This window comes from Amphiprion ocellaris, chromosome 13, assembly GCF_022539595.1.
Source record: "Amphiprion ocellaris isolate individual 3 ecotype Okinawa chromosome 13, ASM2253959v1, whole genome shotgun sequence".
NCBI lineage: Eukaryota > Metazoa > Chordata > Actinopteri > Pomacentridae > Amphiprion > Amphiprion ocellaris.
The window spans coordinates 15,477,835-15,537,682 of NC_072778.1; the positions used below are offsets into that span (position 1 = coordinate 15,477,835).

At 40.6% G+C, this 59,848-nt stretch overlaps 5 protein-coding genes and 1 long non-coding RNA gene across 6 annotated transcripts; 3 read left to right on the forward strand and 3 right to left on the reverse strand.

Annotated features, from left to right (window-relative positions):
- Positions 1 to 11,287: 11,287 nt before the first annotated feature.
- efemp2a (EGF containing fibulin extracellular matrix protein 2a) lies at positions 11,288 to 22,954 on the reverse strand. The gene is made up of 11 exons (XM_023284866.3): positions 22,764 to 22,954; positions 18,634 to 18,869; positions 17,967 to 18,015; positions 17,596 to 17,784; positions 16,984 to 17,106; positions 16,746 to 16,862; positions 15,341 to 15,460; positions 15,130 to 15,249; positions 14,879 to 15,005; positions 14,183 to 14,378; positions 11,288 to 12,216 (listed from the first exon to the last, which is right to left on the reverse strand). Exons 2-11 carry the CDS (start codon positions 18,733 to 18,735, stop codon positions 12,043 to 12,045), a joined length of 1,317 nt encoding a protein of 438 aa, XP_023140634.2. The 5' UTR covers positions 18,736 to 18,869; positions 22,764 to 22,954; the 3' UTR covers positions 11,288 to 12,042.
- On the forward strand, positions 12,214 to 28,343 carry LOC129350329 (uncharacterized). The gene is made up of 4 exons (XR_008603707.1): positions 12,214 to 12,349; positions 14,133 to 16,910; positions 22,504 to 22,636; positions 28,234 to 28,343. It is a non-coding gene; the product is annotated as an uncharacterized LOC129350329 (long non-coding RNA).
- Positions 24,471 to 29,056, reverse strand: fibpa (fibroblast growth factor (acidic) intracellular binding protein a). Its single transcript, XM_023284876.3, has 11 exons — positions 28,684 to 29,056; positions 28,476 to 28,560; positions 27,558 to 27,756; positions 27,224 to 27,350; positions 26,925 to 27,025; positions 26,550 to 26,683; positions 25,929 to 26,037; positions 25,734 to 25,797; positions 25,538 to 25,624; positions 25,286 to 25,383; positions 24,471 to 24,751 (listed from the first exon to the last, which is right to left on the reverse strand). The coding sequence occupies exons 2-11, from the start codon at positions 28,558 to 28,560 to the stop codon at positions 24,682 to 24,684; spliced, it is 1,074 nt and encodes a 357-aa protein (XP_023140644.1). The 5' UTR covers positions 28,684 to 29,056; the 3' UTR covers positions 24,471 to 24,681.
- Positions 29,057 to 33,420: 4,364 nt separating this feature from the next.
- Positions 33,421 to 36,405, forward strand: ccdc85b (coiled-coil domain containing 85B). Its single transcript, XM_023284869.3, has 2 exons — positions 33,421 to 33,645; positions 33,721 to 36,405. The coding sequence occupies exon 2, from the start codon at positions 34,584 to 34,586 to the stop codon at positions 35,184 to 35,186; it is 603 nt and encodes a 200-aa protein (XP_023140637.1). The 5' UTR covers positions 33,421 to 33,645; positions 33,721 to 34,583; the 3' UTR covers positions 35,187 to 36,405.
- A 1,459-nt stretch (positions 36,406 to 37,864) lies between these two features.
- On the reverse strand, positions 37,865 to 41,517 carry fosl1a (FOS like 1, AP-1 transcription factor subunit a). The gene is made up of 4 exons (XM_023284877.3): positions 41,099 to 41,517; positions 40,447 to 40,704; positions 39,265 to 39,372; positions 37,865 to 39,161 (listed from the first exon to the last, which is right to left on the reverse strand). The coding sequence occupies exons 1-4, from the start codon at positions 41,216 to 41,218 to the stop codon at positions 38,604 to 38,606; spliced, it is 1,044 nt and encodes a 347-aa protein (XP_023140645.2). The 5' UTR covers positions 41,219 to 41,517; the 3' UTR covers positions 37,865 to 38,603.
- Positions 41,518 to 45,981: 4,464 nt separating this feature from the next.
- yif1a (Yip1 interacting factor homolog A (S. cerevisiae)) lies at positions 45,982 to 53,499 on the forward strand. The gene is made up of 9 exons (XM_023284868.3): positions 45,982 to 46,112; positions 46,529 to 46,580; positions 47,670 to 47,914; positions 49,323 to 49,427; positions 50,938 to 51,016; positions 51,103 to 51,160; positions 51,260 to 51,415; positions 51,667 to 51,760; positions 52,763 to 53,499. The coding sequence occupies exons 2-9, from the start codon at positions 46,550 to 46,552 to the stop codon at positions 52,919 to 52,921; spliced, it is 927 nt and encodes a 308-aa protein (XP_023140636.1). The 5' UTR covers positions 45,982 to 46,112; positions 46,529 to 46,549; the 3' UTR covers positions 52,922 to 53,499.
- The last annotated feature ends 6,349 nt before the right edge of the window (positions 53,500 to 59,848 follow it).

The window sequence follows — 59,848 nt, forward strand, 5'->3', positions numbered from 1 at the left end:
GCTCATGTATCTCACCTGGACGTATGTTCGGGATGAGCAGGTGGATCAAGGTGTTGCATAACAAAAGCAGAGAGTGGATTGATGTGAGTGAGGGAGGAAGGAACAGATTGAATGGATTTGTACTTCAGTCTTTTCTTAGACTCGGCCCATTTGTCTGCTTTTCCTTCAGTGTCCTTGTGCAACTTGGCTCAAAATACATCCCTATTGAGTCGATGTTTTGAAACCAATCACATGACACCCCTCACATAACTGTCATTACTTCATTTTTTTCCACTCTCATCCTGTGTGGTCTACTTTACCGGATCCATTCATTCTGGGCTGATTCATGAATGGATGGGGTCAATTACCATCAGCTGTGGTTGTTGTTCATTTCTCCCCATTGAGGCCTGATTTCTATCTATAGCACTCCAAAAATATATTACCAGACACACAGGTACCTGTGTGCTATGGACAAGCTGGAAAGAAGGTAGCCATCCTTTTACTATTGTCATGTTAACATTTAATTAGAAATGCCTGTGGAAAAGCAGGTTTCAAGATAAATCATATTGTGGTCTCCTAAGTTCCTGATTGTTGTGGGAATTAGAGGTTTGTTGTTGCTTCACCGGCCAGAAAGATTTTATCTGTTTGTAGATTAGTTTACTGTTTGTGGGAGGATGTAAAGGTTCCTGTGGGGATTGATGGAATGTAAATAAATGAATTTACAGTATTACAGTATGTGCAACTTAGTAAGTATGAACATTTGTACTTCTACTCCCTATATTCCAGCTGTTTGTAAAGCTATAATCCATCGCATGGTGAACATGTTTATTTAGAGTGTTAGCATGCTAACATTTTGTGATTATGACTGAATATTAGGCACAGCTGAGGCTGATGGAACTATTATTGCTGTTTAGTCATGAATCAAAGTATAGGACAGTTTGAGGTTTTGACCTGATGATGGCGCCGGATGAAAAGTCTGAGAATTACCAGAGTTGTTAGAATTCATCCTAACGGGATCATCAACATCTGTCCAATTTCTCACGTCAATCCATTTAGTAGATGTTGTGATATTTCAGTCTGAAAATCAGTCGACCAAACAACCCAGAGTGCCATCTCCTACAGAGCCATGTGCTCCCTGGCTGATGGTTTTAAAGGAGGTTGGTGGCTTGTCATGTCTAAGATGTCTAATCATTTCAGCTGGTTTCAATTCTGTTACTCCAAAGGCATAAAACTGTCTCATATTTCAGAAAAATGTGTTCAAAATGAAAACAACTTTGTGTGGCTGAAGCCTCCTCTCCCATTAATGATCTAATGACCGCTCAGATTCACTATTGTGCCCCTTTTCAGGACCAGGCCCCTAGTTTGGAAACTGTTAGGGAATTCTGCGGTGTCGAAAGAGGAATCAGGAGGCAAACTCAGAGACACTCTGGAGACTGTAATTTAACCGTCCTGTTGTCCTCATTTATGGGCACCAAAAAATATTGTTTCCTTGTCTGAAAAAAATCCAAAAATTCACCCAAAAAATTCCCAAATTTCTGAAAATTTGCAAAACCTTCAGGCAGAAAATTCCAATAATTCCTTAAAAGTTTCCCTTAAAAGTTTTATTTAAAAAAAAAAAAAAAAATCCCCCAAATTTGGCAAGAAAATTCTTGTAAATATTTTCAAAAATGAGTAAAAATCTTCAAAAAAAATCCTAAAAATATCTAAAGTGATTACATATATATCAGTAAAACATCTAAAATTCTCTTAAGAACATTCACAAATAATCAACCAAAATCCAGCAAATTCGCTGGATTTAACATTTCTGTTTTTCCACCAAAAAATGTTCAAAGATTTCCCCAAAATGTTGAAAATGCGGACATCAGAAGTTTCACTGTGAAATATGTATTTTTCCCACATGTTCAAACTTTGAAATGGGTCAATTTTGACCGACAGGACGACACGAGGGTTAAGTGGCAACCGACGACTGTTCAACCTCCCCTCCTCTTATGCTTCCAGTTGATAAGACTTTTGGTGCACAGACTAGACCACTCTCTGATATCCTGCAAATATCAACAACACAGGACATGAAATGATCAACACAATGTTGGTTTTCGGGCTGTTTGTGGTCACATTAGCAAAATATCTACCACTAGCTGGGTAGCTACTGAAGAAACAAGCATAAGAACCTCAATGTGAAATAGAAACCCTGATCTCAGCGTGATGATGCAGAGTAAAGAGAAAAGTTTTGAACCCTCTAAAGTCCTGCAGCTCATCTGATGTTCACTCCTCTACCCTCCTTCTCCAGCAAAAGGCCTCTTTTTCTTTCACCAGGTAGAGTTTCCACAACTACTCTGTTTGCACCTTCATTTTCCTGGAACTTGAGACAGAAATGCATGATGAAAATGTAAGTTATCAATCTAACGGCTGATCATGCAGTCAAAATGACAAATCAAAAAAACTTCTCTATTGCCCCTTTAAAACATCAGCTCAACCAACTATAACAGTCTAAAGGTTAAGTACTTTTAGTTTTGATGCTAATTTTGAGTGCAGGATTTCTGTTGTTACAGCTGCCTGTTGAGACCTGCATTCAAAGAAGTATATTAGATGCTAAATAAAAGGTGTTCAAAATTTTTATCCATGCATTATAACTCATTTCTGAAGAACATTATTATTTAATTGGACGGTGATTGATTATTGATAAGCATCACTTTAATGTCGCCAAAGCTGAGCCTAATGTTAATGACTTTACTCACTGCTGTGTCGCGTAATCTTTAGTAACACATCATGGTTTAATAGCTGAACTCAAGTAAAGAACTGATACCTTAAAACTGCCCTTAAATATTTGAGTAAATGTACTTTGTTACTTTCCAAGACAGGTGACTCTACAGTGAGGATTTGTTTTTTAGGGGGGTGAGGTTTGGTATTTGAACCCTCAGCAGCTGTCCAAATGTCTGTTTCACAATCAGTTTGTGTTTTGTGATTCACAGAATTCCTCTCCAGCCTTGTGCTCCCTGCCGTTCACATACCTTTCAGTTTTTCTTCTCTGTTATTTTTCTCAGGGCTGAATGTCTTTTCAGCATTGGTCCCTTTTGCCGCTCTACACCCACACACCCATAGCAACACGTTGTCGTCTCTTGGTAACCACATTTACGCAATGAGTAAAGAAACTGAAAGTAAAGTAGGCTTGGGTCTAGCTCCGAGCCTTGTATAAATCTGTCTCCGCAGCCCCTCATGACATCCAACTTCCCGGCTTAAAGTTCTGTTTGTTTGAATGACAGTGTTAGACAAAGACGTCCAGGTGCATTTGGGAGCATCTGTGTTTTTGTTTGTGCTTCAACGTAGGCTTCAGTCGGTGCATGTAGCGTGTGCAGTCATCCTCTCAGACTGCTGCACAGTCATGTTTTTAATTACACTGTTGTTAATCACTGGCATGTGACCCAATATCCTGCTCGCTGTGATACCCTGCACTAAATTCCCAGGGTGTTCGTAGGAGATTACTTTGACCTGCGGTAATGAACACACCCAGCAACTGAACCTGTAACTGTAGCAGACTGATAAGCTAATTATTTCCACAGCTAACAAGGACTGACACCTGTTACAGGCTGTTACACTTCAGGGACCATTTCACATGCATGCTCCTGTGTGACATGTGGAGGTTACGTCTGCTCTGATATGTGCTCCATCTTTAAAAAGATCCCAATATATGTTAGAAAATGTATGAAGATAGTTGCCTCCTGTTTTTGTATCCATGCTCGTGGTATCGATTAGTCTGTCTGCCACTTTGGTTCAGACTGAAATGTCTCAGAAACTACTGGATGAATTGCTATGAAATTTGGTGCAGACTATAGACTGTATATAAAGATAAACGTATACATTAAGGTCTGCAAAGTGAAGCCAATGCTGAAGTGTCTTGAACCTGCATTCTTCATAATCGACAGGAGACAACTACACTGTTTGCAAAAAGAAGTCAGATTGTACAAAATTCTGACAAAAGTGGCCCTATTTCTCACTACATCTGTTACCTCAGTAAACATTTTCCTAATGAGTTTTTGTTCTCAATTGCTAATTTAACTGAAAACTGTGTATAAAGATGGACAAATGCTCTGTTTTGTTAGCCATTGGTGTCATGGCTCCAGCCATCGCCATCTTGGAAGTGACTGACTAACCCATTCTCAGCTAATCAAAAATGACCAATGAGGTGAGTGAAAGTAGAGCTGAGGTGTGTAATGCAAACGTCTCTGAACTACAGACTGATCTGTGGCAGTACTGACATGTCAGCTCACAGCAGCTCCTTAATTATGCATCCATCCATCCATCAATTATCTATACACTGCTTAATCCTCATCAGGGTCGAAGGGGGCTGGAGTCTATCCCAGCTGATTTGGAGCAAAGGCAGGGGACACCCTGGACAGGTCACCAGTCTGTGGCAGGGCTACATATACAGACAAACAATCACACTTGCATTCACACCTATGGGCAATTTAGAATAATCAATTAACCTCATCATATTTTTGGACTGTGGAAGGAAGCTGGAGAACCCGGAGAAAACCTACACATGCACAGGGAGAACATGCAAACTCCATGCAGAAAGGCCCGGGGATCTTCCAGCTGCAAGGCAAAAGTGCCAACCACCAAGCCACTGTGCAGCCTGCTCCTTAATTATGCATAATTTAAAGTCTTGGTACAGTTAAATCAGGCGAGTTATAGAAAAAATCTCCTCCTGTACAGTTGTCATTAACAGGGTACTAAAAATACTCTTTGTATCAGGCTGCAAAAACGTTTATTTCTGCTGTAATGTTGGACATTTTAACATGGGGTACTGTGGTGATTGACTCAGTTTTGAAGCTGGCCTCAGTGGCCATTTGTGGAACTGCAGTTTTTGACATTTCTGTTTTGGCTTCATTGTTCAACCTCAGAGGTTCCCGCTTGGATTTAAGTCTCCTTCAATACAGATTGGTGTCCACTTTGTGAATTATGATCCCATTTAGAGTAAAATAGATGATATAGCGATTGACAGGTCCCTGCTGTATGAGCGTACATAGTTCTGTCAGCGTCTCAGTCAGCTTCATCCCTCATTCTTAACATCTGGTTTGAAATTACCAACATGGTGTGGACTAAATTAAAAACTCGATTTCCCTGTCGCTATGTCCATCTTTGCTAAACAGGCTCTGGTGCAAACCCCACTGCACAGGTTGTTACTTAAGTGATCCAGTGAAATTGTGAATTTGTCCCAAAACCTGTAAAACTAGTAACATTCCCTCAGCCAGAGTTTGAACTGCTACTTACTACACATTACCATGCTGACCTGAGATTAGTAAGCATGTTAAAGCATGTTCTACCCACTAAATTTCAGCATGTTAGCATTGCCATGCTAGCATGCTAGTGTTAGCATGAGGTTGGACGGCTGCAGACTGTCAATTAAATGTAGGTTTTAATGTCCATTCTTGTTGAAGCTGTTTCAGAGACGTGTTGGAGTGAATCGACAGGTGTTTCAATTTTTTCATTTATAAGCAAATTTGTATTTATAAGGCAGTACAGCTCAACACCACCACAAGCTCAGGCCTCCAAAACAATCGTTAAATAGACTAAAGATTAATCTCACACCATTTTTATTTTTTGGGTTTTTTTTACATTTATTGTGCTCCTGAAAACTGTTTTTTTCCTTGTCATATCAACTGTTCTTTTAAATTCTTCCTGACTGCGAAACTCAGCTCAAGAACTGATGATTACAAAAAGTGCTGCAGCAAATGTCATTAGTGATGCAAAGACTGTTTGTATTTCTTTCAATTTCTTTCCTAACAGAGAGAGGTTTTAGTATATCTGGAATTTAAACAGACTGCATTAGTTTATTCTCTAATTTTTTCTACATGACAGTTTTCTTTGTTTCATAATGCCTCTATTTATTAATAAAACACTGAAGCATAAGTTGGTTGTGGAATGCAGGATACACACTGAATATAAATATAAGTGTGCCTTGTTTTTTAAAATTAGTCACTGATGTGATTGTTTGTGGTATTTTGTAATTGTCCTCCTCCGATGATCAGCCTCCATCCATATATCTATATATACTGTATGCAAATATCCAGAAGAGAGGTCCATTTCCTGCCTCTTGCCCTCACTAATTTACACTCTCTAATCACTCAGCCCTACTTCTATGGAGCATCCTGTTTTTCATGTCCCACAGATTCCACTGCCTGCTCTTTTCATTAATGAACTAATCTCGGTGCTCGGGGTTGTGGGTGGAGGGAAATGACACTCCATCTCGCTCTTTCATTCACAAATATAATACCTGCATTGTGCTGTAGTGGAGGGGGAGTCGTCGAGAGCTTTTTGTAATGCAATAGAGAGGAGATCAAAGGAGGGAAGATTGCTCCTCCATCATGGCAGCAAGTCTCCATTTGAGGGACAGAAAATGATTGTGCAACATGGAAGGGTGTCTTTTCTGTCCGCCATGTTTGTTCCATTGCACTGGACCTGTTGGTGTCCCACAGGAGCGTTCGTTTCTGTGTTTCCGGTCACAGATCGTCCCCCTCTGCGGCCTGCAGGGCACGGCTTGCCCAGAAATGAGATCATACTATGGCCACGGTGCCAAAAAACTGAGGCCCAGGCGCTCAAACACTCCCTTCTGCCACCCCAAACACTCCTCCCACTCATCTGTGTGGGCACTGCTACTCTCAAATACATGCTCTCCTATGCAAACACCCACACCCAACACACACACACTCCATCCTACACACACACACACGCACACGTTTAAACAGATAAACACGAATACAAGCAGATGCTTGCAGATAGTGGATGCAAACACGGATGCATTAATGCACACATTTTAAATGCGTTGTTGGATTCTTCCACTTACGTTACTACACTCACTCACACACACACTCACACACACACACTCACACACAGTCCTTTGTGCACCCTTTCAGTGTCTGTGGTTGGATTGTGACACACTGAGCACCTGAGCTCAGACATGTTAAAGGCCCTTCACCCTTCCTACAGCAGCATGACGCCCAAACCGCAAAATATCGAGCAGATACACCATCACACTGTTTTGTGTCTCATTTTTCTAATCTTTTTAGATCATCATTTGTGTTTCCTCTTATCATTTCATCTGGTCTTTTGCATTCCATTGTTTTTGGCTACAGCCTGCTTCCGCTGTTTATGTCTTTGTGAGTATTTTATTTCACTTTTGGGGGGTTTTATGTCTCCTTATGGTCATTTTCTGTCTCTTATTCCTTTTATGATGTATCCTTGTGGTTTCTTTCAGTTTTGGCGTATTTTTAGCCATTTTGCATCTTATTCAGGTTCTTTTGCATCTATTTCCAGTCATTTTCCATTTCTTTATGGTCTTTTTTGTGTCTTTGTACTCATTTAATATCCCTGTGTGGTTGTTTTGGTCTGCTTTTATTCATTTTTGCATCTCTTCATGATCAGTTTGTGTCTGCCTGATCAATTTTATGCTATGTCCTTGTGGTTTAGTGTTTATTTGTATCCATTTTCCATCTTGTTCTGTGTCAATTTTTAGCCATTTTGCATTTCTTTATGGTCTTTTGCCATAATTTTGTCATCATTCTGTGGGGTTGTTTTGCCCTCTCTGTGATCACTTTGTATCTATACTATCTATTTAATGTTGTATTCTTGCTGTTTATTGTTTATTTTTAACCATTTTTGCATCTTGTTCTGGTTGTTTAGCGTCTATTTTGGTCATTTTGAATTTCTTTTTTTGGTCTTTTTTGTGTAGTCATTTTGGACCTGCCTTGAGCCATCTTTGCATCTCTTTGTGGTCATTTTGTGTCCATCTTATTCGTTTGATGCTATATTCTTGTGGTTTAGTGTTTATTTATTGTCCCTTCCCATCTTATTCTGGTTGTGGGGTTGTTTTGTGCCTGCTTTTAGTTATTTTGTTTCTCTTTGGAGTTCTTTTCTGTCTGTCTTATCCATTTTATGTCATATCGTTCATGTTCAATGTTTATTTTTCGCCATTTTTACGTCTTATTCTGGTTGTTTAGCATCTATTTTGGTCATTTGCATTTCTTTATGGTCTTTTTTGTGTCTTTGTATTTATTTTGTATCATTGTGTGGTCGTTTTGTGCCTGCCTTTACTCATTATTTCCCATCTCCTAGTGGTCAGTTTGTGTCTATCCTATCCATTTTTGTTGTATCTTTGCTCTTTAATGTTCATTTGTAATCATTTTCCATCTTATCTGATCAATTTTACCTCTATACTACGTTATTTTGCATCTTATTCTGGCTATTTTGCATCTAGTTTTAGTCATTTTGAATTTCTTTATGTCCTTTTGTGTGTTGTTGTGGTCATTCTATATTCCTGTATAGCTGTTTTGCAACTACTTTTTGTCATTTTGAGGATCTTTGTGGTTGTTTTGTGTGTCTTTGTAGTCATCTCACATCTCTTTCTTGCAGATTTGTGTTTCATTCAGTGATATGTTGCAGGTGAAGCCCTGAGGCCATCTGACACCTTGAACCTCAGTCCTGTTAAGGAATTCATCCATGACAGTGTTGTTCTGCTTCAGTCGGGTTTCCTTTCTGTCTGAATGACAACAGGAAATGCCAGAGCTGCTCTCCCCTAATGTGAACACACACACCTCCTACCCTACTGCACTCTTTAACACCGTCACCAGGCTCTGTCATCTTTGCTCTCCATCATCACAAGACGCCAAGTTATGCAAGAAAAAAACTGTACTGCAACATATTTCAGAGCCTGAAAGTTTCTGTGTTGTTCGCTCCTTGAAAAAGTAGACAAAGTTGCCGTCAGTTTTTCCCTCCTACAGGTGTATGAGTTCGTGGAAAATGTGAGAAAATGTAGGCTCAGTAGCCAATTAGGTTATAAAACCAATACTGTCTCCTCAGGTTGTTGCTATTCCTGGACTGCTGCTGATGCTGCTGCAGAAGAGATCTGCGGGATGTGCTGCCTCCTGGTGGCTGAAGGCTGAATCCTCCGATTACGTAAAACTGGACCATGTGTGAGTCATCACCCCCCCAGTGAGGACAGATGGGAGGTGTGTGTGGTGTGACTGTGTGTGTTTGTGTGTAGGACTGGGCGGAGAAAACAGCAGTGGACTGTGAAATAAGGGCTTCCCCCTCTCTCTCTTTTCCTCCCTCTCTTTCTGTTTTTCCTTCATTTTTTGTGGGTCAGGAGAATCAGTTAGCGCTGTAGTGAAGTGCCGTGATTGTAAAAATAGAACAGAAAGCAGCAGAGCTTCAGCCCTGTTTCATTTAAACTGCAGCCATTCCTCCCTAATTTAGAGATGTTTAGTCTGCCTTCTCCTCACGTCGTAATGAAACGTTTTTAGAACATGAACGAAGGGGACAGAAATCTAAATGTATCAAATATGCTGCTCAGATTTGGGATTTTAAGGTTGAATGAGATGGCATTATAGCAGGGAGTTTGTTTGGAACAGGACAGAAATCATGATGTTGTAGACAGAAGCGTGCACCTTGCTGGGGAGGCTCGTGTTGAGTGTGTGGGAGCAGATAAAGAGGAGGTGGTTCTGGGACGCTCAGTCATACTGTTGAGTCGTTCTCTGTGTCGTGGCCCAGCTCAGTGAAGCACTAGTTACTGAGAAGGTCCCACCTGATGACCCTGTAGACCGGCCTGCCCCACTGTTCTTACACAAGCTCAGATGAAACACGGTTCTTTTCTTTGATATTACAGGTCCAGGGACAGAATCCATGAAACTTATCTTAAACTGGCGACAGAAAGCGGCTACGACTGGTGACACCAGATAAGCCATGATGGCATGTCGGCTGCTGCCCTTTGCTTTGGCTGAGAGGAGGTTTCAGGGACATTTTAAAGCTGCATTAGGTCAGAGAACGATGTGGATACAGCCAGTGGGAATTTGTGAGACTAAATGGAGGTAGATAAGCAGGGATGGACTACTGAGCACTACATGGCACTCGGATAACGTGGCGTATCACGCCAGTGGGGCCAACCATTGATGTTTAGCCCAAGCAGGTGCAGTGTAGCTATAAAGCTGGGTTACACTGCACAGTATCTGCTCTTTGCTTGCGTGAAAGTACAATTTAATGGCAGCTTAAAGGAATGTTAGGTCAGGTCTGGAGAGGGTTCTGTGTGAGAACAGCCTGTCCTGTTCAGGACTGTCTCAAGCACTGAGAGGGAATCAGTATCCAAGGATGTAGGTGGCAGTTTGCTGCTCTTTAACAGAGGAGGGGGCAGTTGACCAGACATACTAATCAGCTAGTCTTCATTCTTGGCATCTTTTCTTGTGTAAAACATAAAATATATCAAAAATATGGTGTGTGTGTGTGTGTGTGTGTGTGTGTGTGTGTGTGTGTGTGTGTGTGTGTGTGTGTGTGTGTGTGTGTGTGTGTGTGTGTGTAAAAAACTGTGTTTGTTTTGTTCATTTTTAATAGAAAAAAAGAAAAAGATTAAAACTAAGAGATGATTCCCTTTTAGAAGTGATTTAGACCTGCATTCTTTCTAACAACCAGCAGGGGGCGACACCTCTTGTTAAAGTCAGATGGTTTAGAAAGCTATGAGAAAATGACTCTACTTCTGAGTTGATTTGTTGCCTCAGTAAACACTTTCCTAATGAGTTTATAGTCTCAATCACTACTTTCTTGACTCATTCAATGCAGCATGATGCCAGTTTAGTAAATTCTGGTCATGTTTACAGTAAAATAGGTGACAAAGCATGATATGTTTTAAGGCAGGGCTTCCATCCATCTTTTATATGCAGTGTCTGGGGAGAACAGCAGCTCTGGTGGGTGTTTTTCCACCAACAGCCACAAAGGGCAACAGTGAGCCCATATCAGACTCAAAAACAGACTTCGACCAGTGACTTAATGATCAGATTTATGACTTATTTTAATTTTTTTGAGAGGGTGGGGTGACAAAAGAAAAGATGTCAAGGATGAGGACTAATTGGTTGGTCTGGGTAACACACGTCTATCCACATGTAGCTGCCTCCCGAGTTTCTGTATGGGACCTTTCTGAGCTTGCAGGGTCTGCTACTATGTCCAAATGTCATTTACCAGTAATGCTTGGCTTACATACAAATGCATGTTCATGAATGCTGGAGCTCCAGTTAACAACTGTGAGAAAATATAAATAACTTTTTCAGTTTCCCAGAGCTAGTGTTTTGGAATTAACAAAAATCCCCAAACATTCAATTTCTAGGTGTATACAGCAAGAAAAAAGCAGGAGATCCTCATAAATGAGACAATGACCTTTCCGTTGATCAACTAATCGATATATTACTTTTGCTGAGTTTACTATTACAACTTGTGGAGCGATGCATGTTGCATAATAGCAAATTGGATTTAGTTTCACTGCAACACGTGGTTGGAAGGTATATTGTTTTATTTGTGTTCAAATCTTTAAAAAAAAAAATACAAAAAAGTACAACACACTCAGCAATGTGACAAACCTAGAGATGGCAGTGATGGAGAGCTCGAACATAGGCATTGAACAGTGGAGGGTGAAGGAGCAGCGTGAGTGCTGAGGTCTGATGTGAGTGGTTACTGAATCACGTCTGTCAGCAGGAAACGAGGCCGACAGGAATAAAGTGACAAACAGAGGCGAACCGAAGATAAGGATGTAAACTGGTGAAAACAGATTAATCTGGTGACGCCGGGCGTGAATCATTCCACCTGAAGGCAGAAATAAAATATGTCACGCAGATTTGTTATCGCCCTGAACAGACGTGACGAAAAGAAGTAATGTCCCTTTTATACGCACTGACTACAGAATGATGCCGTCAGATCAGACCAGCAAAGTACAAAATTATAGTAAACATCACAACAGGAGACCGTCAGACTAAACACAAGGGAACAACTTTGTCGGACTAATTATTTAAGGCTATTTATCTGTGAGACACTGCTGCTACAATGTGTTTGTATATTGTACTGCATGTATATTCTTACACGTAATATGGGCTGACAGAAAAGTGTCACTTTCTTTGGTCGACTAAGTAGAAAAGCGATTAGTGTAACATCACAGTGACTGGTTGAACTGTATCCACCACTTTTGTTTTTACAGCTTTTGGCGTCTTTGTTTCTCCTCATCTCCCTCTCACTGTGTCCCTCCACTCCTCTTCTTTAAAAGGTGTACGGCCCGACATAGATGGAGAGTCTGAGGGCGGAGCTGGTCTGGTAGTTGCCCTGGTAGCTGACCAGAGGGTTCACCGACACCATCTCCAGGTCCAACGTGTACTCTCTGGGCCCCGAGACGGCACGGGCCAGGACCAGCATGGCACTGATGTTATTGATTTGCTGGAGACGACACGAACAAGTATTAGTGAGAACAGAGTTGCAGCAGAGGAAACGGAGCTCTATCGCAGCAGATGATCACATAATACTAGCACCCTGAAACTGAAGCACCAAAATGGAACTGGTTACTTGTAAGGTGCGTTCCAATCAACACACAACCATACGATATAGTATGTCTGAAAAATTTCTGGTATGCCCCAATGGACAGTATGTCAAATATGCTATGTCCAAACTATCAGGATGTCCTGCTACATCTGGTCACATTTTGCAGTATCTAAGCCAGCATGTTTTTCTGGTCATTCTGATCTACAGTCCTCTGCGCAGAAAGAGATGCCTCATATATCACACAAATAGAAACAAGCTTGATGCACAGACAGATGACAGCTAATTTCTCTGCAAAAGATACATGAGCAAAGCTGTCAAAGCTTAAAGTGCAGTGTTATGATGAAGTATTATGTCCCAACTGTATGCAGTCTGCCTGCAAAACTCTGTCAGGGCAGCTTCAGCACCTATTGAAAATAAAAATATAAAGTCTGTGATTTGAAACGCAGCCTCCGTACTTACACTGGTGCTTTTCTTAATGCATCACATCAAAATGTTTTCTGGGTTAAAAAAAAAAAAAAAGATTTATAATCTTGATGTAGGCGGCGTAGGTTTTTTAAGGTCCTCCACATTCACACAGATGTTTTCATTTATTATGCCTGATTGAAATCTGCTGGGTTTGAAGCTCTGCTGGACATTTAAAAGTTCACTAACCAATCAAAGCGATAAGAGTGTGAGTTGTTCTGTCCTGACAGGTGGAATGTCAGTGAAACAGGCTGCGCATTGGGACGTCTAACTGGTCAAATAAAGCAAAAACGCAAGTGAGTGAACCACAGGTTTTTAGGGGGCTACAGGTTACATATAAAAGTGATTTAGATTAGTTTACTTGACCGGGGGAGAGCCTCTTGTGGAAACAGTTGTAGTTGTGTTTTCTGGAGGAACTCGCCATCGTTGTAATGGGGTAGAGATTTTACTTTTTCAACAGGAGGCCCGCCTTACAAACTGAATGTGTGGGCATTACCAAGGCAACAGGCTTTATTATGCAGAGGTTTTCCTGCACAGAGGAATTTTGGGACCCTCCAAACATGTGCTGCTTTTACACAATCATACGAGATATGTTTTGTTCATCAAATAGTCAGAAATAACAAGAAAATGCACAGATTTCTGTTCAACAAGGTGCCACAGACTGAGTGCTATTGACTGATCATGCTGTCATCTGTGTTACCCCCTAAAGGCCTATTCTGAGCTAGGAAATGCCATCCAAAAGGGTTGCATTATGGGAAGTTTTGGATCCAGATTTTTTTCTTGGGCTGTGTAGTATCGATTTTGACTTCATTTTGTTTATTTTCTGTCTCTCATGAGTCGCCTATATGCTTTAAGGCAATTTAACGTGCGTTGGAAAAACACAGTGCAGTAAGAAAGTTATTAAGGCATTAAAAGAGCAAGAAAATTACAAAACAGATAAACATTCTTTTCACTAAACCCATGCTTTCTATGAGATTTAACTGACTTTACTTACTACCACATGGATGCATTTGACTACATCCAGAGTGACTAATATCACTAACAGTAAGTTTGAGGCTTTATTGTAATGAATAATGAGAAGTAGCATTTTATTACAATAATCAAAAGCATCTGTAACAGCCCCAACACTATCATGTGACACTAAAGGTCTTGTTTGATAAGAGAATTTACTTTTTGGAAGCATTTTAATGCAGTTTCTCCAACCGTTATTAACTGGTGTAAGAAAATCTTGCTATCTCACAAGTGTCCTACAATTTAGTCAGTGTTGTTCTGACATCTCTGTTTAGGCCTAAATAAAATTGGTGCCTTCAGTGAGAGCACTACGAGCTTTAAAGACCTCACTGTGTTTGCAGGTTCTGTCAGAGTAAACTGGACCAACAACCATCAGCTCAGCAGTTCTCACCCTGATGTAAAAGTCTCCGTTATCGTCACCAGAGCGAATGCGGAAGGTGTTGTAAGCCCCCGCCGAGACGCTGGTGGCCTGAATCTGGAAGATGTCGGAGGGGACGGAACGCTCCGAGGTGATGCTCATGTAGCGGTGGACGATGGAGAAGGGCAGATCTCGACAGGCCGGCTTGTTGACGGGACATACACAGCGGCTGGATGCACACAAAGACAAGGAGACAGAGTGAGGAAAATCAGAGCATTGTACTGTCTCATAGTGATGTTTGGTGCAGGAAACCATCAACAGCAGTTCATAACTCAGCCAGCAGGTGGAGTAGTATGACTGAGAGGAGCCTTCTAAAATCTAAACGCTTATTGAACGGTAGCCATCTTCCCTCATGTTGGTCTAAAACACATTTTATACCACCAAATCATCTGGGACATGTCAATAGCGACCCACACCTGTTACCAAGCCAGCACTTGTTCACACAGCTGTAATAGTTTTCTTACTGCACCGGAGCACGTTCAAAAGAAAGTTTTGCAAAGTTGGATTCATATGTGGAAAAAGTAATTGGGGCAATCTTGCAGTCTGAGCCACACTCAGCACAGGGGCTGATTATATTCTGCGCTGATGGCCAACACATATTTGCGTAATTGGGAAAAGGTGTGTCCAAGTGTGTGTTTGTGGTTGAAGCTTTCACGAGGTGTCACTCACTTCTCAGAGACTTGTACGTAGGGGTCTTGGCAGCGGTTGTTGTCCACACACTGGTATCGTCCGTGGATATTCACACAGGTCTGCGCCTCCGTGCACTGGTGTTTGCCGGTTTCACATTCGTTTATATCTGCAGAGGACAAGCAGCTCGAGATGTTTGACTGAACACAATAAGACGGAGCTGCTGTCTAAGAATGATCCGATTCAGTGCGGCATTTGTGACTCTGGGAGCAAAGAGGGGAAGGTGTTCTTACCCTGGCACATTCTGGTGCCCAGCAGCTGGTATCCTTCTGGGCACACGCAGGAGAACTTCCCTGGTTCGTTGACACACTGGAACTGGCACAGGTAGCTGGAGTAGCTGCACTCATCGATGTCTGAGAAGTTGTAAGTTCAGGGTATGTTAACTGTCTGAGAGCAAAGAGGAGGAGAAAGCAGCAGGAGAGTGTGTACTATCACACTTCTTACCGTTACAAGCGAAGCCGTCGGGCCCGAGCTCGTAGCCCTGATCACAGCGACAAAGGAAGGTGCCGTAAGTGTTGTAGCACCTCTGAGAGCAGGGGGCACCCATCTCACATTCATTCACATCTGAAAGCAGGAAGGGTAGATTTCACAGAACATCGTAGTTATAAACTTTAAATGCTTCATAAGTGACCACAGAGTCCAAAAAGCTTTTATAGGTTCTGGATCAAATATTAAAACTGAAGGCAGAAATCCGAATGATAGCCCCAATGAATGTAAAGTCTGTGAAAACATATTTTCTCAATCATCTACGAGTGAAGAGGTCCAACATGAACACAATTTTCTGCCAAAGCTGAAACAGTTTTGTTACACTTATTTAAATTAAGATGAGCTTTGCTGAAAAAGGTGACGTCACAAACTGCACATCTGTGCACAAATTAGGCTTCAATTAAATCACATCAAATCAAACCAATATGTGCTTGAAGCAGATGAGGTTTTCATTGTTAAACCCTGAAATAAATAATAACAATAATAATAAATAACTCTCAGCTTTAATCATTACCTGTTTCAACATGAATTGTTATTCTTACACAGTAACATTTAATACGTTTTCAGGGTCTTAATGTTTGTCAGGTGTTTGATAAAAGAGAGATCTTCGTAAGAGCAAACAGTGCAGTTCATCTGTGTGAGCAGCTGTTGTATTTATGCTAAATTTGGACGTAGTCTGACTTTAAATGACTATTTCTACTTATATCCACAACATTTTAGAGGGAAATATTGTGCCTAGTGTAGTACAGAATCTTGTAAACCATATTTATTTTACATTTGCAGTTAACTACAGTGTACAACATCGTTACGATTTCACAACCGAAATATATAATCAGCGGAAACAAAGTCATTTGACATAAAAGTGATCAGCAATAATCTTGATATTAAATGAAATTTAATGAAAAGTGATTTTTCAAGCAAAAATTCAATACAGTTTCTCCAGTTTCTGACATGAAGATCATTATAACCTCGAGATAATTGATCATTTAAAGAATAAACTCATAAATAGATTACACTGTTTGTTGCATCCCTAGTTAAGTCTATAAAACTAGCATATAAAAGAATGATAGGGCAGAGTTATATCTGTATACAAAACACACAATTGTCCTTTATATCTCATTAACTGGTCCACAGAAATGTGTCTGACGTGATTATTTTGATTATACATCAGCAATAATAATACTATTATGTAACCTGTAACAGCATGACTGATGGGCCATTTGTTTCACTTCTGATATTTTATGTACATTTTGCAGTTAATACTTTTATGTAAGCAAGATTATGAATGCAGTATGTTTATTCGTAGTGGACTTTTACACTGTTGTACTGTTACATTTATTAAGCAAATGCTCTTAAAACTCACCAATGCAGGATCGGTTGTTTCCTGCCAGCTGGAAACCAGGTTCACACTGACAGGAGAAGGAACCAGGGACGTTGACACAGCGATGCTGGCAGTACCTGTACCTGCACTCATCGATGTCTGACGGCCAGAAGAAGAGTCAGAGGAAGGACATTCACATTCCTACAGGTATTGAATTTTTCTGAGTTGTCATATTTAAGCTTCAATCCACTGATTAAAAGAGGAATTCAGATTGACTCACCAATGCACTCTGTGCCAACCTTGCGGTAACCGTCCGGACACTGGCAGGTGAAGGCACCCAGTGTGTTGATGCATTGCTGGCTGGGCTGGCAGTCGTGTTCATCTCGCTCACACTCATCAACATCTGGGTGAAGTGAAACACACACATAAAATGTGATTATTGTGAGCAACCACGGCATCATTCAGCTGATCCAGTGTGACCCTTAAAGGAGATGTTCGCCTCATTTGCACCCAGCAGCTGAGAATATAACGTTGAGTCATGTTTGCTGTCTCATAGAGGCCAGATGAACATCTCACTGTCCCCCAGCACAAGCAGCTTTCCTAAAACACCAGCAGCTGTCCTTGCGTGAAATCTTCCAAATTCCTGCTCTATCTGTCTATCTGTCTGTGTGTCTGTCTGCCTCCCGTGGACTCAGACCCACTCACACCCACACAGATTGCAGCAACACGCCGCCTCCAGTCCCAACACCTGCCACGGCCACCTGTCCCTCACAATCTGTGGCCGCACTCAATAAATTTACACAATCACGCGCACACAGACATGCTTAATGATCGCTCATCCTGTGGCCACCTGTCCACCTCCGACCCCCAGACCAACAAACCAGACACCCACCCACACAGCTGTCTCCTTGCGGCTCGTAGCCCACAGGGCAGGGGTTGAAGGCCTCGGTGGGCGTGATGGGGGGCTCTGGAGCAGGGATGACTGACGCAGAGCGAGGAAGGCACAGGTAGCCACCGTAGTGGTTGAAGCACTTCATTTCCCCTTTGCAGGCATCTGGAATAGTCTCGCACTCATTTATGTCTGATGGGAGACACAGAGACGGATATTTAATTGCAGAGTGTCAAGTACAGACAGCGGGTGCTTGTTAGAAAGTCATTAAAAAGACAGGACAGGGTGTGAAGAGCAAGAGGATCATCAAAGTTGTTATTGTACACAAACATGAGGTTGTGAGCAGAAAAACTGCAGGTAAAAGAGAGTTTTACCTTTGCAGTGCTCAGTCTGAGGGTCCCAATGATACCCATCTGTGCATTCCTACAAAAAGCAGCAGGGAGAGAATGTGAGAAAATGATGGAAAGAAAGATGCGAACAGTCCGTCTGAGCCAAGCAGTTGCATAATATATTCATAATACATAATAAATCCCCAGTAGTGGGACATGAAAAAAAAAAAAAAAGAAGCAGGGGATGGAGAAACTCGTTTCCTCTGTATTCATGTCAGAGTTCTGAGCCAAGAGGATGAGAAGTCTGCTTCTGTTAAAGGATTTGTGACATTTTTCAAACTACTTTCCTGAAAGCCAAATGTCACTTGAAGAACAAAGTATTTCAAGGCCGCTGTTTGGAAAAAGGGTCATTATCATTCAAGGGAAAAATACTGCTGTGACCTGCATGGAAAGAAAAACTGAGGCCTAAAGAAACATGCTATTAAAACCAAATTTAACCCCAGCAACGGCCACTCGAAAGTCCTGAGAGGGACACGTTTATGTGGAACACTGAACCAGGAGAAGAGAGAGGATTTCAGGCCTCCGCTTCAATGCAAGAAAACTGTAACATCGACCAGCAGGTGTGATATACAATATGGAAGGAAGAAAGGAGACGCAAATAAAAAGAAAGGAATGAGAGGAGAACGAGGGAGGGAGATTCATCCATCCTTACCGTGTAGGTGTCACTTTCTGTATGTGACTGTGAAATCGCACTGCGGAGGAGCACAGACACACATATGCACACACACAAGACCGACATACAAGCACCCTGCATACTAATGCACTAATTGACGGGGGGCTGGGACACACGTGAAACATGCACACACAAACACACACACAACTATCAGACAGGTAGCTGTGCCCTGAAGACGAGACGTTGTGAAGCTCAGAGCAGTCGAGAAGTGGTATCTGTATTTCAGAGAGAGACAGAGGAGAGGAGGTGGGGGGGAGAAACATAAAAGACAACATTAGAAACACAAAATGGTTTGGTTCAGTCTCAGAGCTCTCTTGTGCTGTGTTGTAAGCTGCTCCCACAGCTGACACGGATAAATCACCTTGAAGAAAAAGCGCTGCAGCCAATTTTGAAGAAGTCAGTCAGAACACAAACAGTTAGCTCCTTGGACTCGGTTCACTGTTTGTCAACCGAACAGTTCCCCCTTGATCGCAGCAAGAATAAATGGAATGAATTACTCTGCCAGGTAAAAACATAAACATCGTGACGTACTCCAACCTTCAGCTGAAAATAACCAAGTCAACATCGCAGAAATACTTTCATATTAGCTGCTTACAGAAAGCCCTCTATGTCTGCACACTGGAATGACAGTCTGGCTGAGCACTGCTGCCTCCAGAGGTTCGGTTTACTGTGGATCAGAGCAGTGGGGCCACAAAAAAACCTGGACATTACTTGCATTTTTTTTTTTTTTTTTTACAGCGACATCTACTACTCAGCTGCTTTAGTTTCTGAGATTAAACTTCAAGTTGATTTGTCTCTGTGACAAGGAAAATCCTTTTTTTGTCGATACAGTGACGTTTTTGAGCATTTTCATTGAACAGTACTTTATACACTACTACATTTCACTACTAAAAGCTGGAATCTGTGAGTCAGCGTTTGTTGAAATTTAGATAATTAACATATTTAAACAGTTGCCATGTTCCAGATTTACCATCAATCTCACTCCCACTGCCTACTTTCCCCCCATCTGTGCACAGGCTTGAACGTGCACGTTGGAATAATTTGTGTGGGTCGGTTTAAATGAGGGCTGAGTACAAACATCAGATTTTTTTTTCCAAAACAGAACAGACAGCAAGTGGACTGTGAGGAAATATTTGTTGAATCTGGCAAAAAAGTATATCAGATTAGAATCACATAGTTTAACTTTGAGTGAGGAGCTACTTTGATTTTACTCACAAAACGTGGCTTATTAAACACGACGGATTAATGACGGTCCTGTAGATGTTTTGTAGTCGTACGGCTGATCAGACCTGCTCAGGATGGAGGTTTGCAAAGCTGTGCTAAAATAAATGTGAGGTCTCTTGAAGAACGATGCAGCTATAACTCATCCCACAAAACAAACAAAAGAGCAACAAATGTCCTGAAAAATGAGTAATTTTTGTCCTATTTTACATAATCTCAGACTCATGGAAAAGCCACATTAGTTATACTTTCGTCGTGGAGACATTAAGGTACATTTTGATAATACTTGTACCTGTAATGGAGTATTTTCATTTGACAGTTTTGCTACTTATATTTTAGTAGAAGATCAAAGAAGTTGTCCCACCACAGAGCTGTTCTGTACAGTGTTGTGTTATTTAAGGTAGATTTATATCGTATTGTTTGTTTAGTGTCCTGATGGACTGGGCTTCTGTCCCAGCAGAGACACAACCGTCCCTCAGTTCCTGAAAAGAGGCTATAAGTGTTTAAACTGACTATAAACATAAATAAATCAACCAAATTTCCAACCCTGGCAAGCCAGAAAGGTAGAAAAAAACCCCAGGGCAATTGAAGTCACACAAAAATTCTAAGCAATGTTGTTTGCAAAGTGAGTGAGCTCCAGTTAAAATACATGACGGGAAAGTTATAATCACTGGCTGTCTACGTGCATAGAGTCAGGCTCTGATATAAACTCCAGAGGCCACATTTGCAGACATTGCTTATTGTTTTATTTCAGGTTGAGACAAACAGAAATCCGCAGGGTGACTTGGACACCCTCAAATACTGCTTGGATGACATCACGGGCCATTTGTGACCTTTTGCATGGCGGAAAGCAGCAAAACATGCTCTCACCCCTGGAAGCTCAGACGGTAACGCATGCCATCGTGCAATCAGACGGCCGCAGTACGTGACCTCTCTGGATTGGCCCGGCAGCCACTTACAACCAGAAAGTATGTGACCCAAAACCATCTGAAAACAAACTGACCATCAGTCCGGGGTCCAGTCACTCACTGGCTACTGAGTGTGGGCAGCAGGGATGCATGGGTGTTACCCTGCTGCCGCTGGAGATCAAGTGGTGGTGGACCTCTGGAATGCCCGTGGCAAGGATGTGGGCGCCGGTTCTCAGCTGGGATGCCCTGCCACTGCAGTGGTTCCCAGAGTATCAGGTTCTGGGAAACCCCCCATGGTTCACATAAGAGGACAGCTGGTGCCAAACCTCCTGCCACTGCCCCCTAATCTCCCTACTGTCCCCAGGATGTGGAGGTGGACGTCAGAAAATGTGGCTCTGATGCAGGAGGTCGGTGTTCGGATGCGATGGCTACTGACCATGAGAAATACGGGTTGACTAGAGCTGAAACAGTTATTTGGTTGATTGATAAGTCAGTCACATGAAAAATGATATTTTTAAAGGTAAAATGCAAAACGCTTGGTAGTGTAAGCTTCATAAATATGTGGGTTTTCTGCTCTTCTTTGTTAACATAACAGTAAATTAAATATTTGGAGGTGTTGAACTTTTGGCCAGACATCTGAAGGTATCATCTTGGGCTGTGGGAGGATGTGATGAACATTTTATTTATGAGTTTAAGTAAATAGTAAGCAGATCGGCTAATAATGAAAATAATCATCGGCCTTAGGTGAAAGCACTAAATATTGCCACACATTAAATTAATAATTATAATCAAGTATATTTACCATTTGGACTTTGGCTCGGCCTCAGGACAGCAGGTCGGCCCATTTTTACATTCACACAGTCAGCACCACTTAACAAGCAAAACGCCAGGCTGCTTATAAAAGTGACCACATGGGGACCAGAAAAAACACCCAGCTGGACCACACACACACACACACACACACACACACACACACACACACAGAGGATGGTCATTTGTTACTAGTGCATACATAGCTAGCTTTGCGTTGCTGTGCTTGGCTGTGCGTGGAGCAGAACGAGAACATGGAGGCCTGGCTGCGCTCTGTTACAATTGTGGCAGTGAACCTGCAAATCCACAAAACAGGGGGTCTCCATCTCTCACACACATACCCACTCATACAGCCTGACTTCTGTTGCTGCAAACTCCACAGGTAGTGATGGATTGCGGGCCTGCAGAAATCCACACACTGTAACAAATGTTCTCCTGAGCTGCTTCGTGCTCCCAGCGGTGGTGATGCTCTGTCTCTTTGTGTAAAGAGTGTGTGTGTGTGATGTACGAGTGTTTGCAGACGATGTGGGCTGAGATGATGAGCTGTTCTCTGGGGAACAGCACTCGTTGCCTTTACAATCCTACCTGATTCACGACACTAGCGTGGCGCTGTCTCCTGTCAGCTCTTGGGAGCGTACTGTGTAAACTGTGATAAAAATACACTGTCAAATAGTAGTTAAGCAGTGAGGTCATGCAGGTTTAGAGGGTGAGTTGGCACCTGTTTCTCTTTCAGAAATTCGCCCGAACTGTCTTGCTGTAACCTCCCCCACCTAGTGACCAGTCGGAGATTGTGACACTGACTTTAAATGTTGTACAAGAGGGATGAGGTGGAAGGATTTTGCAACATACAGTACAATAATACATGCCCAGTGAGTCATTGCCTCTCTTCCTGTCTAACCCCCTATTACAGCCAGAGCCAAGAAGCAAACTACACAGCCACGTTATCTTGGCTCTTCTAAGAAGCCAAGTGCAGCTGGGAGAGCGGAGCAGTGAGCGGAGCAGCGGTGCAGCTGTGACGTGTATGGCCTGTAGCAGAAAAGTGGGTAAGAGGTACATCTCACCTCCCTAAAACGCTCGCAGACATGACAAGTCATCCAGCAGTTCTCTGCTTGACACGGATCCCTTCTTACATGTGTGTAAGACATTAAGGAAAGGCAGGGAAAAACTCACGGCTGGATCGTTTCCGGTGGCTCTTCTGTGTCTCCCTCTGACCGGTGCTGGCTGGCTGCGGTGGTCCCGGCTGAGTTGGCGTGCAGAAGTGGATCCCTGAAACTCCTGCCTGTGTGACCCTGAGAGAGTGAGTGGGGAGACCGACAGCTGGAGCAGCTGAACACATGCAGAGGGAGGGAGAGAGAGAGCGAGAGCGAGCTGCAGTCGCAGAGGAACAGAGAAGAGGGAGGAGAGAGGGACAGCCCCTTCTTACCCCCCCTCTGGCCCCCTGCACTGCCATCCCCTACTCTCCAAACCCCCTCTCCCTGACCCCCCAGGATGCAAATTCCTGGTCTGCGGCCCAAATACCAAAATTCCAAATCCGTCCAAATCGCAGGCACAACAACTCACAGATTCACACACATGCCCCCCATCTTCTTACCCAATGCCCCCTCTCACTGGTCCCACAACACACCTGGTTTCATTTAAACTAAACCCCCGCAAAAGCCCCGAGCTCTCCCACCCTTTCCTCCCTCCCTTTTCCCATTTACCCCCCATCTATCTATACTTACCTCCCCCATCTTTTCCTTATTTTTTTCCATAAAGCGACTGAAGCCCTCGCTCTCGTCCAATCTGACATGCAGGATATTTATAGCCAGGGAGAGAGAAGTTAATGGAATGTGGACAAAAATTAGAGACTGGAAGAGTGAGAGTGTGTGTGTGTGTGTGTGTGTGTGTGTGTGTGTGTGTGTGTGTGTGTGTGTGTGTGTGTGTGTGTGTGTGTGTGTGTGTGTGTGTGTGTGTGACTCGGAAAATTTGTCAGCTTATTTTTCAGAATAAACTAGCGGTGCTTTCTGGGATAAAATGCAGAAAATAAACGACTATCATTATTCTTGACCCACGCAGCAACTCTGCTCTTCTCTGTTTGGACATGACTAATCCATTACTGCACTTGGAATCATTTCCGGCAGTGTTTTTTTCCTTGCAAAATTTGACGTCCGCTATGTTGCAAACAGGTTAAGATGTTGCTTAACCCAAGCTAGTCCTTATTAGTTTAAATCTGACTCAACTTAATGTCAAACTTTAAGGTCACCCTTCGGCATGGAACAAATTAGTTTTTTTTTCAAAATGGCATGAACAGCAGCAGCTACATTAGGTTTTCACCTATTTCAAAGTGATAGCCTGCATTTAAGTTTACAGCTGAGTATTTTTAACAGATATTACATTTTTAGAAATAGAGCAGTAGCTATATTTCCTTGTCTAAACCTCCAGTGTTTTGGTTTTAAACCTTTACTTAGCCCCAGGTTGTTTATCTGCCCTGTGTGTCTGTGTCGTGGCAGGGATGGCAGCTGTCATTACAGGGGATGTTGTTAAAAATCACACTGACAACCCCCTCGCTGGACAAACTGTGCCCCCCACCCGGCTGGTCCCTTATTCCCATGACCACACACAGACATCCCACACACTGGCTGGAGTCTCAGTTCATCATACATGCGATCTGCTCGTCCTGTGAAGCAGCGCTTTGCAAATCTGCCATCGTCACTTTCGCAGCATGATTTGCATCTCCTTTTTCTTTTCTGTCTCTTATCTCCCCCCAACACCCACAAGATCAGTAAATCCTGTTTCTGGGATGACTTAATGATGATATCTCTTCCATATAACACCGCAGATTAAACTCTAACATACAGCAGAAGACATGTTAAATAGTAATATAAAACAGAACGCCAATTTGATGTAAATACGTAATTTTATTTACAGACCAAATTTACAGATACTGAATGGACACTGGGGGGCTGACGGGGGGGGTTTAAAGCGATAATGGAAGCAAATTCATCACCGTTGACGGAACGAAGGAACAAAATAATGGCTTCAGTCAGAGGGGAAAACCAACGGAAGGGAGAGCGAGAAGAAGAGAAGGGCGAGCCGTGAAGGAAACGATTCAGTCGTGATACATTTTGAAGATACAGCTTTTGATGACGCCCATGTATCTGTCCCACACAACCTGATGTCTGAGAGACAGAAAGAGAGACAGAGAGAGTTAGAAAGTGGAGCAAAGAGGCACTATAAGTCTCATGAGCAAGTGTAATTGTGAAATCTGGGTGAGGAGAGTAAATGAGGCAATCTTTGTCCTTTCAGTGTAAAGGCAGAGGAGGGGGGGTCTATGTTTCTTTTTATGAATATCTCTTTGTTAAGCTTGTAGTAGCGCAGGGCTGTGTAAACCCTTAACTACATTCCTGAGTGTTTGCATGAGAAACAAGGTAACTACAGTTTAAGAAATCATGGGTGAGATAGGGAGACACCCACTGGTAGAACAGGGACGTCAATTTTAGAGAATTTCAACATACAACTTCATGCTTGAGTAGCACTTGATAACTGCTGATGTGTATGTCCTTATTGGGTTATTTTTTTTAGTTTTATAAAGCTCTCCACAAAAGTATGGCTGTATTTTTAGCATGGGCTACCCCTGGGAACTGATAACCCTGGCATGGCTGTAACAACACTCCACCTGATAAGGTTAGGAGAATAAAAGCACATTAACTCACTTGAATGTGTCAAGTATGTGTGCAGAGTTGGTGTAGTGAGTGAGGTAGAGTTTCATGTCCGCAGCTGTCCATCGGTCTGAACGGCACGGCTCAATAAACTGAGGGGGGAAACGGAAAAGGGAGGAGGTTACATCATACCGCCTCAAAGGCAGACAGAAGTTGGCACAGACGTCACAAAATCTGGGCAGGATGAGCTGTCTTTACTTACAGCTTGGAAAAAAAAAAAACAATACTTTGATGATGAATTCTCACCTTTTCCACAAGATCAATAAAAAAATCTCTGACATCTTTTGTGTTGGTTAACTTTGCGGCGATGTTGACGAGGCCTCTGGAAAGATTCTACAGAAACAAAGATATGATCACATTTAAAAAAATATATCTTTCCTTTTAATGTACAAATAACAGACAGATGATGTTTAGGATTTTATGAGGTTCTAATGTTTGTCACCTTGAAATTAGCCTCCATCTCATTAAAAGCTTTAGTCTTTCCTCTGAGAGCTGTACAGACCAAACTGAGCAGACAGAAGACAACAGAAACGGAAATTACACATAAGAGAGCAAGGATAAAATTAAATTAGATTAGAAAGCCTGTATGTTTTGGAGGAATCAGCAAAATCTTGAGTTTAGGGTGTGTTTCGGTTACCTTTTGTGTTGATCCAGCAGATCTTTGTCAGTGATTAAAATCTTTAGTTCTTTCAACTCTTGTAAAAACTCTTTATCAAGATCGACGTCCATGTCTTCCACCATGTTATCTACAAAGAAAACTCAAGTCAGACACTGTCAAATCAGCTTAATTTCTGTGTTTTCTTATTGTAATTAGCAGCATTTACTCATTGTCTTACTATTTCAGTTCAGTTATTATGTCATTACTCAAAGTCTACCTAAGTTAATTTAACTTTTTGCCTTACACATTCATTCTGATGAGGGCCTGCAACACCTGAAGGACCTCTAGTGGTCAGTGGACTTCACTGACAAAGCTCTGAATGCTATTTATTAGGCAAACTCAGCATAGACAGCACACCTCTAGTTCTCATTTTAAACCCTTTTTAAAATTTGTTGCACATTGTCAGGTGTTTATGTTACATTGCTGTTCTTTGCTGATATACCACTAATGTTTTAACACTATGTAAACCTTCAACCAAGAGAAGTTATGTCAGTGCCATTTGATTAATGTGTTACAGAACGGGTAAAAAAAAAAAAGGTATATGGGTCTCTCACATCTTGTACAAGCACACGGCCAAAAGAAACAACAAATATCACTCACCAACGGCCCCAACTGTCCAGTTGTTGATAAGCTGCCCAGCACAGAAAGCAAAGTCCTGGAAAGTGAGATATTGCAGCTTTCTTTTCCCTGTCTCAAAGCGATTGTTGGTAAAGAAAACAATGGCAGCGTAATCCCTGAAACAAGCAGAGGAGACATAAGAGATAACAAAATAGAACAGGACAATCCGATAATTGTATTTATTGGTCTAGATATTCTGAATATTGGCCTTTTCATGTTGTGTTTTGTTTGGTGTTGTTATAAAACCATGCACTAATTCATCACTTAACTACAACAAACTGATGAAAAGTTACAGCAATGCTTAGAAAAATAAATGTGAGGCAGTAAAGTATGTACTCTGCTCTCCTCACTGATTACCTTGCAAGCTTGTCAGAGAGAAGAAAATGCTGACGTATGTTCTCCACCAGGGGTCCCTTCAGCTCTTCCACAACTTTGAAAACACGTTTGAAGTTGTCAAACTGAAATTAAATACATGAAGCAGGGGATTTACTGAAATTGCAACAATGTGACTTTTGCAAAACCTGCACAAGAATTTACTCTGTAATCAGCTATCCTATGACAACTAATCACATTTACCCACTGCTGGAAAATCAACTTGTTTACATACTGAAACCTGCTTTTCACAGAAAACTAAGAAAAGAAACTGCTATATTTACCTGTCGTCTGCAGCTTTTCAGTGTCACACCTGTCTTGGCACTGATGTCATCCAAGTCTTTCTTCGTCCCTTTGGAGAGTTTCTTCCCCAGGACCTCACGGACAAATGCATCATCAAAGGCATAATATCTAAACAAGGACAGACACAAAAGAGGAAACTTCTCAGTATATAATCCCATCTACATCGTCAGGAAACAAGAATAGGGTAAAATAGGGTGGTTGAATATTAAATACATGCAATAAGTGAAGAATAACACAGCTCAAGCAAGAAAAAGCTTCATAAATCCTGGGACATAGACAGTTAAATCAGAATGAATGAGAACATCATTGCTGCACCTCTCTATGAGGACAGTCTGTCGATGGGGTGGGATCTGGAACAGCAACTGGTTTGCCAGTTTCGCTGGACTGTGCAGCAAACGCTCACACATCTGAAAAGTCCTGTACTGGTCCATGGTGTCACTCAGCAGAACATCAGCACTTGCTTCACACTCATCCAGCACTCCTCCTTCCATGCGGACTTTCACTGCATCATTCACTGTTGGACAAAACACAATCATTGTTACATGTAATAACATGTAACTAGCACAGTTACTGCTGTTCTGTGAATAATCACTAGCAACTTCATGGTCATGGAGGTATATGATGTAGTTTGTGCAGAAAATTATAGGCTCAACTGAGTGTTCTCCTAACATTTGGCTCAGATCTATTCATGACCAATAGGCTAATCAAAGTGCGACGTATTCTCAATAAAGAAAAATGTGTCGAAGCATCATGCTTTGTTTTGATGATCATTTTGAGACACTAATTGTGTGATCACTAGAGTCTGATGAGCTCTAGATTGGAGACCACTGTATTAGACTATGTCTGGGCGATAAACACATTATCATTAGCATAGAAAAAAAATCATTTGATAAAATACTCAATAGTTTTACTTTAATGCATCTGGGACATGCAAAGTGTGACTGCATGAACAACCCCTCCCTGGTCAACAATAAGCTTTTTATATTAACAGATAATGGAGCTCCTCCATCCACAGACCTCTCCTGGTGAAGGCTACGATCTGCACTTACCCTTGTCAGACAGCCTGTGCAAACCAAAAACATCCAAGACCCTGTTCCCTCGGGGTAAGTTTATTTGTTTGTGTTTTTTATAGGTGTGTTAACATTAAAATAGTTATCTGTGAACCTTAACAAACAGGTTACAGTGGTTAAATTTGTCATGGTGATTTTCAAACGTCTATGTTGTTATTTATACCTGTGTATCCATCCAACCAGAGCTGGTAAACCTCCTCATCCATGATAGTGGTGTTACCTACGAACACATCCAGCTCTACAGCCATCTGCGTGGAAGAAAGAAGCAAAAAGTAAGAGATTTTCAAGGTCCAGTGTTTGGCTAAAGTAACAATCAACAATCAGCTGTCTGGCTAGCTAAAGTGAACAAGAGTCAGCAGGTGATAATATACCTTGTTTTAAAAGTGTTGTCCCGAATAGATTCGAGCAGTTAGCTTGGATATAAACTTGCCTGCAAAGTCTAATGCTATTAGCTGGGTTTAAGTGTGCTCTCCATGGCTCACTAATTAGCTAACTTCCTCCATTAACGGTTAGCCTCCGATGCTAGCTACGTCCGTAAAGTTGGCAGCCGTCAACGGACAGTAAACTGACAACCGGACTACAGAACGATGAATTAAAACCACACTGACACGACGGTGTAAACAAACAGCCAGCACAGGGGTAAAGTTCAGTATTTAAATCACGAACATCTATGAAACGTTAATGTCCCTGCGGTGCTGCGGTGCGCAGTGTCAACAACAGCAGGCACGCAGCGCACACTTCCGGCTCCGTGACGTCACAAGGGAAAAAAACGGCTCGTGTTGGTTTGGACGTTTAGCAGTTTATCATCACGTTATTAGAAAATCACCACAAATTCATTTTAAAAATCAGCATAAAATCATCACATTATTGTCACAAGACATATACAGTTTTTATACGTTAGATACAACGTATTCATTTTGAAGAAATATTCTGTTGTTTCTGATGTTTTACTTGTAAAGTAACTTTGTTTATTCCATTTTGATAAATATGTGTACCCTGCCATTTTAAAAAAACATTTAAACTAATAATAATAATAATAATAATAATAATAATAATAATAATAATAATAGCATTTACACTAGTAGTGGTAGTGATGGTTGTAATAGTAACAATAATAATAGTAATTGTATTTATATAGCACTAAAAAGTCACCATTATTTATAGAGCACATTTTAAACAACATCATTTGACACAAAGTGCTTTCCAGCGAATTGAATGTTAAGGTTAAGATACTACAGTGTTTTAAAAATACTAATTATCTCACAGGCTTACGTACAAAGGTTAACACCCTACAATAACATTAATTACATAAAATTACCTAGCTAATTTAATATTAAGGTTAGAACCCTACAGTGTTGAATACTCAGCAACCTAACTAATTTAGATGAATAATCAAAGGTAAAACCTTAGGAAAGTATACATGGAAAATCTGATGATCCAGAGATCCCCTGTGACAAACAACACACACAAGAACAAAAAACAGCGGGGAGGTTGGTGAGACCAGTAACAGCAGACCAGAAACGTGTTGTTTCACAGCCTGAGATACCTGCTAAGTGGAAAACCACAAACTACAGAAGTGAGAAGACACAAAGTTAGTTACATATACATCTGGAATACCAATACATGGTGAAAGAAAGACAGAAAAGGAAAGTCGAGGTGCTCAGTGCAGGATGGAAAGTCCCACAGTAGTCTAAACCTACAGCAGCACAACTAGGGGATGGTTTAGGGTCACCTGTTCCAGATCTAACTTTTAGTTTTGAGTCTAATCTTAAAAATAGAGAAAGTGTCTGCCTCCCAAACCTAAACTGGGAACTGCTTCTACAAGACAAGAGTCTGAAAGCGAACAACTCTGCTTCCCATTCTGCTTTATTAAACTCTAAGAACCACAAGTAAACCTGCACTCTGAGTGCTCTGCTGGGATATAACATTGCAATAAGGTATTAATAAAGCTACGGGGGAGCTTTGTTATTAAGGGCTTTACGTGTGAAAAGAAGGATTTTCAATTTTATCCTGGATTTTTCAAGAAGCCAATGAAGAGAAGTTATTATGGGAGAAATATGATCTCTCTTGTTTCCTCTCAGAACTTTCACTGCAGTATAAAGTAGTTAAATGCTCGTATATTGTTATAGTGTTAATTAGAGGATTCCTCACATTTTCTGCATTGCCAATAAATGGTACAATGAATACTGTGTACACATTTTAACACTGTATGTTTTTAATGTGACTGATATCACACTGGCACTTTTACAGTTTGTTGCTTATAATAATTTTTTTTAGTATTGTCAATTTTCTAAAATTTTATGTTAAAATATGCAAATAAGGTATTTTATATCTAAAAATGCCCCAATTTGCATCCATTTCCAGAAGTCTTTGTTTTTATTTTGATTAGATAGTATAGAAAAAAGTTTCTACAGAGGGTTTTTTGAATACCTGTCTTAATCACTCCTTATATCAGAAAGAACTATCAACAGCAAGGAAAAAAATATTTGCACTATGTTTTAAGTAATAAATAGTTCAATAAATCAGGCTATGAATGATAAATTAGCAGATCGCTCTGTTAAAACCTTCTAAAACAGATATAGGAATAAAACTGGAAAGTCTGGTGTAATGAGATGGAGATTTCTCCAATGAGAGTATGAAAAATCAAACACAATTTGAATGCAGAATGCATGATAATTTTTGTAAGACTGTGTGAACTGATCTTTGTTCAAATTCATGTACAATATGTGTTCATTCAGAAACAATCTTCTTCACCACAGCCTCCCTTCAGAGCTTTTCTTTTTAACTGTAATTGTCTTAAACATTAATTACATGGATTTTTTCTTTTTCTTTTGGTCTTTTCTGTTAACAATTACAACAGAGCTGAAGCCGATTCCTCTCATCTATTGTAGGTGAGACATGGCACAACTCCAAGACTGGCCTCCATAAATTAGACATAACATAAATAATAATGACAAGAGGGCTTTATTTTCCTTTTTTTTATCTGCTGGGTTTTTGGTGCTAATTAAATAATGGACTTCAGCAGTGGCCCTGATAACTAAATATATAGCATGATCCTGGTGTTGGCAAAACTGCAGTGTAGACAAATGTAACAAGTGAACATCAGTTCAAGATAAAGCAGCAATAATCAGTATTTTTTGTCAGTGATAGACTGATTTTACTGAGTGCAGTGATAATGCAGTATTTAAGAAAATATCATTATTATGGAGAGCTTGATAATCAGTCTCATCATTTGTTAAAATTATAATGTACATTCTAAACACAACATTGTTTGGGCTCAACAAGAAAACAAGCACAAGTATTTGCATTAATTTATTTGAATTATGACAACTTCTGATGAAATAACCGTCAGCCGACAAACTTGACTGATTTAGAAGCGTTAGCTTGCCTCTACAATCACATGTATCTTCATTTACCACTTACCATACCATAGTTATGGTAAATGAAGATAAATAATTGCCATAATAATTACCACAAGTGTTTAAGTTAGCAACTGTTTAAAATATTAAGTTGCCTCAAATAGATTTCCTTCAGCTTTTTCAGATTTTTGTTCATGTAGCTTTTGAGAAATTAATGAATTCAGCAGTAAAATTGTTAGGCGATTTCCTTTCTTTTTCATTTTGGACAGTTGTTGTGTATTTGAACACTGGTCATACTGTCTGGTAATGTTACCTTGAAATGTCTTTTGCACCGTATTTGTTTAATGTACAGGTTTCCTAACACACAACCTTAACAGACTGAATTTGTCCAGACATTTTAGAAAGGGAAGGAGCCTTAAAATGCTGAATTCATGTTGAAGTAACAGCAAGGTATCGAGCTGTTGCTTTAATTTTGTCCAATGTGAATTTGATTTTGAAACTACAACTACTTTTAACATGGAAAATTTAATTGACTTTACAAGCAATATTAAGTTGATACATTTATCAACATTGTTATGTCAACACAACTCAACAAAACAATGGCTGAAACTTAAACTTTATCTAAATCAGTGAATTGGATTTATTTTTCTCTTGCGACCAGCCTTTAATAAAGGTGTGAAATGAACTATTTCTTAAACTGCAGACTTTAAGGTGCTCCAATTTTAAACTAGTGATGTACTTCACACTACAGCTAGATAATGAAGCAACATGGCATCTCAATTTACAGCAGAGGCCCAAGTCCCTGAACGCAACACAAACCATTCATTTTAAGAAAGCCTACAATGATCACAATGGATGATTATGTGAAGACTCAGATTACTACAGTGGATTTGGCAGCCAGACAGTGGCCTACTGTGGATCTTTGCACTTTCATTTGCGCTCTTAGTTATGATAAAAACGTGTCTAGCAGTTGTGCGCTTTGCTTGCTCCGCCTGGTTGTACACAATCTGCTCTCTTTTCCTCCAAAGATTAATCTAAATAAATCCCCACAAATCCCTCTGCTCACCCTCCCTTTCTGTGTTTCTGCATGTGTCCTTCAAAATCGCAACATGAGGGAAATCGCCTCAGCCAACATGTTCTTTTTTCGATCTCCCTCTGCACATCAACACTCTTGTTTCTAACCTCACATGACACCCTGATTCCATCCCCAGATCCCCCTTACGCGGTTAACACCCTACATTGTTATGGCCTCAGTGAAACAATGGAGGTGGGACAGAGGGCGGAAGGATGTGGCTGAATGCCTCAGCATAAACCCATGGAAAAAAAAGGCCTGCAGTCACACTTTCCGCCTGTGTTCTTTGAAAAGTACAACCAGGAGTCTCCCATGATACACTGAACTGTACGTGCAGTGAACTCTGAAGGCATGTAGGACAAAGTAGTCTAGTTATTGAGGACGAGAACATTGTAATGAACAGAAAGCCCCAGAGGAAGTGGCTCCACACAGGCCTCCCATGTTCATTCTCGTTTTAATCGTAACTATCCATGTTGTTTTTGTCTCATAGCAAGAAAATGTTAAAAAAAAAAAAATTACGGGTTTGAATCCAAACGGGGGCGCACAAGCTCCTCACTGACTGAGCACATGGAGCTGATGCTCATCCCCAAATCTTCATGTTTATCAGAGTTACAGAGTCCCATCAGCTCCACCACAGAGTCAGTCTCTTCAATTCACCATCATCATACAGGCCCTAAAATCGGGCATGTCGAAAAGCCACTGGAAGCATCAAAGGAAACCACAAACATTTCAGATTACTATCTAAACCAATGTGTCAAATCAGCACTGAGCGTGAAGAAGCAGTCTGGCCTGAAACTTCCCGTGGGGGACACTCAAAATAAAAGGATCTGCGGAGGACCAGGATGGCACTGAAACACCAGCTGGACCAGCATCCTATAAATTACAGTAAAAAGCTGTGGCAGGTAAGAAATCTGTGTTGTAGTTCTGAAAGCATGACACATAAAGCATGTGTCTTTATCATTTCTTTCTTTTAAAAGGCATAACCAGTGGATGGTTTTATGCTGAAGGGCGCTGAGGCTGTCCTCTGCCGGAGCTGCAGCTTTACGCACAGCGCGCCGCTCGGCAGAGTCACTGCCGTGGAAGTGGCGGAGGCGGACATTGTTGTGGTAACGGGCAGCTCCAGAGGATGAGCACGGATGATGCACTTACCCTGAGCGGATAACGGGTGAGACCGGATTGTGATTTATTCGGTTTTCAATCTGAAGAATGAATCGTTTTTGATAAAAACCCGACAAAGCGCCGCTGCACCGCGCAGACTCTCCTTGCAGCCGAACCGGAGTTCATTCAGCCGAGGCGAGCCGGAGCTCAGCCTGATGAGACGATGCCAGCGACGTAAAAATCACAACATCTGCAGGGTGTGCATCCGAGGCTGCTGGATTAAGCCTCCGTGGATCGACTGGGCCTCGGCGGTACGGAGAAGCCCACCGGGGGCGGCTGCTGCCTTCAAAATACTGCTAGTTGAGGAGCAATAAGGAGTGCTGTGCTCCCGGAGGCCTTTGGAGAACACAGGCTGCTGTGGAGAGGATGACAGATTGACATTAAAAGGGGTTTGCAGTGCGTTTTCCGACACGACCTCATTAAGGCAGCATCCACGGAGAACAGATAGTGGCTTCAAACCAGGACTGATGTCACGGCGCCTCGAAGAAAACAACATCTAAATAAAGATATCACATGTTTCTGCCTTGATTTTTATCTTCGGTGCTGTAGTGGCTGCATACATGACATCTGGAACACGGCGGATGTAGATGAGGATGAGTGTTGAGCATTAAAATAGAGCAACATCTCTGCGCTTTTCATAAATTCTCAGGTACCCAGAGGTGTTTTTATACAGAAGACAAAAATGGGTAGCGAAGGTGAGATCATAAACAGAGAACTGTCAAAGATGTCTGACGAGGATTTGCTGGCGTGCTCCAAAGAGGAGCTGGTGAGCCGGCTGCGTAAAGAGGAGACCGAGAAAATCTCAGCTCTGATCCAGCGCGGACGGCTGATCAAGGAGGTAAATAAACAGCTGCAGGGACACCTCCTGGAAATCAGGGAACTGAAAGTCATCAATCAGCGCCTGCAGGAGGAGAACGTGGAGCTGCGGGACCTGTGCTGCTTCCTGGACGACGACCGGCTCAAAGTGAAGAAGCTGGCCCGGGAGTGGCAGCTGTTCGGGCACCACGCAGCCAAAGTGATGCGGGAGGACCTGGGCGGCTACTTGAAGAAGCTCGCCGACCTGGAGCGCATGCAGGACGGGCTGGTGAAGGAGAACCTGGACCTGAAGGAGCTGTGCCTGGTCCTGGAGGAGGAGTGCGTCAGTAGGAGCGACTCCAGCCCCGGAGGCTCCACCGAGCTCAACCTGCCCTGCATGGTGGCCCGGGACCTGGGGGACGGCAGCTCCAGCACAGGCAGCGTGGGCAGCCCGGACCAGCTTCACCTGGTGTGCTCACCTGACGACTGATGGCGGCTTTCTGTCAGCAGTCTGGAGCTTCTCCGCTTTCCAGAGGAGACTAGGGCTAATGCGAGGGATTCTGCTGGACACTAAAATCATTTGGAGGGAGAGTAAAAGCAGTAGGGCCTTCTGAATGCTGCAAAGATGTGTGTGTGCCACTAGGTTTAGACTTGATTCTCCCACACTTCACCTTTCAGGACTTTACAAAGACATTTAATAGATGTTTGCCAGATGATAATGTACCTAAATTTTACAGTGTTTTTCTATTCTGCAAATTCTCCTTTTTCAGTGGTCTGGTATTGAAAGAAAAAAAATGGGACCAAAAAAGTGGGTCACATATATAAATTTATCTCATGCACTGGACTAGCCTACACTGGTAGAAGCCTTTTTTTGTATTGCACTGGACAGCATTATCTTGGATCTTTAAATCACAGATCTAAAGATTCATTTCAATCCAGTTTTGAGCCATATTTAGTCCACTGAATTCTAATAGCACTGAAATAGACGAGTTGTGATTAAAAAAAAGACACTATTTGATATTTGCTTTTGCTAGATGCCCAATAATGTGTAATATTTTATGCACTCTCTTCCTCAGGACAGGATTGGAGTGCCATATGTGCATGATGATTGTCACAATTTGTACAGGCCCTTGAGTGAAGCAGTGTGATGTGAAGGCCCTTCAGGTTCACTGCTGAGCATCATGTAACATGTGCTGGAGTCTGGCCAGAGCCGGCACACACTTGTTAAGGTTTTTTTGGACCACACGTGATAGATGTGGTTGGACCTCACTCAGAAGTTCTGTCACTTTTTTAAAAAAAAAATCCTAAAACTGGAAACTCTTTGTATCAAACTGGAAGGTCTACGAGTTTTAATGATTTTTATTCTATTCTATTCAAGCCGAGCTGTTTAAATTCACTTGTTTGACATTTTTTATGACGTTGTTGATGTTCAAATAGCATATCACAGAGTTTGTTTGAGTCGGCGCTTGTCAGCTTTCTCTTCTGTAACTCTTGCTTTGTATTTAATCTGCAACATTAGGACTAATCTTGACTTTGACCCTTCTTTATCTTGATTTGTCTGTATTAACTAGCATTACTAACCATTTTCAGTTTAAAGCATAGATAATGCACATGGATTAGAAAAGGTTTATTTTGTCGTTAGCTGTTTATTGGTGGGCTATGCTCGTAGTGCACTGAAGAGCTTTAAATACAGTGGGTATGACACTTTGTGTGCTGCTCTGACCTTTCTTTGTGTGTTTGACTTTGCACAAACAAGCATTTACATTTACATGACACGGAATGAAGGATTGATTTCTGCACTTGTTGTTTTGACCTTCCTGTCTGAACCGACTGCGCGTGATTGATGCTCCCTTCATGTCATACAGACGGACTTTATGGATGTTCATCAGTTTTATTTTTGGATCCCCCTATTTGCACGGTCTGGAGAGCCGGAGAGAGCAGTAATGCTTTTACCCACTTAGTGATGCACAGGCGTCCTTTGACAGCAGCATACACACAGATTTTCTCCTCTCTCGTGCTCTCTGGCTCTCAGTATGACTTCCATCTCTGCCTCTCTCTCTCTAACCCATTTTAGCAATCCAATGCTCTCTGAGCCATGCATGTATTAGTAAGACTCACTTCATTTTTGGGAAGTGGAGACCACAGTGTCCACAGCAGAGGTTCAGAGAGCGGTCAGTACAATCTGTCAGGGTGTGCTGCAGTAATCCAACTCTTTTATTGGCTGCCACTAATTGTTACTTTCATTAATGATTATTGCGGATATATGGACATATCAACCCATTAATCATTTGTCAAGAAAATGCAAAGTATGGATATGATCATTTCTCAGAGTCAAAGGTTATCTCTTCAAACTACTTGTTTTCTTTTGACCAAAATACCAAAGATGTTTAGTTTACACACGATAGAGAACACAGTAAACAGTTGGAGAAGCTGCAGCCACAGAATATTTAGCATTTTTGCTTGATTGAACTCAAAACAGATTCAGATTAATCTTCTATCCGTTGACTAATTAGTTAACCTCCTCCCCTGTACGGGGACAAGGTCATAGCTGTCATAAAAACGCAACCGACTACATTTTTCAAAGTTTGGCTCATTCACTATAGAGGCCACCTGTGACTAAAATGAATGTTGCATTTTCTGTGCTTCATTTCTGTTACATCTAATGTGTCTTGGTAGCGATTCAGTTAAAACAGCTTCAACAACATGACTGTCATTGAGTCACTGTAATGAGGCTGTTTTTACTCTCTAACTTGCACTTCCAATTATATGCAGAAGTAAAAAAGTCAGTTTTTCCTGAGCTTTTCAAACCTTGTTCTGGCACACTAGTGATAATCATAAGGAGACTTATCGTATATCTCTTACTCACAGAGTCCAGGCGTGTTCAGTTTGGTGTCACAGTTCTGCAGCTGTTACTGACTAAATTTGGGGATGTTTTTTCAGGTGGAAGTTTCAGAAAATGGCCAAGGGTTGAAAAGGCTTCAGTCCCGCAGTCTTTATGTTCCAATTTGGGTCATTCTGCCTCAACTTTAAAAGATTCTTTGCACACTTTAAATGCTTCACACAGTATATAATCTGATGAATATCCTGCTTTAAGATGCATTTCAGTCTGATCACATCCTTGTGCTATTTGTTTGACACTAATCATTTCACACCATCACCTTTTCCACACAGTTTTAAACATTTTCTCTTTATTATCCATGAACTAGTACAGTTTGGACAAAAGATATAAGTAAGGCACTGCCCACCAAATCAGTTCATTTTCCAGAGAAAAATACAAGCATTACCAAAAATATATTACACTCTTAAAAATAAATATGTGATTATATAATCTGTATCAACTCCTACGGCCCAGCCTTAGTGGTCAATAGTTTGCATATACAATTCTATGGAATTCTGTTCTTAAAGGATTCATACAAAAATAAGGACCTTTTATTTGGAAGTACTCGGTTTCCATTGTTGAGGACTTTTATAAAGTGTTAGATACCATGACGTAATGTAACAAGGTATTAAAGGCAACATTATATTGAATTATCAGTACTAATATATCATTAGATGGAGTTATCACAGATCTTTCTATAAAGCCTGTAGTTTAATTCTTTATATTAGAATATATTCTGCATGCAGTGCTTTCATAACAAACCTCAAACACACTCATTCCATCTTATAGCTTTTAAAATTAGAAATATATAGATTTTACATATAGATAAAAACTAAAAAGAGTGTAACAATCAACTCCTGATAATGCCACTAACTTCCATGCTATCTATGAAAAGAATCAACTTTCTAAAGAGATTAAATGAAGCAGATGCATTTTAAAATCATCTCCATCAGAGATCCTTTCCGCCACACACGCTATGACTGCTTTGAAATGAACATTAGTGTTTTGCCAGGATGGCAGAGCTGCTGATCACAGAGTGAGGATGGTTGGCGAGTGCAGGGAGTGATCTGATTGGTCGCCGCTGCTGCTGCTGCGGCGATGAGCGATGCTGCAGGGCTGAGGGGCCTGAGACTGCTGGACGCTTCCCTGGTGTGATGTAACGTGGGACGTGGTGGAGCTGCTGGTGTCTAAAGGGGCAGAGGGATAAGTGAACACCATGCCAGCTGTGAAGGACATGAGGGAGGGAGTAGATATGAGGACTGGGGTGTGGAGAGACTCTGATTCGGTGACAGCAGCAGCAGCAGTCGATGTTACAGGCTTGGTAGGGATGGTAATCTTTGGTTTGGGCTTCTCCATCTTTGTTGGCAGTTTGGTCGAGGGTCCAGGTTTGATGGAGTCCTCTGGCTCCAGTTTGATGGCTCCCAAAGAGGAAAGTGAAGGATTTGGGTCCGAATCCGAATCCGAGTCCTCTATTTTACAAATTGGACGGTGTGCTTCCAGGACCAGCTCCAGCTTCTCCTTCTCCTTTTGTAAATCAGCTATCTCCTTCTGTAGACGGGACTTTTCATCCTCCAGCTCATCGGTCTCCTACACCAAGCAGAGAAAAGGGCGACACATTTAAATTCATTCATGCCTGATTGCCTCGCATTTTAAGCATTAATGTTCTGACATTTGTACAATGTTCACTCACATTTTGCAAACAGTCCGTCAGCTCTCGACGACGATTGCGACATTTTGCTGCTGCCAGTTTATTTCTCTCCCTTCTTATTCTGCGTCTCTCCAGTTCCTCATGGGACAACTGTGATGAGAAGGAGAAGGACAATTATTACAATGTATGAAACAGGTTAAAGTGACAGATTGGCTTTAACTGTCTTGCTTTGGGCAAACAACTGATTCCAAAAAATGAAGTGTAAAGAGAAATTTGATGAGAGTCCATCACAGGCAGCATGACACAGGAGAAACACTACCCCCATGTGTGCACACTGAGTCATCACAGTCATGGCGGATGAATGGTTTAGAAACGTTTCAGCTTTTGTGCCTTTGTAACTCTGACTACTTCCAGCGCCCTACTGAATAATTGCTGCTGATCTGATGTTTCCCGCCCTTTATGGATGATGAGTCACACTCAGACTCCAGCGGTGACTCAGGTGTGAGTCACAGAAAATGACATGCCCATGTGAGTCACATGACAGTCTACTTCCTGTACCATGAAATTACAACTCTGTGACGGGGATATTTGCCAATGTGTGCCTGTCGAAACCACAGAACAGTTGACCGGGTTGATGATTAAAATGAGGATGTTGTCGGGGCATGTGGCCGCTCAGACACCTAGTTTCAGCGCCGCTCTGCTAACTGAAAGCAGATTTTTGCAAACAGTGTGTGATTGTTTTATGATGTCAACAACAATTCTGAGTAAACACCATCAAAGAACATAGAGGATAACAGTGTGTACTTGCCTCTGGGGTGTCAATGCTCCTTTTTTTTTAAAAAAAGAACTGAAAACTTGTCTGAACAATGTATTAAACCACATCTCTCAATAATCTTTCCATTTCTTAATGGATAGATCTGCTGTGCACGTCCAAAGGAAATTATGAAATTGTGTCATGAACAGGATATTACACATTAGTTACACAAAATGATTGAGCCATTGTCCACACATCAGTATCTGCATCCCCACAAGGGAAAATATGAATCCTGAGAGGGCTAGTTGTCTTTCTCAGGATGACAACTCATTTTTCACACAATTCTACAATCATCAGTGCATTTTTAGACAGGTTCTGGCTCTTTTATTATTATATGTTACTATAAACACATAATATATGTGTTAACAGTAATATGGTATCTGATACTGTTATTATGACTGCCGCCTTACATGTTCATCATTCCTGCGTCTTGTTGAAGTTGGAGTATTTGCAGCTGCCCTTATGACCCCTGGTCTGAGGAGATGGGACTGGGCGGGTGGTGGACCCAGTGGCCGCGCCCCTGAGAGTGACGGATAAGGAGGCACCGGTGATCGTGAAGGGCCTGGCGGGTGCATTAAGGAGGGTTGGACCAGCCACTGGAGGTCCTGGTTGGTTGTGATGGCATTGAGGCTTGGTACAAACTGACTGCTACCTGCCATTGTAAATTTCTGAGGAGGGAAAAAAAAGACAGATTATAAGTAAATTTGCAGGATAAATAATGAACAAAATAAAAGTAGTGTGATACAGGGCCTAAATCAAACATAGATTTTTTTTTTTTAAATCAACAAAAAGCACATTTTCTATGAAGTGTAAATGTGGTGTAATTAAAGTCAGACATAACTTATAATAAAGATTAGCATGATAATTGTTAGAATTTTTTCCCATGCTTCACAATCTCTATAAATCCACAAGAAAATACACATATTACGCTACATTAACAGCATTACAGGTTAATCCTCTTATTATAGTTTGGAATTCACATCATATGAAACGTCTACAGGTTGTTCTACATTGTGTTACACTGATGTGACCCCTAACCTGTTGCCCAGCTGGGTGACCTACCTGCTCCTGCTGTGTGGTTGAGGTGCTGCTGCTTCCCAGAGACACAGAGTTTGACCCGGAGCTGCTGCTGCCTGTGTACGGCGGGTTGCCTCGTCCTTGACTCCCAAAGCTTCGATACATCCTTTCTGATTCAGTAGAAAGTAAAAAATGAATCCAGCTGCTGGTCTGTAACCTTGTGGTCTCTTCAAATCACTCTCGGGTTGAGTCTTGTGTGTCAATTCAAACTCCGGGCAAGCCCACCTTATTGCGGAAAGTGGGTAGAGTCCACACGGCGAAGTTTTCGAGGGGGAGTAAGGAAGGAAATGTCTTCTCGCTTTTTTTTCAAATCGCCTTTAAATGTCCGAAAACGAATCTGAGCGCAGTCTATCGTCCTTAGTCATACATCCAGAGTCGGAAGTCTGGGAATGATTGTGAGGTTGTAAACTCTTAAACGGGTACTATAGGTTCACCACGCCCCTCCCAACTTACGGGAAATAGTGTTGTCGAGGATCTCGCACGAATTAAACCACGTGTCGGTGACGTCATTGACCATATTTGGTGAGAGTTTCCTCCCGAGAGTAGCACCCGGGATTCCTCAGGCAACTTCACCTCATGGTCTGAAGCTACTCTGTGATTTCTGTTTTCTGCTGCTGAGGTGGAAATACTACAACGCTTTCCGGCTCCACATGGAAGCACCGTCACTTTCTGTTCACACCAAAGTTACATTTGATTACAACAGATGATAAGCTGAGACAGACATTAGACCAGGTGAGCTACACATATCTGCAACAAATACTATATATATATATATATATATATATATATATATATATATATATATATATATATATATATATATATATATATATATATATATATATACACACACATATATATACACATATATGTGTATATAATTATACATATATATTTATTTATTTATTTATGTATTTATTTATTTTCTAGCTGTATATGTACATCTAGAAAAGCAGATGTTCACTTCATCACTGCAAACCTGTATTTCCAAAATTTACACTAAGTTTACAACATTTGTATATTTATTAATGTATATTATATTTTAGTGTATACACTCTAGAAAGTAATTAAATGGACCAGTTACCGCCACTCAATTAAACACATGGTTGCAAGATAAAAATAAATACAATTTATCAACTAAGACAAACACATATTAATATTAGTGATTGCATGAACTTAATATTGTGTGTACTTTAAACTCGTATTTTTGTGTTAGTTTATTTGAAACTAAATTCAAATTGCAGTAACTTCTCCATCCTAACACACTGAGACAATTTCAGATTGGTAATTTCAAATACTTTTGATTGTAGAGGAAAAGTTCATTCTTCTGACTCGGTGTAGTTTATTATTTGAGTCTAATTTCATTAGAAGTTGAAATATGTCCAAAGGATTGATGTATTGATCTGTTACATTAATTACTTCATTTATTTTTGTTAAGCTCAAGCATTGTTTCTGAGAGTGTCAGACTTTTTTTTAACAAACTTAGGGTGCTTAGCAAAAACAAAAATCAACGTCAAACGACTGAAAACAAGCAGCTTACAGATCATAAAGGCCTTTCAATAAAATGCTAAAAAAAAAGTTACATAACAGAAGGAAATCAAAAAAGAGTGTTAAGGAGTCATTTGTTTTGCAATAAATGACATTTTAACAAATTAACCACTCAGGAAAACCATGTTTCACAATAAATTCACAATCACAGATTTTAAAATCACACCCAGAAACATCTCCCAGAATAAAATCCACTAACATTTGAATCAATAAACTTAATGTGATTTATTATTATTTTAAGCTACATTCATTTAAAACTTCCATTTTTCATGTTCATTTTTTCATTTATATATATATATATATATATATATATATATATATATATATATATATATATATATATATATATATATATATATATATATATATATACAAATATGGCAAGAAGAAATTATGAACAAAAACTTAAAGTTGATTCTCTTATGATGACAGTTGAGATAGTCTTAATTCCTAATCATATTTGGCAGTTTGTGGCATTTGTAATGCAGGATGAGTTATGAAATGGATTAAAAACTGGCAGAAAAGAGTGCACACGCCTAATTGTCTTGAAGCTTTTGGCAGTCACTCTCACTTCACAAACCACATCAATGTGCACGCATGCTTGTGGGGATGAGTCAGTCTCAAAGGCACAAAGCTGCTCACTTACTTCACCACCCATTTCAACGTCTGTTTTTTACTTGCAAGCACAATATAGTACCTAGTAAAGATTCAAAAAATGCATGCTGTACATTCGGTAAGCTTACTCTGTCGCAGCAGCTGCTGACCTTGCAGTCCCTGAGGACAGAGTTCCCGGCATCGACTGAGTTCTCCTCGCTGCTGACTGTTGCACCGATGTCTCACATTACTGCTAATTCTTCTCCTGAGAATAAGAACTGTCAATATGTTCTAAGTAGGGAGGTTGATTGTAAAGACACTCCACTCAAAAAAGTAGTTTTAGAGTGAAGAAAAAGACAATCTAAATATATATACTACACAATGATATACAGATTAAAACACTGAAATGTGGATTTGTTTTGCTTTTATATCTTGTGAACTGAGACAGTGAACAAAAACTGAAACTGCTGGGAGTGAGATATTTTACACTGTCTATACCTGTTGCTCACTTGACCTATTTCAAAGAGTCTCATCTTTCAGATTTCAACAGTATTACACCCTGTAATAATGAGGACACGTGCTGGATGGTTTTTGTTCATGGTTAATGGTATCAAATGAGTTGAATTGGGGTAAAGGTGAGCGTCAGATGACTAAAGCTTCAGGAATGCAATGATGACACCTTCTTCTGTGTCGCTAATGGGGCATGTAACAACATGTTAGCTACCCTTTTTTCCCCAATTATACCATCATTCACCCACTGGCTCAGTCTCTTATCTTTTATTTGATCTGAGGAAGTCTACTCAACACTCATGCCCATTTTGATGAATACAGTAAACACAAAAAAAAGTGTTTTGTTTATTTGCATGTGAGAGTGTGAGTAAGATGTTGTTTTCTGCTTCACTCCACGTTTTCCCCCCAAAAGTGGGGAGATGAAGGAAACTTAGATTCCATTGCATTTTACTCATCCAAACTCACATAAGTCATCCACACCCACCTACCCACCCACACACTCTTCCCACACACACGCGTGCCTCACAGAACATAACGCCATTGTCAGGCCACATACACTTGAATATATTTGATTTAGTGGGTGTTGAAATTCACGCCTTGTACAGTTTTTGCTTGTGTACCTCAGACAGACCTAGATTATCTTCACATGATTGTACAGTACAGATTTGAACAGGCCTGTACTGAGACAGTGCTGATTATCACAACCATGGACATACTGTACGTATTTCATGTCCACTGTGCTCTTTTAACAATCACTGATGTCTACAGTTACATAATTTCTGTTAATTCAGCTCCAGATGTTTACTGTAAATACTTGAAATTATTCCTCTTATGTGTTGCAAGCCTGGCATTCTATATATGTTGTATAAATGTAGTAGCAGTAAAATGTGCTCAGATAATTGGAGGGAAAGCACATATCTGAATTACATTTAGTAAATCGGTATAATAGCCTGAGCAGAAGTCCTGAATTGTGAATCTGTACTAAGAATTACTGGCAAATAAATGTTCTAATAGCACAAGTGAAGGTGTCCTACTCATGATATAGTCAGTTGCTATAGGTGGGAACAAATGGAATATTTATTGCATTATATAGGCTTCTGTTTGATAGTAGACAGATAGACAAAAAACAATAAAAGTACAAGATTTCATATAAACGAAAACATATTTAATATCTATTCTTATTGTTATGAACCCAAGACATTCTTCTCTGGCAGAGTTTTTGGTACATTGTGTTACAAAAAATAGAGGAAAGGAAAGCTAAAAGGTGAAAATTAAACAACTAACTTTTGTTTACATATTCTATTACCTCGTTAATTGTAAGTGCATGCATCATTTCAAGTGTTTATTGTAAAAAAAGAAAAAAGTAATTTAGGAGTTAATTAGAAGTGCAAAGTGTCAAAATAAAAGGACTCTTTACTTGACTACCTCCCATGTTAACTGTTACATTTTTTTAAAAAGTCAAAATGAATAGAGGGAGTTGTACAGATTCTGAAGCTCTCTTAAGCATACTTGTGATTATTAAGTTACATAAATCTGAATTAACCAGGTGCATTAACTTGGCATCATTTGTAGATTATCTGCTAGGTGTGGCAGTGCATGAAGTTATAATTCTATCACATGTTCTGACTGAAAAGTTCCCTTCAATAAATTACAAGCAAAAGCTGACCATTACAACCTTCATGAATATGATTCACTTGAATGTAAACCTTGGAGGACCTTGACTATCACTTGTATGATCATGTCAACCATGAAAGTGGGAACAAATTTGGAGAAACTGTCGTGAAATGAAATAAAACTACCACAGAAGCTAAACAGGTTATATAAATCTGATTTAACCTGATGTATTACCTTGTAATGAGAATGGCATCATTTGTAGATTATCTGCTAGGTGTGGCATTAAGTCATACTTCTATCACGTTTTGATGTAAAGGTCTTTTTCTGTAAAGTGGAAAGCATTCAGACTAAATGCAAATAGATAGTAATTCCTAGCAGTTCTTTTTCTAACACTTTACCTGCATATTTTGAAATCAATCCATGCACTGTATTGAAGGACAGCAGTGAGTTTGCTGTCTGCTATCTGGTGTTGTGTTAATGTTGTTGCTGCTAAGCTTTAGCTCCCTGAAGATCTATCCTGCTACCTCCGCACCATGGATAGAAGAAACGCAGCACTTGGAAGTACTAGTACTACCCTCAGCAGTGTGTACTTGTACGGCAGTGTACTTTGTTTTGTGCTCACATCGGTTTCTGCCACGCAGGCACACTGGAGCGAACCAACCGCCGTGGATGGGTGGGATCAGCCGGAGCAGTCCGACATCCACGTAGCTAGCTACCAACGTTAGCTGTAAAGGTAAGTGCTCTTATCTTCAGAAGTGTCTTCACAAACTTCAAATTACTTTACTTTAAAGCTGTGTGGGCATTTGTAGTGCTGCTGATGAAGCTACTTGTGTTGAATGTTCTATTCCGGACAGTATCCGCTAAAAATATGATGTTGTTAAGCTAGCTGCGCTGGCTAGCTAGCTAGCATTAACTGGCAGCAACAGCGGTTAGCGTTCACTAAGTTTATATGGAGGTTAGCTGGTAGCTAGCAAGTATTAGGGAAGTGCTATAAGCTAGCCTCTTGCTAATATAAAGGGATTTAACGCCATTAGTTTTAAATGTGTCATAATATCACACTGCTTTTATTTAACTAGCCGACCAAGATGCTCACAGAGTTACAGCTCATTAAATGAAATGTAGCTAACGTGTCATTGTTTTTATTTCTAGCTAACGTCAGCCAGTGTTACAATGGACTTGCCACATCATGGGTACCGAGCAAGTAAGTGGAAGTCTGAATCACCATGAGCTGCCCTCCTTGAAAAAAATTGCAAAATATCCACCTATAGCTCCTACTTCCCCCTTTTTATTGCTAAAGCTAGACATACACTCAACTGTTCTTGTCATCAGACTGGTGGTACTCAACAACATATGCCAGTTTATTACGTGCAAGTAACTAAAAGTGATGCAGTCTGATGGACTCGTCAGAGCTGAAAGTGACGATTGTTTTCACTGTACATCAATCTGAGGCTTATTTTCTCGGTTTATGGTTGTTTGATCAGTAACATGTCAGACATTTGTGAAAAATGTCAATCAGTCTTCCCCAGGGTCTTGTCCACAACCCAAGGATATTCAATTTATTGTCACAAACAAGTAAAGAAACCATAAAATCTAAAATTATATGAAGCTGGAATCAGAGGATGTAGACTGAAACCAAGCGAGTGAATATATTATTGCAAAATATCCAATGTGTGGGAGTCTGATTTAGTTATGTTTTTTAAATTAAAAAAACATTGAGACTAATTTAATTGATTATCAAAATAGTTGCAATTCATTTTGTAATTGACAACTAATCAATTTGTTGGTAAATGGACATATCCTACCTGCGACCTGAGGGTTACATTCACGTACACTGGATGGACAAGACTTGTTGTTATGATGCAAGCCACTGAAAGAACCACAGGCTGCAATGTCCCATGAAGTTGAATCAACATTTTTCTCAAATTCTGAGCAAAAGATGAACATTATAACCTTTGTGAAGATAAGATTCACTGCAGAGCAACTAAATGTAAACTGTGGAAGACCTTGACTGTCACTCATATAATAACGTGGGAGCAAGTTTGGAGTAACTGCAGTGAAATTAAATAAAACTCCTATAAAAGCTAAACAAAACAGTAGTAATTAGAGAGTCCTTTGTGTAACCTTGCTCATCATAGAACGTTGTTTCTGGGCTCTGAGAATGTCTCGATAGAATTTACATATTAACCAATCAGCTGAGATTTCGCTGTTTGTCTGTACGTGATAAAAGTCATTTTAATATATGACTTCACATGTCTTCCATTTACTCAGATATGTGCCCGTTTTTCTGCAGGTAAGCAGAGGGGCCGTGCAGCTCCCCCCGCAGGAGACTCTGTCCTGTTTGAAGACACCAGCTCAGCAGCACCAGCAATGAACAACCAGGGGTATTACACTCCTGGTTACAATATGGGAGGAACCTCAAATGACATGCAAGGAGGTGCTGGGGTGAACAACCTGTTTACTGACCCTATGGCTAATGCTGCAATGATGTACGGCTCATCCTTAGCTAATCAAGGGAAGGATATGGTAAACAAAGAGGTGAGGAAAAGCAGCGCTCCTTCAGATAAACTGCTGTATGTTTGATCTGTGAATAAGGTCATAGCCGAGATGGGCGACAGGCACGCCTAGGCCTGGCACGATCTTGAAATATTAGATAACAATTAATTGTCATACAAATATTTGCAGTTAACAATTACATAGTTATTTTCTGTTCTTTTATGCCTCTGTTAGTTTTAGGTTAATAGTATTAGTGCTTTGAACGGCCACCTTTTCACTGCAAGTCTGAAAAATTGCCTCCTGAAAGCTACAGTACGTCCACGTTTGCTGTAAAGTCCATGATATTAATGTCAATAGCACATTGAGGTACAGTCTGCTGAATGTTAGACGTTCAACAGGCCAAGATAAACAGCTGGTGCCTTTAAACCATAATTTAAAGACGAGGAGGAAATACTAGCAACAAGGAGGAAGTAGTGATTGACGTGTGACATTTTTATTAGTTTTATCCAACTGTTTTGAAATAGATGATGAAAAATGATTGCGTCAGCTAAAATAATTGCCATCGGGCGATTATGTAATAATTGTGATAGGGTTAGGCACTGCCATACCGGCAACAAAAATGTGTCTTCTGTGACTCAGTCATAAGTTAGGAATTATACAGAAAATATACAGGTTTAAATCAATCAATCCAATTGATTTGTTTTAAAATGTCTCTGAAGCCTCACGGCCAGGAATACAGACAAACCTGACTTATATACAATATTTATAGAGTATTTTTACAGTATCTGTGATAAGATATCACTATAGGTTGAAGAATCATCTCAAATACAACAGTTTTCTTTTCAGCAGATGAAGAATACGTGCGTTCTTCAGTGTTAGGGGTTGTTTATTGCCATTGTGTTTGTTTATTTGTCCTCACGAGTGACTTTCGACTGTCACAAGTTCCTAATGTATTTTTCAACGTAGAGAGCCACACAAGCACACAGCTGTGTTATTTCATTGACATAGTCAAGCTGCAGGAGCAATTGAATATTTCCTGCTTTTTCATCCACACTCTAATCCTTCAATAGTGCCTGTATTAGTCATATCCAGAGCCTTTTCACCATGGAACCTTTAATGTGTTATGGGTGTCATTTTCAGGGGCTTTCAATCAAGCAGACCATTTTCTCCCCCGCTTTAAACATGAAATAACGGCTCCTGATTTTCCTCACATAGAAATGAAAGAAGGCAGTCAATATAAATGCCTCACCTGTGGACGGCACATTAATAAAAGTGATGTTGTTCTACTGGATTGGCAGCTGTGACACACATCATGCCAAAGTGATGCATGATCCTGGGGGCAGGAATATCATTCCTTAAAAATGGCTATGACTCAACTGTATCTATTAACTTTGGCACACTGTCAGTTCTCATCCCTGAGGTTAATGTTTGCACTTCCTCTGCCTTTCAGATCAGCAGATTCATGTCTGTGAACAAGCTGAAATACTTCTTTGCAGTCGACACCAGATACGTACTGAAGAAACTTATGATCCTCATGTTCCCTTATACACATCAGGTAATCTGAGCCATTCATCACACCGACTCTGTCCCACATCAGCGTGTAGAACAACGCAAAAAAATTATTAAAAGTGCATGGTCATTTTCTCTGGTATCATATGTTCAAACAGATATTACACTGAAACCATACACACAAGATAAGCAGCCACTTTATCACTTCTCCATCTTTATTTATGAACATCATAATGCCGTGACTGCCAGTGTGGATATAAAAGCACAATGGGCTCAGGTAATTCCCACACACTTTAACTTATTTAGTAAGTACTCCAGATATTATCTACCCCGATAATGTGTGAACCAGACAAAATGCCAGCTCTCCTTACCAGACCAGGGTCATGTAGTATTTACTGTTTGGCCCAAAACACTGTTTGCAGCTACATATTGATTACAAGAATTACAGTTACTTAAAAAAAAAACCTCACTGCTGTTAAAGGAATGAAATGATGATTGATAGTTTCTTTATTGAGACACTCAAGCAGAACCAACTGTGAATTGATTCTTTTAAAGTACCCACACAGTCTAGCCCAAATCTGATGTAGCTCCTTTGAGCCGTGTAGCTCCTCTGTTCTCATAAACTATTAAAAAACACATCAGTGACACCATTGCAGTCGGCCACTCATTCTTCCATTACCAAGAACACAGCCACTGCAGCTCACTTTGATTCCATCCCAAAGACGGTGCCCTACAAAAAGTATATTAACGCTAAGTTAAAACTGATCTTGCTCCTTTAATGGATTTGGACATCCAGACATGATGAGGACAAAAGAGAAGGCAGGAATGGCCTTTATTCTGTGCTGCTTATATTAAAAAAGCACATAAATGGAACTACATTGTTACATGGATATTCAGATGTTAAATGATTGCAGTCCTGACTCACTGAAACTTTACAGTGTGTCGCTCCCTTTCTCCGTCCCGCATATTTTCCGTCACTGCTCCTATCAAGTAAAGACTCATACAAATCTTAAAAGTTTTATAAATGAGGAGACGTGATAGCTGGGCACCAATGCCAGCAGCAATGAGTCTCCAGTTTGATTATGGGTCAATCCAGAGCCTCACTGCAAGTAACTTCCCTGCTAAGTACGGTATGTTAAAAGTAGATTAAAATTTCACTGTACAGGTATCATACTGCTGTAATGCACCAGAGCATTAATGCACAGCTGAATTAAATCCTTGATAGCACAGAATGTTTTAATGAAGAAAAGACATATTGCAGAAGACACCTGTACTGTTATTGAAATGTGGTATTTTATTTCATTTTTACTCCACTTTTACTTACAAGTCACTGCTGTTAGCCCCAGATGTAATACTGAACTTTAATCTTGTCAACTGTACCCGACCTCTCACATAGTGATTGAGTAATCTTTATTCTAAGCTGTATTATTGTTTCATGAAAGCTAGCTTGCTCCATCATAGGCAAAAAGAAAAAAAAATAGCACCTAGCATGATTTGAATATAACACTATTGGACTCAGCAGTGTGATTCATGCTGTGTTTGTGTGTTCTTGTTAGGATTGGGAAGTTCGTTACCATCGAGACACACCGCTGACTCCAAGACAGGATGTGAATGCTCCAGATCTTTACATACCAAGTAGGTTTTCTTTACACACAAATCATCAGTAGCAGAATGTTTTGGGGAGTCTGTTTAATGTATTGAGTGTACTTTTCGTCTCATAGCAATGGCTTTCATTACCTACATTTTACTTGCTGGAATGGCCCTTGGCATTCAGAAAAGGTGAGTCACTCGCCTTCACCTAATTTGTTTTGTGACTCAAAGTAAATATGTTTGTGTCAGATAAGCTATATAAGGAGATTATATTGACTTTATGTGCAGGTTCAGTCCAGAGGTTCTTGGACTGTGTGCCAGCACTGCCCTCGTGTGGATCATCATCGAGGTCTTGGTGATGCTGTTGAGTTTGTACCTGCTGACAGTACACAGCGATCTCTCAACCTTCGATCTCATTGCCTACAGTGGATACAAATATGTTGGGTAAACAGACTTTGGATGCAGATATTACCAAATCAATTAATGATTTATGACTCCAATAAGAAACGTGTGGTCATTAGAGCTTCTCCTCATAGTGTGTTGTTATTAAACAAACCATTTGATAAATTAAAAGGTGTGGATAGTTTTATTATCATTAAACCCAGGGGTTGAAACCGCTCTAGTTATTAAGGCAGATTTAATGAAGATGGGTCCATGTTAACAGAGTGAATGTGTCTGTTTATGTCTCTCTCTAGGATGATCTTCACCGTGTTGTGTGGCTTACTCTTCGGCAGTGATGGTTATTTTGTGGCTCTTGCGTGGTCCTCTTGTGCCCTCATGTTCTTCATCGTAAGTTATTTCTGTTTGCAGTGACATCTGTCACTGCATTTGCAAATGTGAAGTGAAGTCTGCTGAAAAAAAACAGCCTTCACTCTATTATCACAGCACTATTCACTGGACATTTATATTCATACAATCACGCTGTATAACTATTTATTATCACCATACAAACATATTGTATTTCTGAACTCTACGCTCTGAATTTCTAAGCCACAACAGTTTTCTTTCTTCACTGTGGCGTATCCTCAGCCCAGAAAAAAGGTGCTGATTGCCCATTTATTTATATTTAATTAGATTCCATAAGTAGGCCACATATTTATATTTAGATGCTGTTTTCTTTGCCGCTTTTAGTTGTTAATCCCCAGGGTGTTTAAAAGCAGAATGATGAAGAAACAAACACATGGAAGGAGACAAAATACACACAAAGTTTAACCCTCTGTACCCCAAACAGTCTCTTGGTGTTTTTCGCTGCTGCCACATTTTTAATCACTGTGAACTCATTTTTAACTGAAACACAAAGTCCGATACCTCTACTGAAACAGCACAACAGTGGCAAGAGTACTTTTTGTATTATTTAATTGCTAAAGTTCCATAACATTTCCAGTTAGTTCATATATGCTGTAATATTTTACTGAAAGTGAGAACCCGAAAGCCAAACAACTGACATGTTACACATAATTTTATTACATTGTGTTCCTTGTTTGTCTGATGTTGTGCAGCACTGAAGTCTATATTTTGTTGTGCTTAACTGTAGTACAAGAACAAACTGACTTGACTAGATTAGATTACAGTAAAGCTGATATCACTTATTAATAAATGCGCTTCAGAGGTGTTGGTAGATATATTCTGTTACCTTTAGACAAAACCCTGCTAGCTGTTTGAACTGTTTTCAGTCTTTATGCTAAGCTAAACCAACAATCTGATGCTGTAGCTTCACATTTTCCTGCTTTCTAACTTTCATATCACTAGTGTGGTCTGAATGCAGGTTAACAGATGTTTTTTCCTCCACAGGTTCGTTCTCTGAAAATGAAGATCCTTCCCTCTCTCTCATCAGACTCTATGGGAATGGGATCAAGTGCCAAGCCTCAGCTCCGCCTTTATATCACTGTGGCAACAGCAGTCTTTCAGCCAATCATTATATACTGGTTAACCTCTCACTTGGTCAGGTGACTGTGAGGTATTTCATAACCTCAAGTCCAAGTGTACTGGACCCACACAATGTGGTTGTTGAGTGTTTGTACACCTACCTTTCTACGCTCTTTTGTCAGTAAACTCAAAACATTCGTAGACATTGTTGAGCTGCAGTGTGTGTTGAGCTTGTCTGTTGGACACATTCATAATGAAATGATCTCATTGGTTTAACCAGAAAGTGTGACACACAAAACGTCTCGTTGTCCACTGCAATTGTACAGTAACACTGACAAATGCTTATTTTTGACCACCTAACTTTGAACATAAGGGCTTTGAACGAGAGAATTGTTTAATCAGAACTGATTGGGTTCAGGATTCCTTTCATATAATGTCTTTGGACATACTAACCAGTATTTGCACCTCACAGTACAAACCACACAGACAGAAATTCATATTACACACAACAATCAAGTACCCTTTTTTTGATATGGTAATGTCGCTGCATCATCTCCCTTTCTTTTGTGAATCCTGGATTTTATTTATCTAAATTTGACAAAGCATGACAATGTTTTGATTTTTGTAGAAAAAAATAAATATATTTAGCTTTGTGTATTCAATTTGAACTGTAGGGATTTTTTTTCTTCCTTTTGTTTTTGTTTTGTACAAAGTTATAAAGTTATAAAGACATAGTGTTGGGCTGAAATTAGCCCTCATTGCCTAAAGGACTATAATTTAGGGTAACTGTGACTTACTTGCCCTTGAGTACCTTTGTTTAATGCCAGTTTATACTTTGACTTCACTACATTTCAGAGGAAATATTGTGCTTGTCTAACTAACTGTAGTTGCTTGACATTTACAGTCACAAGACACATATTGCAGTCACATTGGTTCCACCTCCACCTGCTGGAATGACATTGAAATGCTGTTTAGACACTTAATGCGTCAATAATTCAATAGCATAATGTATAATTTAATACTTGAGGTGATTTTTCTGATATATCTTACGAAGTTGACTACGTTTTAAATGCCAGACTTTTTGCTCACAGCAGCCCTTTCCTACAGTAATTTTTACACTGTGGTTATGCTATATGGAAGGCCGTTTTAATCAGTGTTAAATACATACACAAATATTTCCATAAAACAAATACATATGGCCAGAATTAAATCCTGAAATAAATAAATGGGGTAATGCATATATCAATATATGTATTAATTGAATAATAGATTTTTATTTTGAAAACTGTATAAATACTACTTTTATTTATTGAATTTTTTTTCACCTAGTGACACATTTTTTTCAGGGTTTATTGCTCAGCCATATTTATTTATTTAGCAGGATATTAATTTATTTAATATCCAACAGCATTCAACAGTGCTATTGTTTTTTTTTATTAGGGTCCGAGCACCACGAAGTGGTGCGAGGAACCTATTGAAACCCTAGGAATTATTATTAGGGTCCGAGCACCGAATGGTGCGAAGACCCTATTGGAATGCAAGGAATTATTTATTATTATTCATTCTTTTACCGTCTTTTGAATTGCATTTTTGGCGGCCTTATCATACCCCAAAACGTGTGAGACTTGGCATGCTCATCAGGACTGGCGAAAAATTTGATATTTTATGGGAGTTGCGCATGTGTGTGGAAAAATGGCTCTATAGCGCCCCCTGCAAAATTCAAAATTTGGTCATTAGGCCAACTGGCAGGGTGTTTCATCTACAGCTACAAAATTTTGCATGCATATTCAGCCCATCAGGATACACGAAAAAGTCAATCATGGCTATGCCCTAAACCCAACAGGAAGTCGGCCATCTTGAATTAACTGTGATATTTTTTCTGACTAATAACTCATCGGGGGTAAGTCCGGGAGACGTCAAATTTGGCAAATATATGCAACAGTCATCCCTGATGAAAAGTTATCAAAATGCTCTGCAAAAGTCAAAGGGCGTGGCCATGGCGACTCGCGATAATACTGATCCTTCGCCATGAAACAGGAAGTATTGTCTAACTCTGCTGTACATGTTCCAATCTGCCTGAAATTTTACATGTGTGATCAGGGTCCAGCCCTGATGACATCCATGTGGTTATATATATTCACAGTCATAGCGCCACCTTGTGGTAGCAGGAAATAGACATTTTTTTACACTTTGATGTGCTATTCTTAGCAGGTTGATCATATTCACTTCAAATTTGGTGACATAAGCCTGAACACATTGATGATGATTCCCAGAGAAAATGGTGACACATCATGAAAGGGCGTGTCTGTGGCAGCGTGGCAAAATTCGATTTCTCGCCATGAAAATTGAATTATTTATATCTCAGCTGGAAATGGTCCAATCTGGACCAAACTTGATGTGATGGACGCCAGTCAGGGTCTGAACACATCCACACTCGTAAATTTAGAAATACTCATAGCGCCACCTATTGGCAACAGGAAGAAATTGTCATTACATTTACACCTACCATTGCCAGAAACTTTGTCATATCATCCTGAAAATTGGTCAGCTCAGTGTTCATGCCTTGACAATGCCACAGTGTGAAGATTTTGACGATTCATAAAATTCTGTTGCCGTGGCAACACAATGTTGCCGTGACAAACAAAGTACTTTTTGACAGGTAAGGAAGGCTCATATGCTTGCTAAAATTTCCACACACATCAGGACTGCCGCAATATTTGATATTATAGATGAATTTCACATAATTGTTGCAAAATCACTCCATAGCGCCACCTGGAAAATTTCAAATAGTTACTACAGGCCGTATGTGTCACCTACAGATCTGAAACTTGGTAGCCATATGTAACTCGTCAAGACGCACAAAAATGTAATTGACACTCTTGCCCAAAACCCAACAGGAAGTCGGCCATTTTGAATTATGACTCATATTTTGGACAATTTTGTGTCATTTTTGGACATTTTTCAAAATCTATAAACTCAAACAGCGTAACCCCGACAGAGCTGAAATTTGGCCAGGATGTACTCCCGTCATGATTGATCAAAAGTTATCAAAACACTCCGCAAAAGTCTGAGGGCGTGGCCATAGTGACCAGCGGAATGCGGCCATTTTTGATGTCTCGCCATGAACAGGAAGTGCTGTCTATCTAGCCTGTACATGCTCCAATCTGCCTCAAACTTTACATGTATGATCAGAGTCCTGCCCTGATGACATTCACATGCTGAAATACAGCCACAGTCATAGCGCCACCTGGTGAATGGAAGGAAATGCCCTATAACTAGCCTGTACATGGTCCGATCTGCCTGAAATTTTATATGTGTGATCAGAGTCTGCCCCTGATCACATCCATAGGCCAATATACACTCTCGGTCCCAGCGCCACCTGGTGGATGGACAGGAAAAGCTCAATAAGTAGTCTCAACATGCTCCAATCTGATTGATATTTTACGTGTGATCAGAATCCAGCCCTCATCACATCCATATGCTGATATGCAGTCATATTCATAGCGCCACCTGGTGGATAGAGAGGAAGTGGTGTATAACTGGCCTGTACATGTTCCAATCTGCCTGAAATTTTACGTGTGATCAGGGTCCAGCCCTGATGACATCCATGCGGATATATACATTCACAGTCATAGCGCCACCTTGTGGTAGCAGGAAATTGACATTTTTTACACTTTGATGTACTATTCTTAGCACGTTGATCAGATTCACCTCAAATGTGGTGATATAAGCGTGAACACATTGATGATGATTCCCAGAGAAAATGGCGACTCGTCGTCAAGGGGCGTGTCTGTGGTGGCGCGGCGAATTTCGATTTCTCGCCATGAAAATTGAATTATTAATATCTCAGCTGGAAATGATCCAATCTGGACCAAACTTGATGTGATGGACACCAGTCAGGTTCTGAACACATCCACATTCATAAATTTAGAAAAGCTCATAGCGCCATCTATTGGCAACAGGAAGAAACTGTCATTACATTTGCACGTGCCATTGCCAGAAACTTTGTCATATCATTCTGAAAATTGGTCAGGTGAGTAGTCACACCTTGACGATGGCACAGTGTGAAGATTTTGATGATTCATAAAACGCTGTTGCCGTGGCAACGCATCGTTGCCGTAATAAACAAAGTACTTTTTGACAGGTTAAATATGCTCATATGCACCCCAAAATTGCCACACACATCAGGACTGCCGCAATATTTGATATTATAGATGAATTTCACATAATTGTTGCAAAATCACTCCATAGCGCCACCTGGAAAATTTCAAATAGTTACTACAGGCCGTATGTGTCACCTACAGATCTGAAACTTGGTAGCCATATGTAACTCGTCAAGACGCACAAAAATGTAATTGACACTCTTGCCCAAAACCCAACAGGAAGTCGGCCATTTTGAATTATGACTCATATTTTGGACAATTTTGTGTCATTTTTGGACATTTTTCAAAATCTATAAACTCAAACAGCGTAACCCCGACAGAGCTGAAATTTGGCCAGGATGTACTCCCGTCATGATTGATCAAAAGTTATCAAAACACTCCGCAAAAGTCTGAGGGCGTGGCCATAGTGACCAGCGGAATGCGGCCATTTTTGATGTCTCGCCATGAACAGGAAGTGCTGTCTATCTAGCCTGTACATGCTCCAATCTGCCTCAAACTTTACATGTGTGATCAGAGTCCGACCCTAATCACATCCATAGGTCGATACACACTAACAGTCATAGCGCCACCAGGCGCCCATTTTGAATGTCTCGCCATGAACAGGAAGTGCTGTCTATCTAGCCTGTACATGCTCCAATCTGCCTGAAATTTTACATGTATGATCAGAATCCGGCCCTAATCACATCTTTGCACCACTTGGCGGCCATTTTGGATTTCTCGCCAAGAAACAGGAAGTGCTGTGTAACCAGCCTGTACATGGTCCAATCTGCCAGAAATTTTACATGTATGATCAGAATCCGGCCCTAATCACATCTTTGTGCCACTTGGCGGCCATTTTGGATTTCTCGCCATGAAACAGGAAGTGCTGTGTAACCAGCCTGTACATGCTCAAATCTGCCTGAAATTTTACATGTATGATCAGAGTCCGGCCCTAATCACATCTTTGCACCACTTGGCGGCCATTTTGGATTTCTCGCCATGAAACAGGAAGTGCAGTGTAAGTAGCCTGTACATGCTCCAATCTGCCTGAAACTTTACTCTCTCAGTTGCAGCGCCTCCTGGTGGATATGCGTGGGCCAGTCGGGCCGCTCGGATGCGTGGACCCGTCCAACGCTGCTTGCAGCTTTTATTGGTTTAGTGGTTGGAAGTCAATAAAACATTAGCGTCAGTCAAATTGAATGCGTCAGTGGATGGAAGTGGTGGTTGCCTTGTGCTGCTCTTCACTTCACTGCAGCTCCATGGCTCCATCTGCTGGACGGACAGAAGTGCAGCAGCTGATGGCAGCTTCTTTGACCTCACGCTGCTGTCAGACCCCAGATTAGGGTTTATTTCAGATATATATAATAGAAAATAGTAATTAAAAAATAAGCTGATGTTGTATTTTTGCAGCAGTGAGTTTTACAGGGTTAAGAGCAACCAGTCAAAGGTTATTACTGAGGATTTTAAACAAAAACATTCAGGCAAACAGTTAACATCATAGGGTGCCTGACATGTTTGATTGTTTTACGCGTCGATACAGATTTTTTTTGTAATCAAGGAGATCAATAACCAAGATTTGGAATCACTACACATTTGCAGAAAAAATAAAGTTTTTGAACAGCACATAAAGTTAAGTTAAAATTAAAATAATCACGAGTTGCAGCCTTTGCTTATTTATGTTTTACATGCTGAAGTTGTCCTTCAGTGTTTCACTGATCAGATTGTGCTGTGGGCAGGAACAAGATCAGAGGGAGGCAGCTGCAGCAGACCCAAAGTAGTTTCACATTCATTTATCTGATCAGATTTCAGGGGGCTTTTTTTTTTTTTTTTTTTTTTTTTTAAGAAATGGGACAAATAATTGAAAACATGCTAAATATCAGATGGGATCATTGGTGTCACAGGACATTTGCAGACACAGGTCAAAGATTACAAGGAGTTTATTTAACGAACGAAACTAAAACCAACACAGAAAGGATAACTAAACCAAGGTGAAAACAAAAAGGGGAAACCAGACTAATTGTAGGAGAAAGGTTCTGGTTTCAAAGTCTCTGGTCTGGCAGAGAGCGGAAGAATGAAGAACCGGGCCTTCGTGGATTAAGGTGATTGAGAACAGGTGAATCAACCCCCACACCCGTGAGAGAGATGGATGGATGGATGGATGGATGGATAGATAGGTAGGGAGGTAGATGGACCATAGATAGATGGATGGATAGGTAGATTCTGCAGTGGGGAAATTTTCAGTGTGGCAGTAGCAGATAGGAAAAAAAGTAAAAAGAAAAGCAGCACTCAGTGCACAGATATAAATAGATGCTTTCTCCTTAGAGAAGAAATAGAAATGCTTGTAAAAAAAAAAAAACCTTGTGAAATTGCACATATTGACTTATTTACATTTTATTGCAGTTACTTCATGGGTGATCTGAACTACTGGGAGCAGGTTTGATTGAACACAGTCTGACTGCTGCAGGAAGGAAGGACCTCCTTCAAACATCGTGGGTGAAGCAGTCTGTCCCTGAAGGAGCTGCCGGTGATGGTCCTGTTTCCTGCAGGGGGTGGGAGATGTCCTCCATGATAGACAACAGCTTTGTCATCATCCTCCTGTCTAACACCAGCCCAGGACAGAGCTTGCTTTCTTAACCAGTTTCTTTAGTCTCTTCCTGTCTGCAGCCGTGATGCTGCTGCTCCAGCAGACCACTCCATACAGGATGGCTGATACCACCACACAACCATAAAAGGTCCTCAGAATTGCTCCCTGCACCCCGAAGGACCTCAGTTTCCTGAGCAGGTGAAGTCTGTTCTGACCTTTCTTACACCGTGCGTTGGTGTTCTATCTCTAGACATGTTTGAATGTCTTTATCAATAAATGGTCAAA

Bases quoted from the DNA above. Each gene is read 5' to 3' on its own strand.
- efemp2a (XM_023284866.3), bottom strand. From the start codon at position 18,735: ATGCAGGGTGCTTGTATGTCGGTCTTGTGTGTGTGCATATGTGTGTCT. The intron at 16,863-16,983 runs GTGAGTCAATCT...TCTGGCCGTCAG, and splicing joins GGTTGGCACAGAGTGCATTG to ACATCGATGAGTGCAGGTAC. The intron at 15,250-15,340 runs GTAAGAAGTGTG...ACAACTTCTCAG, and splicing joins CGACGGCTTCGCTTGTAACG to ACATCGATGAGTGCAGCTAC.
- fibpa (XM_023284876.3), bottom strand. From the start codon at position 28,560: ATGGCTGTAGAGCTGGATGTGTTCGTAGGTAACACCACTATCATGGAT. The intron at 27,351-27,557 runs GTGCAGCAATGA...GTCCTTGTTTAG, and splicing joins CAGACTGTCCTCATAGAGAG to ATATTATGCCTTTGATGATG. The intron at 27,026-27,223 runs GTAAATATAGCA...ATTTAATTTCAG, and splicing joins TGAAAAGCTGCAGACGACAG to TTTGACAACTTCAAACGTGT.
- ccdc85b (XM_023284869.3), top strand. From the start codon at position 34,584: ATGGGTAGCGAAGGTGAGATCATAAACAGAGAACTGTCAAAGATGTCT.
- fosl1a (XM_023284877.3), bottom strand. From the start codon at position 41,218: ATGTATCGAAGCTTTGGGAGTCAAGGACGAGGCAACCCGCCGTACACA. The intron at 39,373-40,446 runs GTAAGGCGGCAG...TTCTCATCACAG, and splicing joins GACGCAGGAATGATGAACAT to TTGTCCCATGAGGAACTGGA. The intron at 39,162-39,264 runs GTGAGTGAACAT...TGCTTGGTGTAG, and splicing joins TGACGGACTGTTTGCAAAAT to GAGACCGATGAGCTGGAGGA.
- yif1a (XM_023284868.3), top strand. From the start codon at position 46,550: ATGGACTTGCCACATCATGGGTACCGAGCAA. The intron at 47,915-49,322 runs GTGAGGAAAAGC...TCTGCCTTTCAG, and splicing joins AGGATATGGTAAACAAAGAG to ATCAGCAGATTCATGTCTGT. The intron at 51,017-51,102 runs GTAGGTTTTCTT...TTCGTCTCATAG, and splicing joins TCCAGATCTTTACATACCAA to CAATGGCTTTCATTACCTAC.